Genomic DNA, 72,089 nt, shown 5'->3' with positions numbered 1-72,089 from the left:
ATAAATACTCAAAATACTCATGAATATATCTTTATTTTATTAAAATACTTTAATTAAAATGTTTTTTTATGAGAAAGACTGTTAAATTTTGTGGAGATATAATACTACATTGATAGTTGGAAGTATCAAATCTAAAGTGCATGTGTGTGGGGGCTATTCTGAAAAAGTCCTCAGAATACCTTATTTGCTACACACCTAATAATCTGAACTTGTCACAAGGATTCTCCCACCAAGAAAAGTCCTCACAAAAAGTTAAGTCATCAGTATATGTTGTCCACTTATCAAAACTTACTTGTCACACAAATAACACAAAAAGATCTACAAGTACAGACAGAATTAATTCAAACCCCAGCTCTATTAGCCATTTGGACGGTTGATAGTGTAACAAATATATTACTAATCCATGAAGGCTGAATTAGAATACTGATCTTGTACGTTGCATGTAAGCCATAAAAATACAAAAGTTCCTTTAGATTACTACTATATGGTAGTCTCAACATGTACCTAGCATTATAATTATATAAAAATATCACCAGAATAGAAACTCTGTTTTACCAACAAAGTCCTGCTTTTTGTAAAACGTTAACAAAATATTTTCAAGGTGAAATTAATCATCAGGTAAGACTTCATCACACTGAAAGTAAACAGAAAAATAATAGGAAAGCTTACCAATATTCTGCAGCCAATGAACACATATGACCACAAACAATAATAACTTAAAGAGGATACTGCAGCTGAGCTGCTCAGTTTCTTCATTTTCATGATTCATGTACTGTCCTGTGGTCATGCACTGGTGAAAGTCCTGTAACACATACAACACAAAATGGCCAATAGAAATCTCAACATCAGGGTTCTACAATAGCTAATGACCCTTGCAGTGAATTATATATACATATATATATTTAGTAAGCCGAAAACAAAGTCTTCATCTGCTTCATGTCAGAATTAGAAATCTTATTGTAATTTTATTTTTGTTGTATTATTTAATGGTTCTTAAAGTCTAGAGTTGTAATATCCTAGAAGCCAAAAAAAATAAAAAATGTGTTTTTTATCGTACTTGATCCATCAGAAAGTCTTCACAAAATTTTACAAACCTTGCTCAAAATTTCTGCATCAAAAGATCGCTGAAATGTAACAAATAAACAAAATTTTATCACTCAGATAGAAAGATGAAAGGACGTAAGAGGGTATGTACTCTTCACAAATACACACTGTTCTTGTAAATTTCCTTTCAAAGGGTTGGGAGTCATGTTCAGTTACAAATACTATCATATTAAATCTCCGTTGGGAGTCATGTTCAGTAATAAATGCCATCATATTAAATCTCTGTTGGGAGTCATGTTCAGTAACAAATGCCATCATATTAAATCTCTGTTGGGAGTCATGTTCAGTAACAAATGCCATCATATTAAATATCCTTTGGAGTCATGTTCAGTAATAAATGCCATCATATTAAATCTCCGTTGGGAGTCATGTTCAGTAACAAATACTATCATAATAAATCTCTCTTGGGAGTCATGTTCAGTAATAAATGCCATCATATTAAATCTCTGTTGGGAGTCATGTTCAGTAACAAATGCCATCATATTAAATATCCGTTGGGAGTCATGTTCAGTAACAAATGCCATCATATTAAATCTCCGTTGGGAGTCATGTTCATTAATAAATACAATCATATTAAATATCTTTCACATTTCAGCTAAGAGAATATTTTAATATATTATGGTATGAAATTTAGTTCTTCTGTTAATAAGTAATTCAATTAAATAATATTAAAAACACAAAACTAAATGACATTAATTACAGAGAAACAAAATTAATCACAACAACGACAAAACATTTGTAAAAACTGCTCATCAATCATTCAGTTCTCATTCACTCATAAGATCTTTCATTAAAATAGTTTTTCTTAATTGTTTGTAATTGTTCAACTGTGAGAAAAGATCTCGATAAATCATTAGCTAACCCATCTATTTCTGTGTGATCCAGTTCCTCCAAGATCTTCTCAAATACACGCTGTAAATTTCCTTGAAAAGGTATTTCTGACTCTAAACTAAATAACAATGATAATTAGGTTTAACATACAGCACCTTGCCAAAAGAATGTATACAACAGAACGTCCGTGATGATGAGAAAACCCATTTGTAAAGAAAAATATATATTTAAAAACGACTGTTATGATAGGAGAAAGCACTATGTAGAGGAGCGAACAACGTTCCGACCTTCTTCTTTGGAGGAATATGTAACATCAGCCAGCTCATTCATCAAAGACTCTTTTAATTTCAAGTCTAATCTTAATCAACTTAATCATAAAGCCTTAATGGCCAGTTTCGATGTTATATCCCTCTTTACAGAAGTTCCAACCACTGAAGCCTGCAAGATAGTCTTATAACTCTATATCCGAGACCCTAACCCAACTATTGACATTCCCAGCAACTAATTAGCAATCCTCATAAAATTCACCACGATGAAGACAAACTTCATGTTCAACAACCACAACTATGTACAAACAAATGGCCTAAGCATGGGCAACCCAGTATCACCAGTTCTAGCCAATATTTTTATGACACAAGTTGAACCACAAGCAATTAACACAGCATTACATCCACAGACGACACGATTGAGGAATTCACATCTACAGAACACACACTTAATTTTTCAATCACGTTAACTCGATACATCCCAACATTTCGTTCATATGTGAACACGAGAAAACTAATCAAATAGCATTTCTTAGCCTCAAAATCACTAGAACCGATACACAATTCAAAAAAGAAATGCACAGAAAAATCACCCATACTGGATTATACACTACTTGGGACTCAGCACATGAAACAAAACAAAAAATCAACATATTAAGAAACCAAATAAACACAGCCTCAAAACTATGTTCACCAGATAAAATTGAAGATGAAACTTCATCAACAAATTTCCTCAAAAACCGTGGAAAACGTTATACACACACCTAGATTAACAATAATAAATCCTAATATACAAAAAAAAAAAAAAACTGTAGGCATGACCTAGTGCGTTAAGGCGTGCGCTTCGTAATCTGAGAGTCGCGGGTTCGCGCCCGAATCACGCCAAACATGCTCGCCCTCCCAGCCGTGAGGCGTTATAATGTGACGGTCAATCCCACTTTTCTTGGTAAAGAGTAGCCCAAGAGTTGGCGATGGGTGGTGATGACTAGCTGCCTTCCCTCTAGTCTTACACTGCTAAATTAGGGACGGCTAGCACAGATGGCCCTCGAGTAGCTTTGTGCGAAATCCCAAAACAAACAAACAAAAAACTACAAAGCCTTACACTGCTGCATACCACATGTTCCCGACACCAGCGAAAAAATATCCAACATTTGGAAAAAATAACAAAACACAATATTCCAATAAACACCAAATTTATTTAAAAACCAGGTACAAAACTGAAGTCCAGACCATGTGAAAACTCCACTGACAAACACAACACCAACATTATTTATAAAATAAAATGCAACATTTGCCACGAATTGTATATTGGAGAAACAAGTATAAAAATGGAAACTAGATTCAAAGAAAAAAAAAACACCTTCATACGTTTTTGAAAACTGCAAATCAAATAAACACAACATGACCATAGAAAACACTCAAATACTAAATAAAGAAACAAACATAAACAAACGTAATATCAAAGAAGCCCTAATTATACAGCAAGTAAAACCAAAATTAAACCAATATAAAGGAACACCTTTATACCTATACTAATTAATAACCTAACAGTAAACTACAACGCCCCCTACAGTCCCGTACTCGTTTATACTCTCGTTCCTAAGACAACGGTCACTTGCAAACTCTTTCTTTTCTTAACCTGAAGATGACCTAGGAATGTCGAAACGTTGTTCTCTGCTTATCAATAAAAGTGTTAATACCCATACCAGCCGTTCTGAGATACATTTTTATTTCATGTGGGTTTCTCGTCATCAAGTATTGAAGAACTCTGAACATAACCACTAACACTTTATAGACATTAAACTATTATGTTACATACACTGATGGCCAAAATATAAAGGCCAATGAACACAAAGAAATAATACACATTTTGCGTTGTTAGACTCAAACACTTATTTGAAAGATGAAAATAAGAAAAGGGAAAATAAAGTATTTTTTTAGCATTTAATAGGGAAAATGTGAACACTATGAAATTAGCCTAAATACTAGCTGGTCAAGACCATACTGAAACGAATCGTTAATCGGTTAACACGTATCGAAAGTTAGTCATTTGTGTTCAAGCATTAGCGTTGTGAACATCTCCCACTGACATCTCCTGTGTACACTGGTAGAAAACATGGCAAAGGCTAAAAAGTTGACAGAGTTTAAATGTGGCAGAATTGTAAAGCTGCGAAACCTAGGTCTTTCTCAACGTGAGATTGGGCATAGTAAAACTGATGGTGCAAATTTCTTAAAAACCCTGAAGGATACGGAACGAGAATATCAAGTGGTCGGCCCAAGAAAATTTCGCCGGCGTTGAGAAGGATGATTCGACGGGTTGTCCGGCAAGACACCAGTCGATCGTCGAACCAGATTAAGGCCCTTACGGACGCAGAATGCAGCTCAAGGACAATAAGAAGGCATCTACGAGAGAAAGGCTTAAAAACCGTAAACGTCTTCAAAAGCCACGCCTCTTTCTACAATATGAAACAGATCGGTTAAATTTTGCTGAGAAGCACCAAACATAGGACGTAGAAAAGTGGAACAAGGTTTTGTTCTCTGATGAGAAAAAATTTAACCTGGATGAACCAGATGGCTTCCAACGTTACTGACGCGATAAGGATATCCCACCGGAGACATTTTCTACACGATACAGTGGAGGAAGCTCCATCATGATCTGGGGTGCATTCTCCTTGCATGGAACAATGGAGCTTCAAGTTATACAGGGGCGTCAAACAGCAGCTGGCTACATTGGCATGTTGGAGAGAGCATTCGTATTTAGTGAAGGCCCTTGCTTGTATGGAAATGACTGGTTCTTTCAGCAGGACAACGCTGCAATCCACAATGCTCGCAGGACAAATGACTTTTTCATGGCGAATAACGTGATTGTTTTGGACCATCCAGTTTCTCCGCCCGAACTGAATGAACCCCATTGAAAGTGTTTGGGTGTGGATGGCAAAGGAAGTATATAGAAATGGACATCAATTCCAAACAGTGCATGATCTTCGTGAAGCCATCTTCACCACTTGGAATAACATTTCAGTCAGCCTTCTGCAAACTCTTATATCGACCAAACCAAAGCGAATGTTTGAAGTTAATCGCAATATGGCCGTGCAACTCACTACTGAGATCCCTTGTTGGGCATTTCCTACCCTGTTTAAATAGGTTACACTTCATAACATACGAATTACAATCTAACAAGAAATTGTCCCCTTCATTAACAGAAGAACTTGTAGGTTAATGGTTCAAATTACTGAACAAGAAATTGTCCCCTTCATTAACAGAAGAACTTGTAGGTTAATGGTTCACATTACTAAACAAGAAATTGTCCCCTTCATTAACAGAAGAACTTGTAGGTTAATGGTTCAAATTACTAAACAAGAAATTGTCCCCTTCATTAACAGAAGAACTTGTAGGTTAATGGTTTAAATTACTGAACAAGAAACTGTCCCCTTCATTAACAGGAGAACTTGTAGGTTAATGGTTTAAATTACTGAACAAGAAACTGTCCCCTTCATTAACAGAAGAACTTGTAGGTTAATGGTTCAAATTACTAAACAAGAAATTGTCCCCTTCATTAACAGAAGAACTTGTAGGTTAATGGTTCAAATTACTGAACAAGAAATTGTCCCCTTCATTAACAGAAGAACTTGTAGGTTAATGGTTCACATTACTAAACAAGAAATTGTCCCCTTCATTAACAGAAGAACTTGTAGGTTAATGGTTCAAATTACTAAACAAGAAATTGTCCCCTTCATTAACAGAAGAACTTGTAGGTTAATGGTTCAAATTACTGAACAAGAAACTGTCCCCTTCATTAACAGGAGAACTTGTAGGTTAATGGTTCAAATTACTGAACAAAATATTGTCCCCTTCATTAACAGAAGAACTTGTAGGATGATGGTTCACATTACTAAACAAAAAATTGTCCCCTTCATTAACAGAAGAACTTGTAGGTTAATGGTTCAAATTACTAAACAAGAAATTCTCCCCTTCATTAACAGAAGAACTTGTAGGTTAATGGTTTAAATTACTGAACAAGAAACTGTCCCCTTCATTAACAGAAGAACTTGTAGGTAAATGGTTCAAATTACTGAACAAGAAACTGTCCCCTTCATTAACAGAAGAACTTGTAGGTTAATGGTTCAAATTACTAAACAAGAAATTGTCCCCTTCATTAACACAAGAACTTGTAGGTTAATGGTTCAAATTACTGAACAAGAAGCTGTCCCCTTCATTAACAGAAGAACTTGTAGGTTAATGGTTCAAATTACTGAACAAGAAACTGTTCCCTTCATTAACAGAAGAACTTGTAGGTTAATGGTTCAAATTACTGAACAAAATATTGTCTTCTTCATTAACAGAAGAACTTGTAGGTTGATGGTTTACATTACTAAACAAGAAATTGTCCCCTTCATTAACAGAAGAACTTGTAGGTTAATGGTTCAAATTACTAAACAAGAAATTGTCCCCTTCATTAACAGAAGAACTTGTAGGTTAATGATTTAAATTACTGAACAAGAAACTGTCCCCTTCAATAACAGAAGAACTTGTAGGTTAATGGTTCAAATTACTGAACAAGAAACTGTCCCCTTCATTAACAGAAGAACTTGTAGGTAAATGGTTCAAATTACTGAACAAGAAACTGTCCTCTTCATTAACATAAGAACTTGTAGGTTAATGGTTCAAATTACTAAACAAGAAATTGTCCCCTTCATTAACACAAGAACTTGTAGGTTAATGGTTCAAATTACTGAACAAGAAATTGTCCCCTTCATTAACAGAAGAACTTGTAGGTTAATGGTTCAAATTACTGAACAAGAAACTGTTCCCTTCATTAACAGAAGAACTTGTAGGTTAATGGTTCAAATTACTGAACAAGAAACTGTCCCCTTCATTAACAGAAGAACTTGTAGGTTAATGGTTCAAATTACTGAACAAGAAACTGTCCCTTTCATTAACAGAAGAACTTGTAGGTTAATGGTTCAAATTACTGAACAAGAAACTGTCCCCTTCATTAACAGAAGAACTTGTAGGTTAATGGTTCAAATTACTGAACAAGAAACTGTCCCCTTCACTAACAGAAGAACTTGTAGGTTAATGGTTCAAATTACTGAACAAGAAACTGTCCCCTTCATTAACAGAAGAACCTGTAGGTTAATGGCTAAATGTTTTGAAAGAGTAATACTCTTGCTTTGTCTGGTTATCTACTTTCTTTCTATCGATCTATCTATCTGCTTGACTTTTTAATTATCTATCCAAATTATCTTTCTACCTATCCGCTTATCTATCTCACTGTATGTTTTTCTAACTATCTGTCTTTCTATTACTATTTACGTCAGCAATGATAAATATAATACATATTTAGTTGTTTTTATTAGAAAATTAAAGAGACAATAAACAGAACTATAAAAATAAAATGTAGTAGGGGAATAAAAGCTATCATTCACCTTCAAATGAAAGTGGTCACATTTTTTATAAGCAAAGAGACACGTGGCCTTAGAAACTGACGAACACAGACACATGGCCTTAGAAACTGACGAACACAGAAATACGTGAGCGCAAAAGACTGGTACACAAACGAGTCCAAAGACATACTCAGTTTTTTCGTCGATATAGATTAAACTTTAAAGTTCATTTTTTACATGAAATTATGTTTTTTTCTGTGAGTTTTATTATTTTAAAAATACTTCTACGGATGGGATGAAGAACCTCATGAAAGAACGAGCCAACAGCCATGTTTTATACGCACGTGAACACCTGATGCAAAAGTGAACATTAGAAAAAGAATTAACATAACGTTACGAGTCTAATAACGAAATTAATAATTGACACGTAAAAATAAACCTTAACCTATCTCGTGGTATAAATGAGAAATATTTCGTGTAATTCAGGATCGAATCACGTGACTAAAACAAATGTTACACAGAAGGAGAGATGTTATCAGGCCAGTAGTTATACAGACACAACCAGCTGTCCTTGTCTGGTTCCTATATACAGACAAAACCAGCTGTCCTTGTCTGGTTCCTATATACAGACACAACCAGCTGCCCTTGCTGTTTCCGATATACAGACACAACCAGCTGTCCTTGTCTGTTTCCTGTATACAGACACAACCAGCTGTCCTTGTCTGTTTCCTATATACAGACACAACCAGCTGTCTTTGTCTGTTTCCTATATACAAACACAACCAGCTGTCCTTGTCTGTTTCCTATATACAGACACAACCAGGTCTCCTCGTCTGTTTCCTATATACAGACACAACCAGCTGTCTTTGTCTGTTTCCTATATACAGACACAACCAGCTGTCCTTGTCTGTTTCCTATATACAGACACAACCAGGTCTCCTCGTCTGTTTCCTATATACAGACACAACCAGCTGTCTTTGTTTGTTTCCTATATACAGACACAACCAGGGATCCTCGTCTGTTTCCTATATACAGAGACAACCAGCTGTCCTCGTCTGTTTCCTATATACAGACACAACCAGCTGTCCTTGATTCTTTCTTCTATTTCTCACCAGTAACATTGTTAACCATGAGTTCTTCGTACCCTGAATCACATCTGTCTTCTAATACACATTTTTTATTCTTCAAATGTTTGAAAGCGTTGTACATATTGGAAACACTTATTTACTTATACCTCACGTGCTAATTATCATGTGGCAACACTATTGTTTATCTTACTAATGAGTATATTTTTTATTGGTCTTTTATATACGATCTAATATATTCCTATGTAATTCATTGTTTGTTTCATAAAGAAAAGTCCCATTGCAGTATTTGTTAAGACCACTGTGAGGACTCGAATCCCAACTGATATATTTTGATAAACCTGTCGCTGTTCTTCATGTTATTTAGAAATATTTCATAAACAATGGACAACACTTATGGTTTATTATCGGAAAATAGAACATACGGGTTTTGAAGGTTTAGAGACATCACTTAGACAGATATATGAATAGAAATATTCAACGCTGCCTACTTGGACATACCTAAACATTAAACGTTATCTGCACGGACAAGCTTCACAAGAGCTGTCTATACAAGATCGGGATCAGACTTTAAAAACGGTTGTAGAATATCAAACAGTCTATGGTTTTCACAAACAGTAACGGAATATTGTTTGATTAAATCAGGGGGGTGTCTTAAGGTAAATAGTAATTATTCAACCATAGCGATGTGTGAGTTCTGTGTCGTACTATTTTTAAATTAATTAAGAAACCTTTACATTTCTTTACTCTAGAGCATTTTAGTCCTTAAACGACAATGAGAAACCTTTGGTAGACAAGATTTGTACAGATGGTAAAACAATATAATACTTAACTTTAGCTCTGACAGAAAGTGTCAAGAGGGAAATATAAGCACAAATACATACTGTGATGATGAAGTCCCACACACGGTACAAATCAGGACCACACAGAGTACCAAGTACACTTACACCTATCAAATCAGGACCACACAGAGTACCAAATACACTTACACCTAACAAATCAGGACCACACAGAGTACCAAGTACACTTACACCTAACAAATCAGGACCACACAGAGTACCAAGTACACTTACACCTATCAAATCAGGACCACACAGAGTACCAAATACACTTACACTTAACAAATCAGGACTACACAGAGTACCAAGTACACTTACACCTAACAAATCAGGACCACACAGAGTACCAAGTACACTTACACCTAACAAATCACACAGAGTACCAAGTACACTTACACCTAACAGGAATCAGGACCACACAGAGTACCAAGTACACTTACACCTAACAGGATCAGGACCACACAGAGGACCACACAGAGTACCAAGTACACTTACACCTAACAAATCAGGACCACACAGAGTGCCAAGTACACTTACACCTAACAAATCAGGACCACACAGAGTACCAAGTACACTTACACCTTAAAAATCAGGACCACACAGAGTACCAAGTACACTTACACCTAACAAATCAGGACCACACAGAGTACAAAGTACACTTACACCTAACAAATCAGGACCACTCAGAGTACCAAGTACACTTACACCTATCAAATCAGGACCACACAGAGTACCAAGTACACTTGCACCTAACAAATCAGGACCACACAGAGTACCAAATACACTTACACCTAACAAATCAGGACCACACAGAGTACCAAGTACACTTACACCTTAGAAATCAGGACCACACAGAGTACCAAGTACACTTACACCTAACAAATCAGGACCACACAGAGTACCAAGTACACTTACACCTAACAAATCAGGACCACACAGAGTACCAAGAACTTACATTTAACAACCAGCCCAAGTAAATCAATTTAGCTTACACTTACAACCAGGAGTTAGGCCCACACACAGAATATAAGCTAACACTTAAAGTATAGAGGTCGGGCTCTCACATCGTCTGCAATATTACAATAAACAGCTGATAAACAAGCACATGTGTAGTATGTAAATATAACTTACAACTGGTGGACATGCGTACACATTGTAGGTGAACATACACTTACCGTGTACTCGTTCTTTGATAAAAGTTACTTTTAGCAACATTACAAACTTGTCAACATTGTCACTTAACTTAAGACAGGTTGTAGTACAAAACTAAAGTACTAAAGTACTTCTTTGTCTCTTTTTAATTGAACTTCAAAGCAGTCACTGAGATATAGTTCTGTCCACCAATACAACCTAAGCATCTCAGTGCTAAAGATAGAACACCAACGAGACTCAGCGGAAAGACTTTCACTGTAAAACAGTCAACGGTACCAACAAGTTCGTGTTTCACTGTTATTAGATCATTGATTATTGTTACAGTCAGTTTTGATGAACGTAGTAACCACTGCACGCCTAAAACGGTTGTTTACGATTGAAAAATAGTGAAGTTGAATTATCTTCTTCTTATGAGTTTAAAACAGGCTGAGTTTAATTGGTTTATTTGCACTTTACTAAATTATCTTACTGTTACAAACCGAATTCCCCTACGAACTAAGAGTTGTTAGTTTGGTTTGTGTTATAAAACATGCGCACCTAGATTTGTTTGTCGGGGTAATCAAGCACAAACTTGCACAATGGGCTATCTGCGCTCTGTCCACCAGGGGTATCGAAACCCAGTTTCAAGCAGTGAGAATCTGCAGACAAACCGTTATGCCACTGGGAGCATGCGCCTGGGATTGGAAGCAGTAATCACGCACACTTATTCTAAGTTGAAACCACATACACACATACATATCCCAAATGGTTATTCTGCTAATGTTTTCTCAAAAACATTCTTCACTCACGTTTTAAAATTTAAATTAAAACAACACATTATATACAGTTCGTTGGTTTCTAGTATTTTAGTTTCTCATTTTATTAGAATATTGGTGGCAAGATAAAGTTTTTCTTTAATATTTTAAAGGTACTGACTTTTTAAATGTTCACCAACTGAAATAAAACGCTCAATATATTTTCGTAGCAATCAACTTCTATATTAAAGAAGGACTTTTAACTTTATAATAATCAAACACACACACAGACATATATACACCATGCGTCATTGTTTGGTATCTATTGGAATACTGAATATTTGTTTATTTGTTTTTCTTTAATACAAAATCATTATTTTTGGCATTTCTTTCTTTAATACGGAACATTTTAATTTTTTTATAATATTGTTCTCATTGTTTAATACCATTCTATATTGTTTTTTGTTTTTTACTTTATTAGTCATTATTGTTGTGTGGTGGGCCTTACAAAAAAACAATAGAAAGTGACAGACATGAGCGTCTTTGGGCACCAAACTTAAAGTTGAACAAAAATTAGTTTAAGAAAATTTAATTTCAATTTGTATGTTTAAATGTACAGTAATAATACAGACGGTTGACCTGAATAAGAGATTATAACACAAATAGTAGTGTAATATTGTAGTGGAGAAACACTAACTGACCTAGGTTCGTTTGAAGAGAAAACACTAAAAACGTCTTCAAGATTAAACTTTCACTTGGACAGAAACAAGGTTTTTTGCGTCTCAAACATAAAATATCTTTTATTCAGCGTCTAAAGCTAATTTTATCATCTTTTTGGCTATCTCAAGTTTCGAAGATTACATTATCCTCTGAAAACCAATGCTACAAAATATGTCGTTCTATTCTTACAAACATTTGTTTTATTGGTCAAGTTTATAACTTTGGAGCATTAAACCACCGTTACCAAAGCGGGGTAAACTCATGTTATTTCATTTGCATTTTCTAAAAATATATTATCGCATAAAACAAGGTTTAAGATGGTGACTTAAAAAGGTCAAAAACGTTGTTCTATGCTTTGTTGTTAAAAGTGTTAATACCCATACCAGCTGTTCTGAGATATATTTTTACTTCAAGTGGGTTTCTCGTCATTACGGAAGATAAGGTTTTCTTCTAGTGTTGAATGTATAATAAGGAATATTAAATAGGTTAATATTACTTAATAATGTAAGGCTATTTCACCAAGAACACAAGGCAAAATTTGAAATATTTTGTTAATTACATATTACGGGATGACACACTTATTGTGTTAAGTTGCACTTCCAAGTTAAATAAATGTTTATGTAAATTATGTCATGTACTTTCCACCAACCAAGACATGCGCACTTTCCATCTGCAAAAAATAATGGAAGAAGAGCGAAACACAATCTATTATAGAGATTTCCTGCCCTTAACTTTTGTAATAAAAATGAATATATTTGAATAGAATAAACAGTTTAAAGAAAGATCTTAAATTTGTGAACATATTTTTCCAGTCGCCTCCTAACAGACTAGTAACTTAGCGCACAGCTTTACGTCAGTAATTAGCAGGAAGTCAGCAACCGTACGGCGCTAAACATTTAGTGGTGAACAAACCACAGATAAAGCAGTTATGCAGCTTTGTGCTTAATAACAAACAAACAACTAAATGTTTAAGCCTGAAGAAGGTGGTCAAACACCTAACGTCCCATCAACTGCGACAACAGTTTCAAAAGTTATTTTAGTTCAGACCTTCATACACTATTTATGCATTAACACTACATAAACAAAATAAACATAATACATTAAAACAGGTATAGTAAATGAATTATGATCAACTGTTTGCGCAAAGTTCCAAGAAAACACTCTAAGCCACTGCTAAAAGAAAGATTGCTAGCCAACATCACCCACTGTCAAAGGAAAAGTGGCTAAGCCAACACCACTTATTGCCAAAGGAAATATACTAGTAATTACTATGGATGTTGAGTTTTATTTTACTTACATCTTGGCAGTGGGTAATTTTATACTCTCAATCTTGGATTTTCCATAACACATAAGCCCAGCCAATCAAAACGAACTTGGTACAAGAAGTAAAGCAACATAACTAATCAAAACCAATTTCACACATGGATTCCAGCAGTTATAACAAACCAAAACTAACTTCACAAAAGTAATACAACAAATATAACTAATGAAAGCACGTAAAGTATAACAAACACAACCAATGAAAACCAGTTTCACACAAGCACTTTAATAGTTTTAAACTGAAGTTTTAAAACAATGGCAAAAAAATGGATACCTACTCCCAATTTGATTATTATGTTGCGAAACTTAACATGATATTATAAAGCATCAATCAGTAATGTATAAACGGCCCGGCGTGGCCAAGCGTGTTAAGCCGAGCGACTCGTAATCTGAGGGTCGCGGGTTCGCATCCCCGTCGCGCCAAACATGCTCGCCCTTTCAGCCATGGGCGCGTTATAATGTTACAGTCAATCCTACTATTCGTTGGTAAAATAGTAGCCCAAGAATTGGCGGTGGGTGGTGATGACTAGCTGCCTTTCTTATAGTCTTACACTGCTAAATTAGGGACGGCTAGCACAGATAGCCCTCGAGTAGCTTTGTGCGAAATTCAAAAGACAAAAACAGTAATGTATAAACAAGTGAAACTCAGTAGCAAGAAATGTCACTATTGATATTTTGTTTCAAGCTCTTGCCATATCTAAGTGATTATAAATTAGTTTTCCTCATATTTCTGCTGGAACTTATAACCTCAACATTTGTCATTTGTGGTTAATATTACACGCTAATGTTTTCAGGTGTAAGAACGTTGTATTTTACATGAACGCGGGTATCTTATTTTGTATTAAAAAAAAGTTTTAAGACTTTAAACTTTTATAGGATTTTAATGATTATTTGTATATTTATTTTAATGGTACTTACTTCACCAAACAGATGTTTTGGTAACAACAATTATTTGATTGGGCTAGTTTCATTTTGAGAAAAACTGCGCAGTTTGGTTGCGCACTAAGACAGATCTACAAAACGGTCAATAATTCGTTACACCACTCCATTAGAGTATGACAACGAAAAAGTCAATGTGGATAAAAACATTACCAGATAAACGTACACTCCACACATATTACCTGCACACATTAAATGAACTTCCACTTGTGTATATCTTAATTACCATCAATCTTTAATTCAATCATTAGGAAAATTTGGACCTATTAAGCACATTTCTTTCTGCGATATGTCAGTACAACTAGGGTAAGATGAAAACCCTTTCTGCGATATGACAGTACAACTAGGGTAAGATGAAAACCATTTCTGCGATATGACAGTACAACTAGGGTAAGATGAAAACCCTTTATGCGATATGACAGTACAACTAGGGTAAGATGAAAACCTATTATTATTATTCTATCATAAATAAATTGTGCTCAAAGAAATATGTTAAATTTCTAGTTTCTTTTGTCAAATGTTTTTAATTAAGAATTTAATTAATTAATGGAACAAGAATTTACCATTATGCTGCATTGTCTTATTTAACGACTTTAAACTGAAGAGTTTTAATCTATCGCTTCACTTCATACTATATTGTCATCTCTAAACGCATAATTAAAACGTTTCGACCTTACTTATTAAATCTTTGGATTTGTAATTTGGAATATGACACCAAAAGCTGTGGTCGTTAATAAGGAATATTTAAAATGTTACTGTCTGGAGTAGAAAAAGTGTAAAGATATAGTAGGGACCTATTCTCACTAGCAAATCCACTCGATCCATCATGTAACTACAACTGTATAGTAAGTAATCCACTCGATCCATCATGTAACTACAACTGTATAGTAAGTAATCCACTCGATCCATTATTTAACTACAACTGTATAGTGAGTAATCCACTCTATCCATCATGTAAATACAACTGTATATTGAGTAATCCACTCCATCCATTATGTAACTACAACTGTATTGTAAGTATGTATTTTCTGGTATATGTTTATCTTCCAACTTTATCAACAAGTAATAACATACTCTTCGAGCGATCAAAGTTACTTTGTTATATAGACAGAGATTAGATACGACATTTATTGTAATAACAATCTGAAACTGATATGTCCCAAAGCGCCATTTTGTATTCCTCAGTTTATAAATACACATACGAAATTAAACATATTTCTGCATTATTAGTTAAAGGAACCCAGTTTTGTTTGTTGTGTTGTTTTATAAATGTATGCTGTGATAAAACTGTCGCTAGTTGTCTATAAATATAATTGAAACGTACACTAAGCTGGTATTTTATTATACACACACACACGAGAACACCTTAAATTTAACTGGTAACTTGACATATATTTTTTGAGTAAAATTAAATAATTACATCCAAATGAAGCTCCTGAGGAATGATTGCGTTAAAAACAGCAAGTCCAAACCTCTAATTAATTATATTATAACCATAATGATATTCAAGACATAAACGAAAACACATTAGCGTGAAACGAAATACGCTGCATGTCTTTCAGAAAAGATCTTGAGGTACAAGCAAAAACGAGGGATTATAAAATGTATCCAAGGTTTGAGGTGGCTGCGAAAGTAGGACCCACGTTGCGGTGAGGATACATCATGTATCAGTTTCTACCTCCAATTCGCTAGTCTCACATAAGAATATTATAAATTAGGAGATCGAGATGTGGGTGCTCAAGTCCACGACGTCCCACATCTATATCACCCTTCACTGTCTGCAGAGAGTTGTGGGAAGGTGACAGCTCTCCCAAGTTAAAATAAGAAAAAGTTAAACATAAAAAGATAAAAAATAAATAAATAAAACATGAAGATAAGTTACTACCATTTGGGGGTAAGTAAGATAAAAGTTACTTCTTGATGTAAGCTTTTCTGTACCCAACATTGTAGAGTAACAAATTAACACGACATCAATAAAGTGACAGTTGCAAAGCGGCTTGTCTGCGGACTTACAATGCTAAAAACTAGGTTTTGATACCCGTGATGGGCAGTGCACAGAGAGCCCATTGTGCAGCTGTGTGCTAAATAAAAAGCAGCAACAAACAACAACAGTAATGTGATAATTAATTACGACTGTCGTGCTTTTATATACGGCTTAAGGTGTACATCGGCATAAAGAAGTGACAAAATCTTAGATGACCTTATTTTTAACTAAACATAATTTTAGAAGAATTTCTCCTACTTTACATTATTTAATAATTTTTTATATTTACTACAGAATAACTTAAAAATTTTATCAAACATTTCTTTATTAAATCCATTAACTATTAAATTTTGTGTCAGAATAGCAACATTATTAATAAAATATTGTAATTTATTACAAATTTTACAATATCTGAATAACTGAAGTTATAATGTTTATAATAAATGGGTTGGTACATTACTATGCAAGGAGGTAAAACAATATCTGAATAACTGAAGTTATAATGTTTATAGTTGATGGGTTGGAACATCACTATGTAAGGAGGGTAAACAATATCTAAATAACTGTGAAGTTATAATATTTATAATAGATGGGTTGGAACATTACTATGTAAGGAGGGTAAACAATATCTGAATAACTGTGAAGTTATAATATTTATAATAGATGGGTATGGAACATTACTATTTAAAGAGGGTAAACAATATCTGAATAACTGTGAAGTTAAATGTTTATAGTTAATGGGTTGGAACATTACTATTGATATTCTAAATCTAAATAATGCATATCTGTATTAGAAATTGAAGTATTTTCAGTTTCTAATTGTTTTGGATAAATAGTGTCAATAACATTATATATTTCAGAATTATTTATGCTAATTAAATCATCAATATTTCTGTAAGTTAAGGTAAAATATCTGGATTTGCATAGTTTTCAGTAAATATATTTTTATAGTAATATAAATGTTAATTTGCTACACAAGATAAATTGTTAGCTTCCTTTGAAATTCCGATAACTTGTTTAAAAATCCGTTTATTGAAAATATAAATTTATTATAAATGTAGAAATTTAATCTTTTATGTTTTTGGAACTACATTTTATTTTTTTATTTCTATAAAAGGATAACAATATTGTTCTATTCATGAATTTAATACAAAGATAAAATATTTTAATGGTATTGTGGTATATAATGTTGTAAAATCAAATGCTTGAACATTGTTTACTTTCTCACACTTTCTCAGACATTCTACAATAGGTTGGTTATTTATTATTGTCCAAAACGTGTTTTTATTTTTAATACTTATATGTTCTATTTTATCAAGTAAAATATTAAGTAATTTATTTAATATTATAGCCAGTTGTTTGATCATTGTTTTTATTGAATTGGAAATAAATCTAAATTTAATTAGGGATTTATGTAATTTTGGAATAGTATATAGAAACTGCAAATATACGTAAGAATTATGTTTAGAATAAAGTTATGGTAAGTTTAACGAAATTATAAGTTACTGTATCTTTGGATGGAGTGACAAATTTAATTTCTTTTATTATAATTAATGCACAGTTTTGTTTACAAATTATAATACGTTACAGTTAGCTTTATCAGTAGGAACTATAAACATATTATAATATGTTACAGTTAGCTTTATCAGTAGGAATTATAAACATATTATAATATGTTACAGTTAGCTTTATCAGTAGGAACTATAAACATATTTTTTACTGTTATTTAATCATATTTTTAGCTGATTAAATGATAAACATGTATGGTAATTTTTTAAATTCATGTGGATAATTTTATTTTTATTTTTAAGTGTATATAATTTTCATCCTAAAAACCACCTAGGTGGATAAACCGTAATATAATTAAGTTTTAAAATATATTCATCAGTATTTTATTCAAAATATTTTAGAATATTATTTTTATAACATTTTGTTGCTATTATGTCTTTAGTTCATTTTTTGTTTATTTCACGCGATATTTTGTCTTTTATAATATCTAAATAACCAGTAATAACATGTTCATGAAAGGTATCAACAAATAAACTATACTCACATTCACAAAGTAAATTGTTAACATCATCTACATTTAGATTAGCTAAAAAACTTTTATAATTATATATTAATGGACCAATTTGAAAACTTCATATTTATAACAAACAGTAGGTCTTAAGTTTTTACAAGGAAAAATATTATTGTTTATAGATTGATGAATAATTTTAGAAATCTGTAAATCATTGAATATTTTATGTCTAAAATTAATTACAAAATATGAAGGTTTTACTTTCTGTTTCTATTTTTCAAAACTAGTAACATTATTAATTTTTAATCAAGTGTTTTTCATGATCATTTCGAAAGTTATTTATTTATTACATTAATTAATACTTTTATTTTGGGAAGATTAAGTTCATAAATGTTTTTAAACAATAACTTACGTACATTAATGTTAGTAGAAAAACTATTGTCTAAATAACTACACAATTCTGAAAAATTAACTTATTTTTTTTTATTATTTCCTTAACCTCTAGTTTTTATTTTTATCAATAAAGTTATCTATAACAAAAAATTAGAAATACAATAATCATTGCTCAAACTCAAAGCAGTAGAACTATTGAAATCTTGGTTTAATCCTTAAGGATATAATGTACTTAGTTTTAAAATGTGAAAGTTTTCTATTTGAAGTCTATTGGTATCTTCATTAACTATTTCTAATATTGTTATCTTAACCAATGTAAAAGGATGAATCCTGAAATGTCTCAATTATATAGAATTCATTAAACTATTTTTAACTTGAGATCTATGTAAATTTACACGTACATGTAATGGGTTTGAAGTTTGACTCACGTATTCCATATTACATTTAGTACGCGGTAATAAATAATTTATATTTCTTTATTTTACAAAATGAATTAGTATAAGTAATAAGATGAAAAGTTATTTAAAGCAGGACATGTGAGACATGAGATTTCCTTGAGTTTAAACTGTTACATTGATATATATATACATACATATGAAAACACCTTGAGTTTAATTGTCTCGTTAATCAGTGACTAATTAGTTCAAAATTAAGTTTTAACAATAATTTTATATAAAATCAACATTACGAACAAAATAAAAACCAATTTTACTGATATTTCGTCCAGTACGGCAGTGGTTGGACACACGTGACTCCGTGAGAACATGTTGCAAATTAAAAAGGGAAAATAATATATAACTTTGGACACACAATTGTAACTGTATTTGTAGGGATTTTTAATAATATCACTAGCACATTCTACGTGTCTAAGACTACAGGATATTTTATATTAATTTGTTTTCTTTCCACGGTGACCAAAACGAAATATCTATAAAAATGTAACATTTCATACCAGCTGTAAGATAAATCAATATGGCGTTGTTGTTGTTTTATTAAAGTCGTTATTTACGAGAGTATGTAGAAATAATAAAATATTTAGTTGTTAAAAACATTTAAGTCTTAATGGTGTTAAAATTTCGTTTCTTAACATTCTGGAAATGTTAATAATATATGGATTTGTAACGCAGAAGTATAAGAAAATTACTTGTTGACTATGTTAACAAAATAACACGTAAACAAATAAGTTTAGAAGTTTCAACTGTTATAATAGCCTGATGCATCACTACAAAACACAAGGTAAACATACGCACACAAAAGTAGTCTTTTCTACGTGAGTATATTTAAATAAACCTTGTTCAAGTTTAAAGTAACTTTATATCTGGATCACTTGACAACAAAAACTGTAAAATATCTTCTTTCATTAAGAGCAAACGTTGTTGTGACCCAGCAAGTAATTTTATGGAAACTATCTTAGAGCTGTAGATCAAATCTAAATCTTATAAATGGCGTAAGAAAATACAAATCAGGGTCTATGTTAAGTCTAAGCTTCTCTTCTGGATTCTAATCAAATGCTTTAGTCTAAGGGCTGTCAGTGTGCTACGTATATTAAACAAGGCTGCGTGCAAATCTTAATAGGAGAAATAAGTTTGGCACAACCACTATCTTCTGAGGTCGATCACACTACTGGCATGATGGACGGTCGGTGAGACTGGTTGACCAGCCGGCAGGCATAATCCGTCAGTGCCTGAAAGATGGACGATAACACATAAAAGTTTAGTTGTTTTCAAGTTAGAATGATTTAAATTCCTTCTTTGAAATAATTTACTTTGTAGATTTAATATACGGGTTTATGAATCTTCTAAATCCCCTGAAATTATTAGTTAATATCCAACAGGTGATGTAATGTAAGCTTTATGACTTTTATTGATTCGTTATATCTTATCGATTTACTTAAAGTTATGGGTGCAAGTATACTGTAGTAATAAAACAATTAAGAACTTAATTAACGACCCCTATCACCCAATAAGTTTATTTGTGTTTATTTGGACACTTTCTTCCCCCTGGTTTTAAATGCAACATCCTCCTCAGCACATGAATTTGTCACTGGTAATACGTTCCTAGCTGTTGATCAAAATGACTGATGTCTTACACTGTGAAGTCGTCTCAAGTGGAACATATTTAAATCTTACGACTATATTGTTGTAATTTACTTGTTATTTACCTCATAAACAAAGGAATAATGCTGTATTGTTTGAACAACGCCCCCTCTATCTTGTCTCAGTCTGTACACACACCGAAGGAGGTCTACAGTTCGAGTCTCTTCAAATTCCCTCATGCACATGTCCAACGCTAATACAATCCCGGTTCTACTGGTACCGGCACTATGAGTGTTAAAAATATCTTTTAATTTCTCCAACCAGTAAACAGTGGTCTTAGTTACCAATAATATTTGTTATTCTATTAATTAGAGTTAAATACTTAAATTTAAGAACTGTGATATTAATTATATGATAGAGTTGTGTCAGTATCTTTTAACCCGAGAGAACAATACTGAAAAAAACCCTAATATAATTTATTTAGTTAGCAATAAATGCCAAGTAATGAAATAAAACATGATACATTTCCGATGAATGTTTGGGTGGTTGATTTTGTCAATCATAAAATGACTACATAATGTGTTGTCTCTGCTTTGACTACTGCTGGTGTCGAAATCCTATTTGTAGCGTTATAAGTCAAGCCACCAAGGGGCATTTCTAATTGCGCTATTTCTGGTCAAACCATTATTAAAATAGATAAAATAATTAATCGCATTATAGTTTGTATAAGAAATATTTTACATGTAATTTAACAGAAGTTCATCTTAGATACGTCATGACGACATATCTTCTGAAACTCATCGTGTTATTATGACTTAGTAAACACTTGATAGAATTTGTAACAGTCATGTTACCTAATAACAAATTTTAAACATCTTGTATTTAAAAATGTTCTCAACTATTGATGTTCCTGATTTTTAAAAGTTAATTAAACACAAACTATCTTCCTATCTTCTTATCATATTATAAATTATATCAAAGTCTCACCGGGATCATTACATTATCACAAAACTATACCATTTCAAACTTCTGAGAATACATTAAAAGTAAAATTTGCAACTACAATTGCTTCATAGACTTAGTTCATTATTCAACAGCTTCGAACGGAAAACGTTTGCATTCGGATACCAAAATAAAGAAACGACTTAACAGCCTTATTCGTAGCTATGAAAATTAAACTGACATTTCTCTACTTGACAAAACAGCAGAAGAAACAAAACAGCAGAAGAAGTTAATTATCAGACCTATTGGTTATCAGGGTTCGAATCCTGCTACAGAAATTCAATGTTCAATCAGCTGTTTGAAATATTTGCTCCTCACCTACAATGGAAAATAACAGGTCCGGTGCTCAGGTTCATATAACGCCGAGCTTCAAGTATAAATTTCAGGAGTTTGTTTACATCATCCGGAACGCCATGAGCTGGCCAAGTTGTGTAATAAAGGTGAGTTATTTCTCGAAATAAGTTTTTCTACATGAATGAGAGGATTAAACACTAACTTGTGAGTAAGTTTTATGGCTTAAAAGTTTAATACATTCTTCACAAAATGTTACTTTTATTTAAGTTTTAGCATTTTTTAAAACTAACTGAATCGGAAATAAAAAGAGTTGAGTTTGATACTTGGAAAACTACAAGAGCTCAGTCATAACACTTATAATACATAATACATGCTATGTCATAACACGTATTTTCCTTTTAAACTTTAAACAGTCAGTTGTGTTACCTATGAATACGTGCAATGGAGTTGTTTTCCGTATACTGTTTATTGCATAATAGCGCCATCTAACGACTACAAGGAACTATAAGAACAATTCTAATAAATCCATTTTGTAATATAACTTACTTAATTTAGCCCTTAAAGAATGCTCACCGTCAAACGTCTATATATCACAAATAATTGTATCGTTGTGTGATAAAATGGTGGACTTGCATCCACGTTGTACAATATGTATCATTATGTAAGAAAATGGTGGACTTACTTCCAAGTTATACAGGCGAAGAGTTGAGATCGTATAGTTTTCTTGAATATCTTTTTTTTGCAAAGAGACCTGGAAGTCACCAAACACACGATGACAGTCAACTATATTTTCCGAGAAATACGGAGCACACCGAGGCTATAGAAAAGCACATAAATGGTATCGTTCTCAGAATAACAAGTTTAATAAACAGGTTATCAAATGTTGAAACCGTTTAACGTTAGCATAACAAAGTTTTAAGAAAATGAAGAAGATCTCTTTTCAGCTGACATTACAACTGAGGTTTTAAGGTTTTTGGTTCGGTTTCTTTTCTGAAACTAAATTATTTTGACCTCTAACAAGCATTCACATTTAGAGTAGAAATGCGACCATCCCGGGTCAGGAATGTTAAACAACCCATTAAATTCAATGGAATATAAATAATAAATATCAAATCATAATTAAAGTAATTATTTCCACAAAAGAGCCACGTGGGAAATCACCTGTTTTAATCAATCGCGTCATCATACAATAGTGTGTGTTTTGTCAATCAGTCAGTAGACACTAATATGATGTTACACCAGGGACGCTTAGCGTTGCATTTTATATTGTTGTGATGTCAGTAAAAAGTGCGCATGATATGAATCACGAGAAGCACAATACATTCTTCAGTTTACAATACGGTATGACATATGAACTCCAACAGCAAGAACTAAAATAATTGTTACTCTACATTTAGTATGATTTACTTTTGAAACAGAACACTTTAGGGGACTCTACGGAAGTTATAATTAAACACTCAGTGTTTATCTAATGAACATGGAAACTGCGGTAACACTCGTTTGGTAAAAACATAATATTGACAAACATGTAGTGTTCATATCTTTCTGGAAGTCTAAAGTTTCATTTAAATCTCACGAGCTGGAGTCCCCCTGGAACAACGGAACGTTTTCAGGTTTACAACGTTAAAATCGGGGGATCGATTCCCCTCCGTGGTCACAGCAGATAACCCGATGTGGCTTTGCTGACAGATTGTTTGTTTGGTTTGATGTTTTATGGTACAAAGCAACTAGGTTATCTGCACCAAACATGTGGTAAAAAGTTAAAGTTAAAGTAAAACTAGTAAAATTCATAAAAGGAAATTAAGGTGAAACAAAGATAAATTTTTGAATTAAAAACATAAATAACATTAAATACAATTTTTACATCTAGTCTGCAGCAGAGAGAGAAAAACTACAGTAATACAAGTTGTAAAGGACTTTCTGTAGCATAATTGTTATTATCATAACTCTCCAGGATGACTAATGGGTAAGTTCAAATATACATCAGTGTTAGTCACCTGAAGTTGGTCTTTCCAGTCCTGGTTCCAAGTTATTTGACGTTACGGCCGTTTTCTAATTTCAAATCAAACTAGATGTACTTTAATCTTAAAAGGGAATCACATTAAAAAGGTCTAATTTATAAATTTAAAACTTAAATAGCATTAAAAAGATTTATGGCCTTTAAAAAACTAAAAACATTACCAAGGTGGACAGTGTCACGATCACCTATAACACTGTCTAACATTACAGATAAACCTTGGGACACAACATGTTTAAAATGGTGCCGTCGTAACTACGGCAAGATAGTAAAATGTGGCTTGTACCTAAGTGTTACACACACAACACACTGGTTCATCAGTTTCAGATAAAAGAAAACGATAAGTTAAAAAACCGTGACCAATGTGTAGTCCAGTTAAAACAACTTCCTTTTTCCGATCCTTATGGTAGCTAGTTGGCCAAACTCCAATAAATGGTTTTATTTCGAAACATTTTTTGTCACGTTGTTCTCTCCAAGTTAACTGCCAGCTGGCACGGAGCCGAGCCTTGAATACAGGACTGTAGGCCATGTATGGAAAAGGCACAGTGGTGATAGTGCCAGAGCAGATTGATTTAGCTGCCATGTCTGCAAGCTCGTTCCCGCAAATACCAACGTGGCCTGGTATCCAGAAAAACTGGATAGAAGTAGATGTTAAAGAGAAATGGGCCAGTCGGTTTTGAATATCAGTGAGAACAAGGTGTGAGCCAACGTGTAGTGATTCCAGGGCCAGTATAGAACTAAGCGAGTCAGTATAAATAGTGCAACTTGAGTACTGTTTAGCTTCTATGTGATCCAGGACAAGAGAAATGGCGTGCAGTTCAGCAGTAAACATCTATCTCCTGTTTGGATTCTGCAGGATTCTGCGCGCAACCACCGAACCACAACAAACCATGGCAGAGCCCACACAGTCACCTGATTTTGAACCATCTGTATAAATAGGAATGGAAGGATGGTTTGAAAGATGTTCATCAAATAGCAGACAGTATTTCCAGTCAGGAGTGTCTACTTTCCTCAGATGACTTAAAGATAGGTGACAACTGGGGACTGTAAGAAGCCATGGTGGGATGGGCTGACCAGTGGATACAGCAATGCTATCCAAGAATAGATCCAATTCATCCAATTGCACCTGGATACGAAAGCCAAAAGGAGCAATGGAAGATCGTCTGTTCTGAAAAAGTATGGCCCATTGAGGAATTAAAACATATCCCCAGGTGGGATGCTTTGGTAAGGAACGAAGTTTCGAAGCATATGGTAAAGGTAGTTGCAGATGGTGAAGGTGCAAAGTAGGTTCATGAGATTCTTCGTATAAGCTCTGAACTGGGGAAGTGCAGAAAGCTCCAGTGCAGAGTCGAAGTCTTTGATAATGAATGGGATCCAGAATCTTTAAGGTCGAGATTCTGACAGAATCATAGATCAGTGATCCATGGCCTAGTTTCATTCTAATAAGAGCACGATATATCTTTAGCATGGAACATCGATCATCTCTCCCAGTGGTGGAAGAGAGGACACGGAGGATGTTCAGTGCTCTTGTATATTTGATCCGTAGCTGCTTGATATGTGGTATAAAGGTCAACTTACAGTCAAAGATAAGCCCCAAGAACTTTGTTTCAGGCACCACACGCAGCACAACTTCACCGATACGGAGTTCAGGATGAGGGTGAATACCCCGTTGGCGGCAAAAGTACATGCAAACAGTTTTAGGGAGAGAGAAGTTAAAGCCGTTTGCTGTGCACTTCAGTAAACGATTAAAGGCAGTCTGTAGCTGCCGCTCAATATACCTCATATTCGACGACTGACATGAGATGAAAAAGTTGTCGACATAGAGCCCGTTTGCAACAGTGAGAGGGAGTTGTTCAGTGATGGCATTAATCTTCATAGTGAAAAGTGTGACACTCAGAACACAGCTCTGAGAGACTCCAAGTTCCTGTAGAAAAGAACGGGAAAGTGTCGAACCCACACGAACTTGGAATCTCCTGTCCATTAAAAAACTTTTAATAAAAATTGGCAAATGGCCACGTAACCCATATATATGGAAGTCTCGCAAAATGCCATACCTCCATGTTGTGTCATAAGCCTTCTCAATGTCAAAGAATATTGATACAAGATGTTGTCGTTTGAGAAAAGCTTCTCTGATTGACGTTTCAAGTCGAATCAGGCGGTCCATGGTGGAGCGCTGTCGTCGGAACCCACACTGGGTGGACAAGAGGAGGTTGTTTGATTCGAGGAACCAAACAAGATGAGCATTAACCATCCTCTCTTACATCTACTTACAGTGACAGCTCGTCAAATTAATTGGACGGTAGCTTTAAGGAATCTTGGGATCCTACCCATGCTTAAAGAAAGGCAGGACAATAGTCTGGTACCATGCATCAGGAAAAACATTCTCCTGTCAGATCCGGTTAAAAACAATCAGTAGAATAGCAAGAGAAACAGGAGATAGATGGCGCAGCATCCCGTAGTGTACATCATTAGGTCCAACTAATGTACTACCAGAGTGATGAAGGGCAGTTTGAGTTCTACCAATGTAAAGGGGCGATAATAGTCATAGAGACAATCAGCTTAAGAGGAAAGAGGTGATTGCTCTGCCTGAATCTTGATGGCTAAGAAGGTGGAGGAAAAAGCAGAAGTGCTAGATAACCGGCAAAAGCTTTCACTTAGAGTATCGGCGATGCTTCGGGTATCAGCTATTTCCTGGCCATCAGAGAGCAAGGTCGAGAGAGGTATAGAATTGTATTGCCCGCTGACCTTTCGAATCTTGTTTTATTTGACTTTGGAACTGGTGGTAAAAGATATGCTGGTTGTGAATTTAATCCAAGATTTCTTCTGGCTTTGACGTCTTACCCACCGAGCATATGCACGGGCCTGCTGGAAATCGATGCAGTTAGAGAGTGTGGGATACCTACAAAAAGTATCCCAGCCCCGTTTTTGAACCTTCCGTGCCATGTGATAGACAGGATTCCACCACGGACAAGGAGATCGTGGGAAACGTGTCAAGGTTTTAGGAATACATTGAGAAGCTGCCTGTATAATACAGTCAGTCTCTGCTGCCACACAGTAGGCTGTTAGCTGTTGATGGCTTACAGACGATAGCAGGATCAAGTTCTGCGAGAGCAGTGAAAGAGAGCCAATTGGCTTAGTCCAACCTCCTCATGGGCACGAGGATCGGGTGGCATCGACTGCAGCCAATCTCTCTCAAACTTATAGGAAAATGATCACTGCTTCGTGGGTTATTGTTAACCCTCCATGAAAAATGGGAGAATAGTGAAGGGGAGCAAACCGAGAGATCAATAGCAGTAAAGGACTGACTAGGTGCATGAAAATAAGTAGAAGAACCAGTATTGAAAAGAGAAAGGTTGTGATCAGAGAGCATACGCTCTACGGAGCAACCCCTCCTATCAATATTAGCACTTCCCAAGAGGGGGGATAGTGTCCAGTAGAGTTCCCCAGGATGAAAAAGGGAGATGGCAACTGTTCAACGAGAGCATCAAGGTCTGATTGATCATATGTCTCTCCAGGTGACAGGTAGAGAGAACAAACAGTGATGGTATGACCAAAGGAAACATCGATGGCTAAGGTCTCCAAGGGTGTGTCAAGTGGCAAAGACAAGGTGGACACATGCTGATCAACCAACAGTTTCACCCGTCCATGCACTTATCCATCACACAGCCTGTCATTTCTGGATAAAGAAAACCACTGAAAGGTGACTGTATCAGAAGATTCCAGAAATGTTTCCTGTAAGAAAAGACACACAGGATGGTAGGAAGCAATCAATGTTTTGATGTCATCCAGATTAGAACGTAAACCTCGACAGTTCCATTGTATCAAGGTGACCATTTTTTCTTCTGTGTAGTCGAATTGGGTGGAGAACCCTTCTGTTTACGACCATGTATTTTTTCTTTACTGTCTTTATTCGAGGGAGGTCTATTGGCCTCCATAGATTCTGCTCTCGGTCGATTAAGCAAGTCTTTACAATTGGAAAAGAATTTCAGTGACTGAGAACGTGAACAAATGATCGTTTTGCATCTTGGGGTGGGAGAAGAAGATGTATCTGAGGAAATGCCTGTACCTGGAACCAAAGGACGTGAATCTTGGGACTTGTTGGAATGTATGTAGGGGACAGAGATGGTGTTGAAGTTCATTCATCAACTGTTTTAACAATGGAGGTAAAAAGACTTTTCATTTGGTTTGAGAACGATTATTTTGAAGGCAAAGAGAGATCCGTCTACTCTCCCACTGTAGTAGTGGAACAAAGTGCAGCAGCATACGTCCGAGATGAAGTGGTGGACAATAACTTTCAAGCCGCAGGATAAGTAATGTTTTGAATCGTCTTTAAACGCTGCACCTCTTTTCCTTCTAAACACTTTTGGTAAGAACGAAAGTAGGACGAGAAAGAGCCATTGCAATTAACGAAATGAGGGTCCGTTTCTCACTCACAGGCATCATGGTCCTTGATACTGCAACGAGCATGCGTCAAAAAACCACAACACGACGTCTTCGAGTGACCGAACCGCTGACACTGGAAACATCTGAGAGGGCTTGAATTTATAGCCGTACTTTGAAATTAAGATAACCTGACTTGATGTTGGGAGGTGGACGTGGTAATGTGAATATTAAAATGAGGACATTGGTCAGATTCATAATTCCATCTTTTTGAGTGGAGATACGCCTCACTGCAGAAACGTTTTGGGTGGAGAAACCAGCGAGGATCTCTGACTTAGAGATGTTCTTCAAATTTTTCTCAACAACAGCTTTTCGTGACGAATTCAAAGTAGCATGGGGTGATATACCTTAATAGGTATATCCCCAATTGCCTTTGAATATAAAAGGAGTTCACTGTGTGTAGATGTGGATGTTTCCACCAATATGTCACCAGAGCGAAGCTTTATGATGACTTTTGAGAGCCAGCAAGTCCCTCTAGTCCCTTCTAAATAAAAAGAGGAGACATTCGCTCTAAAGATTTGTCTGAAAGAGAATTTAATATAAGAAAATGAGGTACAGGTGTTGAAGATTGCTCTTCAAAATCTTCAAGACGGGGTCGTTTACCTATAGACTGTTTTTCACTATTTTATCTAAGTTTTTATTTGGAGGATCCATAATAAAAAAGAATGTTTTGATGCCCTCTGACCCTACTCACCATGGAGCCTTACGAGGGGACGCATTACAATGCTAAACAAGGGCACTGCAGCAAAGCCAGAGTTTTGTGAGCATTATACTAAAGCACCAGCATTAGATACAATGTCCACAACTCCTGTTGAGAACATCCAGCACTAGTACTTGGTTGACCAAGTGGACCAGCCGATTGACCTTAGGGAAACCACACCAAGGCTGCCCGTCTACATGAATTGAAGGCCAAAGTGGTGTGTTAAGGTTCGACTCCTCATCTACCAAGAACCTCTCCTCCCCTTCACAGGTCACCACGCACGGCAAACAAGTAGGAGAATGTTTAGATCCAAGAGGAGGTAAACTGAACGAACAGAACCTTCTTCAGGAGGTCCCCTCAACATGTACAGGAATCCACACCAAGGGCTGCTAAAAGAAACCTCACATACACACACAGACACCCTTATGAGCTGGAAAATCATAACAAAAGTTAGTTGAATGGATGTCATGCTATAGAAATACAGCTTTTCGAAAGCCATTTGCCTTATTCGTTGGTAAAAAAGTAGCCCAAGAACACTAGTTTGTAAGTTTTTAGCTAAGTTGTTTTTATCAAACACTGTCCTCCTGATGTGACAACACGGAAACGACGGCATTATTTAAATATTAAGAATACATTACACACACACACGCAAACTGCCCTGTAGAATACATTACATGTTTCACACACACACACACAAACTGTTCTGTAGAATACATTACATGTTTCACACACACACACAAACTGTTCTGTAGAATACATTACATGTTTCACACACACACAAACTCTTCTGTATAATACATTACATGTTTCACACACAAACACACAAACTGTCCTGTAGAATACATTACATGTTTCACACACAAACACACAAACTGTCCTGTAGAATACATTACATGTTTCACACACACACAAACTGTTCTGTAGAATACATTACATGTCTCACACACACATATAAACTGTTCTGTAGAGTACATTACATGTCTTACACACATATAAACTGTTCTGTAGAGTACATTACATGTTTTACACACATATAAACTGTTCTGTAGAGTACACTACATGTTTCACACACACAAACTGTTCTGTAGAATACATTACACATCTAAACTACAGTGGCCTACCACATCATCTTCTTCCCACTGGGTCAACATCACAATCACTTTACTCTGTTGTTCCCACACCATCCTCCAGAAGTCTCCAACTGTCTCCGGTAGAGGCGCTTGACAGGCGATGTAGAATTTTTCCTGACCCCCATAACCCTGGAGAACATGTGAACAGAAGTGTATTATTTTTTAAGTTAAATATACTAACTACGGTTTTTTCAACGTGTCACGATTATTTCTGGTTCCATAAATACAATAAAATTACCAGTTACTGATGAAACAAAGGTCACGCAAATAGAAATATAACATAAAGATGATATAAATAATACTTAAAGATAATATAACATAAAGTTGTTTGTCGGGCTTTACGGCACAAGGCTATCTCTTTCAAATATTTGGCTTCTATATTTAAAATAGTTTAATGTAAGAATAAACAAATAGAAGTGAAATAAATAAAAAAAGTCTTTGATTTAATTATGAAATTATCAAGATAAATATCTTTTCCCATTCAAATGTATTTCATCACTGAATGCATCTGAGGAACACGTATGGATTAATATCCATTTAATCCTATTATAATATGTTTAATTACATTAATATCCATTTAATCTTATTATAATCTGTTTAATCACATTAATATCCATTTAATTTTATTATAATATGTTTAATTACATTAATATCCATTTAATCTTTTTATAATCTGATTAATCACATTAATATCCATTTATTATTATAATCTGTTTAATCACATTAATATCCATTTAATCCTATTATAATATGTTTAATTACATTAATATCCATTTAATTTTATCATAATCTGTTTATCACATTAATCTCCATTTAATTTTATTATAATCTGTTTAATTACATTAATATCCAGTTAATCTTTTTATAATCTGATTAATCACATTAGTATCCATTTAATCCTATTATAATCTGTTTAATCTGTTAATAATTTAATCTTTTTAATATTAATCCATTTAATCCTTTATTCCTATATATCTGTTTAATCACATTAATATCCATTTAACCTATTATAATCTGTTTAATCACATTAATATCCATTTAATCCTATTATAATATGTTTAATCACATTAATATCCATTTAACCTTATTATAATCTTTTTAATCACATTAATATCCATTTAACCTTATTATAATCTTTTTAATCACATTAATATCCATTTAACCTTATTATAATCTTTTTAATCACATTAATATCCATTTAACCTTATTATAATCTTTTTAATCACATTAATATCCATTTAATCCTAATATGGTATGTATAAGTTCGTTAATCTCTGCTTAATCCTGTTATAATATGGTTAAACAGGTTGTTCTCTGTTCAATCGTATTAAAAACTGTTTAATGTTATTAATACCTATTTAACCATATTAACTCCTATTAAACTCTCTTTGACCTTTTTTTAAAATAAATCATAGAACATTTTAATTAATGTTCCAGGACTTAAGCTGGAATTATTAAATTCTATGACTGTGGTTCTTTGGCCAGCAATATAATATTTATTAACTGGTATTAATTATTGTAAATATTTCTGGACGTGTTTAAATTTTGACAGAAAAATATACATTATTCTCATAAAGACCTGAACAAATTAATGTTGATTCGATAATTCGAAGTTTCTGAAATAAAATCTTTGGTTAAATTCCTCAAAGGCGAATACTTCAAGTTCTAATAAAGTTTCAAAACTCTTGTTAAAGGTTTTCTTGTTTTAATTAATGTGAAAAATTAACTTCAGGTTGCTCTATGAATAGTTAGGACTACAATTAGACTTTAATTTTAAGTGGTGGATATTTCAAATATTTTATTCTCTGAAGAAAATATACAAAACAGAAGTGAAAAAGAACCTTTCTCCATATTGACTACTTATTCATATTGGAGACAAACTTTCTGTCTCCAACATGTTAAATCAAAGTGAATCCAGGAAATCGAGAAATATTTGTCTAGATAAATAAATCAGTTGTTTAAAGGTTGACCTTTGGATTAGAAAATTGAATCTAAGAGAGCGATATTCTACTGGTATATTTTAACTTAATAATTTTTTTCGGAAATACACGTTAAACAAACACATAGTTCTTACTCTCACAAAGTTAGAATTGACGCAATTGGAGTTTGGTTCTCCCCAAAAAGAATACATAATACTTACCCTCACAAAGTTGACTTTGATGTAACTGGTGTTTGGTTCTCCCCAATAGAACACATATTACTTACCCTCACAAAGTTGGCATTGATGTAATTAGAGTTTGGTTCTCCCTTAATTAATGTCAAAGGAACACGTGTCTTCGGTTCTAAATAAAACAAACAAAATTTGAAACTAATCAAAATGGATACATTGAAAGATTTAAAATATCCGAAAAGTTTCATTTCGTGTATGAAAAATAATTTTAGTGACAGTTAAATATGTTTTGTTTTTACATTTCTGGTTATCTTAAGAGTTTAAACGAGTAAAATGCTTGATATATGTTACCGTATTCACATCCAGTTACGGTATGACCAAACAAACACAAGCTAAACACTGTCTTACATTCAGGTATCATAAGATAAACAGTTGTTAAAAGTACAAAAACGTTGTGTCAGTTTCAAATTCTCACAATAACAAGGTACCCAACAAACTGTATATTGTACCATTACTTAGTTATGGTACAAACACTATACTGTACCAGTACCATGTTACGGTGCAAACACTATATTAACTTACCAGGAATTACGTTAGCATAACGGTTTTTCACTTCGGCTCCTGTCGGAACTTGATCCATTCGGGGCATGTTCGTGGGAATAATCTAGAATATTATAAAATTATGTTTTAAGAAGTACCAGTCCGAACCTTGAGGAGTCATCAACACTATAACAAAAGTAAATTATGTCTTAAGAAATTAACAGTCCGAACCTTGAGGAGTCATCAACAATATAACAAAAGTAAATTATGTCTTAAGAAATTACCAGTCCGAACCTTGAGGAGTCATCAACAATATAACAAAAGTAAATTATGTCTTAATAAATTACCAGTCCGAACCCTGAGAGTCATCAACACAAGAATACTATAAAAACACAAAATTATGTCTTAATAAATTACAGTCCGAACCTTGAGGAGTCATCAACAATGTAACAAAAGTAAATTATGTCTTAATAAATTACCAGTCCGAGCCCTGAGAGTCATCAACACAATAATACTATAAAAACACAAAATTATGTGTTAAGAAGTTCCAGTCCGAGCCGTCACTCATCAAAAATATAAAAACACATTACGTATGAACTAAGCTAACCAATGAAACACAAAATGGAAAAGTTAGAAAAATTAAGGTAACAAAATGTTTCAAAATCATAATAAACATGACTTTAATAATTACCCACTGTCAATCACCAATAAGATAAAGAGATACAACTAATGAGTGTAACTTTATTCACCAATAAGATAAAGAGATACAACTAATGAGTGTAACTTTATTCACCAATAAGATAAAGAGATACAACTAATGAGTGTAGCTTTATTCACCAATAAGATAAAGAGATACAACTAATGAGTTTAGCTTTATTCACCAATAAGATAAAGAGATACAACCAATGAGTGTAGCTTTATTCACCAATAAGATAAAGAGATACAACTAATGAGTGTAGCTTTATTCATCAATAAGATAAAGAGATACAACTAACGAGTGTAGCTTTATTCACCAATAAGATAAAGAGATACAACTAATGAGTGTAGCTTTATTCACCAATAAGATAAAGAGATACAACTAATGAGTGTAGCTTTATTCACCAATAAGATAAAGAGATACAACTAATGAGTGTAGCTTTATTACCTGGAATTCTTCTTCTATAGCTTGTCCGTTACACGTGAAATTTATCAGACCAGTATAATCCAGAGGGTGTGAGGGTACATCCTGTTAGAGAAATTAGAAACCAAATACACACCTCAACACTAATTATCTTCCCATAAGAATCTGTTAACAGCTTAATGTGGACCAAAGAGACATTTATATATGTACTTATATACCGTTACATATGAGACCTCACAGAGTTGATAACAAAACATTTGACGGTTGTATCTAGTTCATACTTTTTGTTTCATTTATTCTTTGTCAACAAAATGTATTCTTTTCAATTTTTTATTAATTACCTAAATTTAGTCTACTTTACTTTTATTTTCCCTCTAAAAACCAAATAATATCCTGGTACTGTTATCTGTCATAGGACATGAAGGATGGCAACCCCTAATACAAGTGGCTCTCGTTATCCTGACAAAACTCACCGGATCTTCGTAAGCCTGATTAAGAAACGATCTCATGGAAAACCGAGACTTTTTTCGACGAACATTTGCAGCTGTTGGGAAGTAATCTAAATTGTAGGCTTCTTGGTGAGAGGTTTCACAACCGCTGGCTTTTCTAAGTCGTTGTTTCATGATAACCTAAGGTTGGAGAAGTAAAACCGAAAAAAGGTTTCAGTTAGTTTTTTCCTGTGATATTTATAGCAAACAGTTCCTAACACACCCAGCGTGTTTGATGAGCAGTAAACAGTTCCTAAAACACCCAGCGTGTTTGATGAGTAGTAAACAGTTCCTAACACACCAAGCGTGTTTCGTGAGTAGTAAACAGTTCCTAACACACCCAGCGTGTTTGATGAGTAGTAAACAGTTCCTAACACACCCAGCGTGTTTCGTGAGTAGTAAACAGTTCCTAACACACCCAGCGTGTTTCGTGAGTAGTAAACAGTTCCTAACACACCCAGCGTGTTTCGTGAGTAGTAAACAGTTCCTAACACACCCAGCGTGTTTGATGAGTAGTAAACAGTTCCTAACACACCCAGCGTGTTTCGTGAGTAGTAAACAGTTCCTAACACACCCAGCGTGTTTGATGAGTAGTAAGCAGTTCCTAACACACCCAGCGTGTTTGATGAGTAGTAAGCAGTTCCTAACACACCCAGCGTGTGTGATGAGTAGTAAACAGTTCCTAACACACCCAGCGTGTTTCGTGAGTAGTAAACAGTTCCTTACACACCCAGCGTGTTTCGTGAGTAGTAAACAGTTCCTAACACACCCAGCGTATTTGATGAGTAGTAAGCAGTTCCTAACACACCCAGCGTGTTTCGTGAGTAGTAAACAGTTCCTAACACACCCAGCGTGTTTGATGAGTAGTAAACGTAAACAGTTTCTAACACACCCAGCGTGTTTCATGAGCAGTAAACAGTTCCTTACACACCCAGCGTGTTTCGTAAGTAGTAAACAGTTCCTAACACACCCAGCGTGTTTCATGAGCAGTAAACAGTTCCTAACACACCCAGCGTGTTTGATGAGTAGTAAACAGTTCCTAACACACCCAGCGTGTTTGATGAGTAGTAAACAGTTCCTAACACACCCAGCGTGTTTCATGAGCAGTAAACAGTTCCTTACACACCCAGCGTGTTTTGTGAGTAGTAAACAGTTCCTTACACACCCAGCGTGTTTTGTGAGTAGTAAACAGTTCCTAACACACCCAGCGTGTTTGATGAGTAGTAAACAGTTCCTAACACACCCAGCGTGTTTGATGAGTAGTAAACAGTTCCTAACACACCCAGCGTGTTTCATGAGCAGTAAACAGTTCCTTACACACCCAGCGTGTTTTGTGAGTAGTAAACAGTTCCTAACACACCCAGCGTGTTTGATGAGTAGTAAACAGTTCCTAACACACCCAGCGTGTTTCATGAGCAGTAAACAGTTCCTTACACACCCAGCGTGTTTTGTGAGTAGTAAACAGTTCCTAACACACCCAGCGTGTTTCGTGAGTAGTAAACAGTTCCTAACACACCCAGCGTGTTTCATGAGCAGTAAACAGTTCCTTACACACACGCGCGCGCGTGTTTCGTGAGTAGTAAGGAGTTCCTAACACACTCATGCGCGTTTTATGAGTAATAAACAGTTCCTAACACATACACGCGTGCGTGTTTCGTAAGTAGTAAACAGTTCCTAACACACACACACGCGTGTTTCGTAAGTAGTAAACAGTTCCTAACACACCCAGCGTGTTTCATGAGCAGTAAACAGCTCCTTACACACACACGCGCGCGTGTTTCGTGAGTAGTAAGCAGTTCCTAACACACTCATGCGCGTGTTATGAGTAGTAAACAGTCCCTAACATACCCAGCGCGTGCGTGTTTCGTAAGTAGTAAACAGTTCCTAACACACAGGCGCGCGTGTTTCGTAAGTAGTAAATAGTTCGTAACATACACGCGCGCGTGTTTCGTAAGTAGTAAACAGTTCCTAACACACGCGCTCGCATGTTTCGTGAGTATTAAACAGTTCCTAACACACACATGCACGTGTTTTGTGAGTAGTAAACAGTTCATAACATACACACGCGCGTGTTTCGTGAGTAGTAAACAGTTCCTAACACACCCAGCGTGTTTTGTGAGTAGTAAACAGTTCCTAACACATACGTGTTTCGTGAGTAGTAAACACTTCATAACACATACGTGTTTCGTGAGTAGTAAACACTTCATAACATACACGCGCGCGTGTTTCGTGAGTAGTAAACAGTTCATAACACACACGCGCGCGTGTTTCGTGAGTAGTAAACACTTCATAACACATACGTGTTTCGTGAGTAGTAAACACTTCATAACACATACGTGTTTCGTGAGTAGTAAACACTTCATAACACATACGTGTTTCGTGAGTAGTAAACACTTCATAACACATACGTGTTTCGTGAGTAGTAAACACTTCATAACATACACGCGCGCGTGTTTCGTGAGTAGTAAACAGTTCATAACACACACGCGCGCGTGTTTCGTGAGTAGTAAACACTTCATAACACATACGTGTTTCGTGAGTAGTAAACACTTCATAACACATACGTGTTTCGTGAGTAGTAAACACTTCATAACACATACGTGTTTCGTGAGTAGTAAACACTTCATAACACATACGTGTTTCGTGAGTAGTAAACACTTCATAACACATACGTGTTTCGTGAGTAGTAAACACTTCATAACACATACGTGTTTCGTGAGTAGTAAACACTTCATAACATACACGCGCGTGTTTCGTGAGTAGTAAACAGTTCATAACACACACGCGCGCGTGTTTCGTGAGTAGTAAACACTTCATAACACATACGTGTTTCGTGAGTAGTAAACACTTCATAACACATACGTGTTTCGTGAGTAGTAAACACTTCATAACACATACGTGTTTCGTGAGTAGTAAACACTTCATAACACATACGTGTTTCGTGAGTAGTAAACACTTCATAACACATACGTGTTTCGTGAGTAGTAAACACTTCATAACACATACGTGTTTCGTGAGTAGTAAACAGTTCATAACACATACGTGTTTCGTGAGTAGTAAACACTTCATAACACATACGTGTTTCGTGAGTAGTAAACACTTCATAACACATACGTGTTTCGTGAGTAGTAAACACTTCATAACACATACGTGTTTCGTGAGTAGTAAACACTTCATAACACATACGTGTTTCGTGAGTAGTAAACACTTCATAACACATACGTGTTTCGTTTCTGACTACCAGCACACTTTATTTCTAAACTAAAATCGATAAAGTTTCACAAATTATGTGAATTGTTTCAGTAAGTTTTAATTATCTTTACCTTTAGTATCATTCTTTGTGATGTGGTTAATGTTGTCTTTAATAACAGAAATATTGCTTTCCATTCTCAGTTAAATAGACTTTAAATATTAAATATCATCCAAATATTGAGTAATTAGAACATCAAATGTCTTTCATCTCTTCATGTTGAAATTATCTCATGAAATAATATCATGGGTGAACATAGGCTTAAAATATTAATACTACATGAACCTCGAACTAAAACTAAACTCAGTTTGACACCTTTATGGTAACAAATGTTTCTAACCTTTAACCACCTGAAGTACAAAACTAAACCAGTTTTGCTCATTTATGGTAACAATGTTTGTAAGCTTTAAATACCATGGTGCGTATTTCTATAAAGACCTCAGAGCTTCATTCACAACGCGTTTCATTCACAAGAGGTAAAACTTGAAGTTCTATTACGAAGAAAGTAAAGTTACTGAGGAAATTGCATGTTTGCACATACAAGGTTGTTTGTTTTTAACAAAGTATTGTATTGATTGTAAGTGGTGTAGCTTATAGCTGGACTCACTGGTTTTCTTTTCTTGTGAAGAAGGTACTTTTTACGACTTTGAAGGAAGTTTCTTTATTGTGACTAGTAAAACAATAAATACTTGTTTTTATAATGTATGTGTGTGTCTAAGTAAATGTTTTAGTAAATAAAAACTACAGTGTACAGTTGTCAAGTTAAAATCATGTTCTGTAGCATAATTAAAACATGTCAATAATAATATGTTAGGGTTGAATATAAATGTAAGCTTTGAACAATGTCTACTAAACAAACAAATAATAAATATTTGTGAAAAAAAACACACACCAAAGGTTTGACATTTAATGGCACTAAGAGACATATACCTAGGACATTTTAAAGCCAGTGATGTCTGTACTAAGAAAAGATGTGTTGTTCGCTTTTCCGATGTCTCTCCCCAGTAACACAGCAGAATTTTTTACTGCTGATACTGCTAAAAACCAATTTTGATACTCGTGATAGGCAGAGTACAGATCGCCCTTTGTGAAGCTTTGTGTTTAATAATAAACAACTTCTCAGGTGAACACAAACGTGTACAAAGTGACTAACTAAATAGTCACTTAAAAATGCTGGAACGAAATCAGTGAAATTCTTAACTCAATGACAGTTTCATGTAATTACTAAAAGTTTTGTTATACGATGTGTAATCAATGATTAAATATTTACATATTTAAAAACAATTATCTTAATACACAGTTTTTACAAATGCAGCCAGTAGATGTCCTTACAAACAGTTCCGGCATCACATCAACTCGCGAAGATTTCACTAGTGATTAACATATTGTTCACAACAAAACAACATTGTGAAAGTGTTTATATACTATTATTTTGTTATACCTCTATAGCATCTGTTTTGTCGTGAAGCAACAATTTTTGTATTTAGAACGGTGAAGAAAGGACCACATCTTTAACAGATTGACTCAACAGTTATAATATCTTTCTGTAACACCCTGGTGACTGGATTATGCCATCACAGTATTTTTCTTAAAGTATCGATTCAAAGATTTATGGTTCTAGGTGTATCTCGGGTAAATTAAATTTGTAAACATTTTTTATAAAACTGTTTGTTGCTTGGAATCGAACAATAACAATTATGTGTATTATATGTATGTAAATAGGCTTAGTCACGGTCAAATATATCAAATTAAAACAACGTTATAAAACATGAATTACAACAATGTTGTTCATACAAATGACTCGACATGTCTTGGTAACTTCAGTTTGTTTTCCAAAATACCAGTCTTCCTAAAATTATGTATTCTTACCAGAAGAATCGCGATTAGAAGAGCACAAACACTTGCGACAGACGCCACTACTATAATAATCATGGTTGTCCGAGGAGAATCGTTTCTGCGGTTATCAGTAGAAGGATATACCTGGTCTCTTTCTTCTTTAGTCTTGAATTCAACTTGTACACGATACACCTTTTGAAGAACGTGAGAAAAGTAAGAATATATTAGCAGAAATATACAAATGGAAAACAGACAGAATTAAAATTAACAGAGCGTTAGTTAACCCTAATATTCAACTGATAGATCAGTTGAATTTCTTTGTTCGTTTTTGAATTGCGCACAAAGCTACTCGAGGGCTGTCTGTGCTAGCCGTCTCTAATTTAGCAGTGTAAGACAAGATGGAAGGCAGCTAGACATCACCACCCACCGCCAACTCTTGGGCTACTTTTTTACCAACGAATAGTGGGATTGACCATCACATTATAACGCCCCCACGGCTGAAAGGGCGAGCATGTTTGGCGCGACGGGGATGCGAATCCGCGACTCTAAGATTACGAGTCGCACGCCTTAACACGCTTGGCCATGCCGGGCTACAGATCAGTTGGAATGCAGCATTATACAATCTCTGATTACACTCATTGGAATTTGATCACTTGTCTTATTACGATTCCAAGTGTAGATCGAGAGTTTGAGGCAATGGGGCGTGAACCAGGGGCCTTAAATCAAAATTAATTGGTAGCTGTTCCACTTAATTTATAATTGTTTTTATCAAGCACGATAATAGGCCAGAATAAAATGTTTATTAATGATTAAATATGAATATTCAGTTGTTGTTGTTGTCGTTTAAGGTTTACGATTTTACAATATATCCCGTTTGAATGTGTCAGTTATATTCTCACATAAAACATTTTATAATAAAAAACTCAAATTTGTTTAGGCAACCATAAGATAAAACAATTCGGCTACTAGTTGTTTAATTCTTTTAAAAATAAGAAGAAACTCTGACTTCACCAGTTTCATCTCCTCGCATCTCAAATGATTGGTTTAGTTTTAATTTAACGCAAAGCTACACAAGGTCTATTTGTTTTAACCGTCTCCTAATTTAGCAGTGTAAGACCAGAAGAAAAAAAAAGATAGTCTCCACCAACTCCTTTACTCAAAACTAATGAAATTGACCGTCTCATTACAACGGCTGAAAAGGTGTGTATGTTTAGTGTGACGGGGATTCGAACCCGTGATCCTAGAATTACGCGTGGAGTGCCTTAACCACTTGGCCATCTCAGATGAAGATAAAACTATTGAAATAAAATAAAATTACCAACACTAAAGTTTCTTTATTTTCATTCGTTGGTTTTGGTTTTACGTTTCCGACAGAGTTATTTCTTCAATTTATCTTCTGACTTCGTAAGACATTTAACCTGTTCGATGCCGTAGACGAGATATTTCGTCCAAGCCGATCGGTAACACAGTGCCACGGACGAATTATTTCTTTCTTAATAATACCTAACTTCAATACTAGATGTCAGCATCATACATGCATTTGATCTACTTACATATTGTTTCACTTTCGATTCAAAATGGCGTTATAAAAAAGTTACAAAATGAAGAAGCATTAGAGTTGTATTTTGAACTTAGTTCGGAGCTGCCGTAGCAGCTGAAATACTTGGCAGTCAACAGGTTAATTCCAAAATTTTATTATTTTTTTATATCGCCAGATATTTATTTCTACTGTTTTATTTGTGAAGGTAAAGTTGTTAAATATAATCCATAATACGTCGAAGATGACTTGGGATATTAACATCAGTTAATAACTTAATAGCTTTTGAGAGGATAATAGTCAAGGATAAAGACAGAATAAAGACAAAGATACTAAACTAATGAAACTATTAACGTATCAGAAAATATTTACAAAAACTGTTGTTTAAGAGTTCAGTCATGTTAGCTTAGTGATAATTAAAATAAAAATAATTAACAAAACTGCAAAAAAAAGAAAAGAAAGAAGACAAAAGCTAGAAACAAGGTAACCATGGTTACAACCGTAAGTAATCACGTGATATACGTTTTATTTCAGATATGTTTACAAACCACTGTTTATCAACTTACTATGTGTTTATGGCCTAATTGATTAACCTACTCAGACTGTGAATCTGATAATCTAGGTTCAAAGCTGTCAGCAACAAATTAAACTTCGCATTTGGACTATGAGTTGTCAGTGAATGTCAGTGACTGTTTAGCTTTTCTCTAATTCCAAACAAACAATCAAAGTACCTTCATTGTAGTTAGAAAAATGTTTATTAGTAAATAAGACAAGTTAACAAAAATGACTGCAACTTCTACAAACAAACAAACCAGAAATTTAAAAATATATAATATTATACTTGCTTTTCTATTACCAATGATGCTCTCGGTATCACCAGCTTCTAGTTGCATGAGGGCGCCACATGTCTCAGTCAAGTTGAAATCATAATTTCCCTTTTCGTCCATTAAAAATAAATTTACGTCTATAAACTTGTCTCCAGAGTTCTTCAAAACCGACAACTTTTCTTCTTTCTTCAACTCAGAACTACAATGTTCACCACTTGTCATAAATACAATCTGTTTCACCTGCACCAACTCTCCTCTTTTAGATATTGACTCAGCAATTTCTTTGCGAAGAAATTCCTTTTCGGCACAGAAATCCGGCCATTCCATCCCTAGCGTTAAGATAATGTAGACAAATATGGAAGGAATAAAGTCCTGTGGACTCATCTTCGTTGGTCCAGCTGGTTTTAGAGTTGTTTCTTTACTCTCATTCGTTGACACGATTGAAACGTTTCGTGGTTGTACAGGAAGATGTTCATTTTTGAAAACACTGCTCACGTTTTTTAGAGTTCCTACATAAGGATATAAAATAAGATTATCACCACGTGAATCCTGAAACTGAAACGATTATTTCACACCACATGTAACTGGAGACCTTGATACTGATAATGGTTACTGTTACCTGAGAGTGGTTATCACAAAACAGGAAAATACAACATCTAGAAGATGAACGCCACTGTAACCCTACACCAACACAGATAATTTCGACGTTTAGTTTGACTGTAACACTACACCAACACAGATAAGTTCGACGTTTAGTTTGACTGTAACACTACACCAACACAGATAAATTCAACGTTTAGTTTGACCCTAACACTACGCCAACATAGATAAATTCGAGGTTTAGTTTGACTGTAACACTACACCAACACAGATAAATTCAACGTTTAGTTTGACTATAACACTACACCATATCAGCTAACACATGGAAGTTCAACTTGTAGTTGAACTGTGACACTAGACCATCTGCACCAACAAGAGTGTCTTAGCTGATTCCTCGTGCTAAACAAATGATTCTTATTCACGCTTTCCCGCCATCCCCCTGAAATACGATGAAATAAATGTCGCGCGAGCCATAAGTATATTATATTATTAGTCTATTATATACAACTGTCTCATACTTGACACGTGAGTAACTAAAAATTCATAGAATAAGGATAGAGTCATGGTTAACTGTTTGAAACTAGTTTAGCAGTTTCCTCCATATTAGAATTTATAATTATTGTTTCTTACCATTAGCCAAATCCGTAAATATAGGTTAGTTTGGAGTTCTTTATAATGTTTCTTTATATTTACAGCTTCTACATGTTTTGTTGTTACACTATAGCCTGTTAAATTAAAGAACGAAGATAAAAATATATTTTAGGAAAATATTTTTAAAAAGACATATATGTGGTTAAGATTTCACTTAAAGTTATGTAATTTAAAATCATTATATCTTCGTTTTCTTACCTTTTGTTTCTTTGGAATCATTTAGGTCTGTTGATGGTGACTTTATTGAGTTGTCTTCTTTATTTATCTTATTTGGAAATTCCTCAGCATGATTCTTATCATAAGAAGTTCCTTTAAGAGTGACAGAGTTTAGTTTAACAACTGGTTCGTAAACCAAGCTTGGTTCGATGTCGTAAAATACTGCGGAAATTGGTTCTGTAAAATGAAATGGATGAAAAGTTTTTGCTGGTGAAAGATGCACATGAAGAGTTTGTTTTGATAGAAATGATGGGTGATTTATCTCTTTGTTGTTTAGTAGTGAACCAGTAAACAACACGGCAGTGGGCAGGCTCGCAGTTTCTGTAAATATTTTTGATTTCAATTCTTCTATTCTTGAAAGTTGTGGAAGGGAAGTTGTAAAGTCTTCAAAAGAAGTAATTAATCCATCCAAACAAACAGAACTTGTAAAGTCTTTAAAGGGGATAGTTGGCCTATTTAGAGGAATTGAAGTTGTAGAGTCTTTGAAGATAACTGATCCATCCAGAAAAATGGAAGCTGTAGAGTCTTTGAAGATAACTGATCCATCCAGAGGAATGGAAGCTGTAGAGTCTTTGAAGATAACTGATCCATCTAGAGGAATGGAAGCTGTAGAGTCTTTGAAGATAACTGATCCATCCAGAGGAATGGAAGCTGTAGAGTCTTTAAAGATAACTGATCCATCCAGAGGAATGGAAGCTGTAGAGTCTTTGAAGATAACTGATCCATCCAGAGGAATGGAAACTGTAGAGTCTTTAAAGATAACTGATGCACCAAGAGAATGCTTCTTCTGAATGTTATACTGAGTGTTCTCAGAAGATGAAGCATTACGTGTAATCCTCTCTAGCTCTAACGAAGTATCGGAAACACTTTTATGTTCAGTAAATGTTTCCATCGCCGGTGTTTTTTGAGCGTCTTTTGTCAAATATTTTTGTTTTGTTTCAATAATAGTTAGCGACTTAAAAGATGGTCCTTTAAGGAAGTTCACTTTATCTGTACTGAACGAGCTTGAGATCTCATGAGAAGTTTTAAGAACAATTTCCTTAAAAACAGCACTCTGCTCCTTATCACTGGATGAAACATATAAAACTGGAGTTGGACGAATATAGACTGAACTTTCGAAAAGTTTAGTTTCTATCTCAAATGTATCACTACGTTCCAACATTTCTGTATCACTAAATGGAATATTATAAACGGTAGTCGGACGAATATGTATCGAGTTTTTAAAACGTTCAATATCTATTTTGTGTTTCACAGATACTTGTGAACTAGGCCTGTGGACTAATTCAACGTTCCAGGATTGTCCATTACTGGTGGGACTCAAATCTAAAGCAAGTGGTGGTGAATAGTCAGAGGAAGAATACCAATATCTCTCAGACGGTATGAACCGTGTGACGTCATTGCTTTGTTCGTTCCTGGTGCTAAATACGGTGCTATAAAACGATGGTTGTAGTGTTGAACTAGCTTCTGGTAAGACACCAGGTTTATCATAATGTGTCGATTCAATATTACGTTTCGGAACCATAATCTCTTCTTTATGTGCGATAACAGCGAGGATCAGAACTGTTGGTTTTAGAATGGAATATTTCTAAATGTATGAATGTTAATGACACTATACGTTTATAAAAATAGTTTCAATATTACTTATTCGAAACAGCAGAGATAATTTCTTACAAGACATACAAGACATTTACTGTAACAATGATTTAGCTATGAAAGAAGTTAACGTACGGTTACAGTATTTAAATATAAAATATATCAGCCTACTCTGACAAATCATTTAGACGTACAATAGGTTCACCTACTGTAACAATGAACAATTGTTTAATAATCGTTTAGACATAAAAAACTTTAGTCTACGTTAACTATGTTTTCAATAAACTGAAATTCAAAGTTCTACTAAAGGTCCAAACCGCGTCTCTCTTATCATATCATATTTGTTGGGATTTTTTTATAACAACTAAGCCCCGTTTAAAATATTTTATTCAGTTTCCTTATGATATACTCAAAGCTAACACACGCTCCAATCATAATATCAGACTTGTTGTGTTGTTAATATACACAGGATTTACATAGGCCTCTCTAATGGTATCATATTTGTTTTTTTAATAATGTACATTGTGTTAATCCATTTGCGATACCATGAGTTGTTTTTCATAATATACGTAGGGTTAAGACTCGCCTTGTTTATGATATCCTATTTGTTTTTCTTATGATACAAATGTTATCTATTTAACGTATAAAAAGTATCGTAATGACATAACAAATCGAGTTTTATGTTTTTAACAGCAATGTTTTCAAAACAAAGGCTTGAGATTAACATACGATTAAATTACATAGTCGATATATTGCTGTCTCCAAGCGAAATAATGTTCATTCGCTCTTTTAATTTCAAAATAATTTATATAATTTCTTTAACGTGCAACTCGAGGTCAAAAGCAAAATAAATGTATTAATTTTCTTTGCAAATATTTTTATTACTCATAAACAAGGGAAACGTGGAAGAAACGAACGCAAACAAGAGGTAACCGTAAATAATGTTGGTTTTCCAGTAACATTCGTTAGGTAATGTTTTGCTTTTCTTATCTCTTCTATAATTAAAACAGGAGTTAAACAACTTTTTTACTGTTATTAAAAGTCATTAGACTCGAAATAAGCTAATAAAATATGTGATATTATAGTGATAAATATTTAAAACATAATACTTTAACTACAATGGTAACCCTAGTGTAGAAACGTATTTTTGTGTGTGTGCGTGATGTTGAACTTCGTGAAAAGCTAACCTAGGACTCGCAGTGCCAGCCGTCCCTAATTTTGAAATGATAGACTAGAGGGAAGACAGTCAACACCGCGAACTCTTGCTCTGCTATTTACCAGCAAATAAGGGGATTGACCAAACAAGCAGGTTCGAGCTCGAAACTTGGGTCCTAACTACCAGTTCCTGCTAGGCCTTGAAGTCAAAAGAGGTTTTTCTTCGCCCAGCAAAAGGAGATTACCAATTTTGTTGTTGTTGTTTTTTACTTATGTGTACGAGGGATGTTGTACAGCAAGTGTAAATATGAGGAAGTTAAATTATGAAAGTTTCTGTGGTTTGTTGAAAGCAAAAGTAAGCGAACTTTGATTCAGCACAAAGTAAAGCGACTCCAAACATAAAACAACAGTACTGCATAGCTTAAACTTTAAGTAGCACACGACACGACGAACTATAGTATGACACTGTAAGCCTTGTCAGAAGAAAGTTAACTCTTCATCGTGTAATGTAACACATTAAACATTAAACTGTAGTTTTACATTCTCGAAGGAATATATCAGTTTGAAGTTTCACATATTGAAAAAAAAACAAGAGAAATTGGTAAATAGAACTTGTTAGTTATGGTAGAAATCAAACAACTTACAATATCAAAACACGCCCAACAATAAATTATTTCTCATCATTGAATAAACAACACAAGGTACTTATGACGCTGAACATAAAATACATTACACTGCACAACAGTTTTTGCTTCTTGAATACTGAAGGGTGATCCTTATAGATTTTTGGCTGCTGATCACGAAAATCACATCCAAATTTGCCCATCACGTACCGTTTCATCGAAATCTTCAGTTTCATCAGGACATTGCTACAATGGAAAAACGATATCAGGGCAACTAGAATCCGTCAATGCTTGCTGACTACTGTTGGACATTGCAACGTGATGCACCGGACATTGAATACAAACGAAAATCAGGAGCAAAACACTTTTAATTATGTTGAATTTAATAGCGTATTAGAAACATAAACGCAATTAAATACATTATTGCCGGTAAACAGTTAACTGTATATTTCTCAGTGTTCCTACGTGATGAAGCAAAACCAAAACTATATTTGTGCATACCAACCAGGTACCTGTCACAATCAGCAAAAACTTTTCAGGAAGAAAAAGTTTTCAAAAAAATTGTTGTGCAGTGTTATTGGTTTCAATTTCGCGCAAAGCTGTACGAGGGCTATCTGCGCTAGCCTTTATTTAGCAGTGTAAGAATAGAGGGAAGGCAGCTTGTCATCTCTACCCACCGCCAACTTTTGAGCTACTCTTTTACCAAGGAATAGTGGGATTAAACATCACATTATAGTGCCCCCACGGCTGAAATGGCGAGTATGTTTGGTGTGACAGTGATTCGAACCCGCGACGCTTGGATTACAAGTTGAGTGCCTTAACCACCTGTCCATGCCGGACCAGACAAGTTAAAGTAATGAAACTTGTGGTTTCAAACAATCTGCGAATTAAAACAATAAACGTTATCATTAACACACAACATAAAAAGTTAAAAATAAAGCTTGTGGCTTAACGAACGAACAAGTTAAATGAAATATAACTTATGATTTCAAACAATCGACGCGTTAAAACAATATACCTTGCGGCTCAAGGATTGAAAAGTTACAACAATAAATCTTATGGATTCAAACAATCGACAAGTTAAAATAATCAAGATTAAGGCTCAAATATTGTACAAATTAAAACCATAAAACAATTAAAATATTGAGAATCATTAGAACATAAAACTTCCACAACCTCAATTTAAGGATTTTACTTAAATATATCATTACATACCTGATACGCAAGCGCAGACCTGTAGCGAATACCTTGCCCACAACGTGTCAAAACAGCGAAAAATGGTGGCATCTGGTGGCATGTTTTGTTTATTTTCTCAGTCTCTTACAACACAAGTCTCGTCCATGATCTGAACGGTTGTATATTCGTTTCTCGATTGTGTCGCCTAGATGCGATCGGTTTGCGTACTATCATTCCATCTACCGACTATTGGAGAAAAAAATTAATTCAAGTTCAATTGGAGCGAGATTACAACATATATACGTCATTTTTCAGTTATCAACTTGTCTCTACCTTTATCAGTGTTCGTGTACTCCAAGACAATACTCGAACAGGACAAAAAGACAATATCTCAGAACAAGGTCTATATTTCCCAATATCAAGGCTGTGTTAAATCACATTACGTCTTTAGCAGAACAATAACGAAAAGAAAAAACAACAAACAATGGCGTACGTTTAAAAATTAATTAATAAATCACAAGTTGCTAAACTAATTAAGTTGTAGTCTCACTCTAGTGATAAGTGAAGTTTTTGTTTTGTTTTTTTCTTTCTTGACAGAGATATATAAAAACTACGTATTTCTACACAGGAGAATCTGATATTAAACTGATTGACATTCAATGATTTGATCATTAAGATATTTCAGGAGTTCTTCAAGTTTAAACTCATCGGTTTTGTCTATATTGTTTGTTTCAGACATTCCTTCAAAGCTGCACACCAGCTCAAACTAATAAACTAGAGGAAAGGCAGTTAGTCAATAGCGCCTACTCTCGACTTATGTGCTACTCTAGTCAATTAGTGGGGATATCATTGTTCATCCTATAACGAATCCACAGCCAAGAAATAGGGGGGTCGTGTTTATGTGGCAAGGGACGTAAACCACGGTCTCTCAGACTTATAGTACCCCATGTTAAACATCAGGTCGTGCTTGGCTCTACAAATAATTTTAAAACGAATAGTTTTTGTTTAACAATATCACACTACAGGTGAATCTAGTTCAACAATATCACACTACAAGTTAATCTGGTTCAACAATAACACACTACAGGTGAATCTAGTTCAACAAAATCACACTACAGGTGAATCTAGTTTAACAATATCACTGCGGGTGAATCTAGTTCAACAATATCACACTACAGGTGAATCTAGTTTAATAATATCACACTGCAGATGAATCTAGTTCAACAATATCACACTGCAGGTGAATATAGTTCAACAATATCACACTACAGGTGAATCTAGTTTAACAATATCACACTGCAGGTGAATCTAGTTTAACAATATCACACTACAAGAGAATCTAGTTTAACAATATCACACTACAAGAGAATCTAGTTTAACAATATCACACTACAGGTGAATCTAGTTTAACAATATCACATTGCAGGTGAATCTAGTTCAACAATATCACACTACAGGTGAATCTAGTTCAACAATATCACACTACAGGTGAATCTAGTTCAACAATATCACACTACAGGTGAATCTAGTTCAACAATATCACACTACAGGTAAATCTAGTTTACTAATATCACACTACAAGTGAATCTAGTTTAACAATATCACACTACAGGTGAATCTAGTTTAACAATATCACATTGCAGGTGAATCTAGTTCAACAATATCACACTACAGGTGAATCTAGTTTAACAATATCACACTGCAGGTGAATCTAGTTTAACAATATCACACTACATGTGAATCTAGTTCAACAATATCACACTACAGGTGAATCTAGTTCAACAATATCACACTACATGTGAATCTGGTTTAACAATATCACATGCAGGTGAATCTAGTTTGACAATATCACACTACAGGTTAATCTGGTTCAACAATATCACACTACAGGTGAATCTGGTTCAACAATATCACTCTATAGGTGAATCTAGTTTAACAATATCACACTACAGGTGAATCTAGTTTAACAATATCACAACAGGTGAATCTAGTTTAACAATATCACACTACAGGTGAATCTATTTTAACAATATCACACTACAGGTGAATCTAGTTCAACAATATCACACTACAGGTGAATCTAGTTTAACAATATCACACTACAGGTGAATCTAGTTCAACAATATCACACTACAGGTTAATCTAGTTTAACAATATCACACTACAGGTGAATCTATTTTAACAATATCACACTACAGGTGAATCTAGTTCAACAATATCACACTACAGGTGAATCTAGTTCAAGAATATCACACTGCAGGTGAATCTATTTCAACAGTATCACACTACAGGTGAATCTAGTTTAAAAAATCACACTACAGGTGAATCTAGTTCAACAATATCACACTGCAGGTGAATCTAGTTCAACAATATCACACTACAGGTGAATCTAGTTTAACAATATAACACTACAGGTGAATCTAGTTTAACAATATCACACTAGAGGTGAAGCTAGTTTAACAATATCACACTGCATGTGAATCTTGTTTAACAATATCACACTACAGGTGAATCTAGTTCAACAATATCACATTACAGGTGAATATAGTTCAACAATATCACACTGCAGGTGAATCTATTTCAACAATATCACACTGCAGGTGAATCTATTTCAACAATATCACACTGCAGGTGAATCTATTTCAACAGTATCACACTACAGGTGAATCTAGTTTAACAAATCACACTACAGGTGAATCTAGTTCAACAATATCACACTACAGGTGAATCTAGTTCAACAATGTCACACTACAGGTGAATCTAGTTCAACAATATCACACTACAGGTGAATCTAGTTCAACAATATCACACTGCAGGTGAATCTAGTTCAACAATATCACACTGCAGGTGAATCTAGTTCAACAATGTCACACTACAGGTGAATCTAGTTCAACAGTATCACACTGCAGGTGAATCTAGTTTAACAATATCACACTAGAGGTGAAGCTAGTTTAACAATATCACACTGCATGTGAATCTTGTTTAACAATATCACACTACAGGTGAATCTAGTTCAACAATATCACATTACAGGTGAATATAGTTCAACAATATCACACTGCAGGTGAATCTAGTTCAACAATATCACACTGCAGGTGAATCTAGTTCAACAATATCACACTACAGGTGAATCTAGTTTAACAATATAACACTACAGGTGAATCTAGTTTAACAATATCACACTAGAGGTGAAGCTAGTTTAACAATATCACACTGCATGTGAATCTTGTTTAACAATATCACACTACAGGTGAATCTATTTTAACAATATCACACTACAGGTGAATCTAGTTCAACAATATCACACTACAGGTGAATCTAGTTTAACAATATCACACTACAGGTGAATCTAGTTCAACAATATCACACTACAGGTTAATCTAGTTTAACAATATCACACTACAGGTGAATCTATTTTAACAATATCACACTACAGGTGAATCTAGTTCAACAATATCACACTACAGGTGAATCTAGTTCAAGAATATCACACTGCAGGTGAATCTATTTCAACAGTATCACACTACAGGTGAATCTAGTTTAAAAAATCACACTACAGGTGAATCTAGTTCAACAATATCACACTGCAGGTGAATCTAGTTCAACAATATCACACTACAGGTGAATCTAGTTTAACAATATAACACTACAGGTGAATCTAGTTTAACAATATCACACTAGAGGTGAAGCTAGTTTAACAATATCACACTGCATGTGAATCTTGTTTAACAATATCACACTACAGGTGAATCTAGTTCAACAATATCACATTACAGGTGAATATAGTTCAACAATATCACACTGCAGGTGAATCTAGTTCAACAATATCACACTGCAGGTGAATCTATTTCAACAATATCACACTGCAGGTGAATCTATTTCAACAGTATCACACTACAGGTGAATCTAGTTTAACAAATCACACTACAGGTGAATCTAGTTCAACAATATCACACTACAGGTGAATCTAGTTCAACAATGTCACACTACAGGTGAATCTAGTTCAACAATATCACACTACAGGTGAATCTAGTTCAACAATATCACACTGCAGGTGAATCTAGTTCAACAATATCACACTGCAGGTGAATCTAGTTCAACAATGTCACACTACAGGTGAATCTAGTTCAACAGTATCACACTGCAGGTGAATCTTGTTCAACAATATCACACTACAGGTGAATCTAGTTTAACAAATCACACTACAGGTGAATCTAGAAAAAAAGCAATGGATCTAAACCCCCTTCCATCCCGACTGCTTGAATTCAGATAACTTAACGCCTCGACTTCATTACAGACGACATCTGGGTACGAGATTAAAACGGTATAAAGTGAGTATTTGATTCGATGATTATAAATTACTCAGAGTAAAGATGATAGTCTACACGCCACTGATAATTATTAGAAATCATCGTATGATAAAATTCATACGTCAACATTTATTCAATCATCACTACAGATTTTCGAGTTTTCTTTCTGTTGGCTATATTCTTAACGGGGTGCTTCAAGCTAAGTTTCAGAAAGTAATTTTTTTTTATTCTCTAAGCTTTATTTGCAATTTTTTAGCTATACTATTTTGCCTCCATAAATGTTGAAAACCCGCGAACTTTCAGGGACAAGTTGACATTTTGAAATATTTGACCATTTTATGACTTATCATGACCCGTAGCTACCAACACCCAAACTAGAACGTGATCTTTAACCTAGCGCCCAGTCAAATAAATGGATAAATGAGCACATTAACAAATTACATAACAATGTAATTTAAATATTATTAACGTTAGAACAGACGATAATTGTTTGTTTGCTTCACGAGCCTGTTTGATCTCGTGGACGAGTTGTTTAGTATGTTTGTTTTATAATCCAGACTTTCAGTGATTTCCTAACCTTTCTGTAAAAGTTTATTATATAATATTATGTAACAAAATGTTTATTTCTTCTTGTTCCTGGTAGAAAGTGTTATTTTCCAATGTCTTCTGCCTAAAGTCAATGTAAAACACCTACTTTTCTCTTCAAACTTTGCTTTTGCGACTTGAGTAATGAAATTTTGAAACTTGCCCATTCTACAGAACATTCCAGGTAAATTCAGTGCTGTGTAGCTGATAGAGAATTTTCTAGAATGTTGTAGAGATTACGAAAATTTTCTGGAACTTTCCATTGTAATATATATACAGGGACTTACCACTTCAGTTTAGTTCTAGCTGAGTGAACACACAGATTTATCTGATTTTATCAGAGATGGCATCAAGAAGTTGCAAGCATTCTACAGACACATTCTGCTATGTATGTGGCCAATGTATCAAGAAAAGAGCAAAAACATACTCTGTGACAGCTAAAATGTGTGAAGCCTACAAGGCATATTTCGGTATGCCTTTTGGGAATCAAGACAAACTCTGGGCACCTCATTTTACATCCGAGCACTGTGAAAAAACTCTAAGGTTTGGTTTTGTTTTGAATTTCGCACAAAGCTACTCAAGGGCTATCTGTGCTAGCCGTCCCTAATTTAGCAGTGTAAGACTAGAGGGAAGGCAGCTAGTCATCACCACCCACCACCAACTCTTAGGCTACTCTTTTACCAACGAATAGTGGGATTGACTGTCACATTATAACACCCCCACGGCTGGGAGGGCAAGCATGTTTGGCGCGATGGGGATGCGAACTCGCGACCCTCAGATTACGAGTCGCACGCCGTAACACGCTATGGCCATGCCGGGCCATAGAGGGTAAGACGGACAATTTTTACTTGCTTGAATGGTAAGATTTTATATTATACAAATTTAAATTTCCAATAGTATAGAAAAAATATTACACAAGTATTTTACATGAACCTCTTACACATTAGTTGTGGATGAAATAAATTTATTCTTCATAGTAATAATTTTATTTTGCTCTTTTGCAGGTTGGTACAGAGAGGAAAAGAGAGCCATGACGTTTGCTATTCGAAGAATTTGGCTTGAACCCACTGACCACTCAAGCAATTGCTACTTCTGTATGATGGACTTTTCCAAATGTCGAGCTGGCAAGAATGCATCTGTCGCATGTATCCGGACCTTCCGTCATCCATCGCTCCAGTGCCACACTGCCCTGAACTCCCTGTACCTACTCCGCAAGAAAGAAAGCAGCCATCCTCAGAAGAGAGCAGCAAATCATAAGAGGAGGTAGACGTTGAAGATCTAGATTACAATTTCAGAGGTGCAGCTGGTGAGAGAATCCCATACTACCCCAACCAAAGAGACTTCAATGACTTGATCAGAGATCTTGGTCTAACAGAGCCGAATTCCGAGCTTTTGACATCTAGACTTAAGGAGTGGGATTTGTTAGATGAAAGTGTGCAAGTAGCAAGGCAGGGGAAGCGTCACCGACATTTTTCAAGCTTTTTCATTCGTCAAGATATACTGAACTTTGAACGCCGCTACCAAGGAGCGTATAACGAAAACATGATTGGATACTATATTTGGGGGCTGAAACATGAAAGTGATTTGCATTAGGGTCGTAACTCCCGAAAAACTACTCACTTCTAAACATTTTTGTGTAACATTTATATAAATACATGTAAGTATTGATTCATATGTTGTTTTATTCAGACCTTATGTAAATGAAAATGTACAAATTTGCCCGTTTTTACGTATAAAATAGGATAATATCTAAATTTCATTATCCAGGTCACAAAAGTAAAGTTTGAAGGAAATAATGGCCATTTTCTGTACTTTTACAACATAAGCAATTAAGAAATAACACATACTATTCAGGTACAAAATTTGTGTTACATGGTGTTATCTGAGCCAGGTTTTCGTAACCTTGCTGTAAAAGTTTAAAACTTTTTGAGTACCTTGCAGTTTAGAATAGAATTATTCTTTACTTCAGACAATTCAAATGTAGAAAAATAAAAACTCAAAATATACACTTGTTTGATTCCTTACTATTTGCCAATGATATAAAAACATCATGTTTTACAACACTGAAATATTCTCCAGCCATACCGTAGTCTTTAAAGACAAACAGAAACAACTAAATTAAACATTATAAACAGAATCATGAGTTTCTTTAGTTACGTCACATTAGACCTAAACCAAACACCCAACTAAAAATATTTTTATATTTTTACCTCATAGCGTAATAGACTTTTTTTCGTGACTTCGGAAGATTTCAATTTTATGATTTAAAGAAAACCTTAAAAGCACTGATAGATTTCATCCTTGTCTTGCAATGTTTTCGACTTTTGTAGAAAGCAACATAAAATACACATTAAAAAATTATCACCTTAAAATCCACAAATATCCTTTTTCTGTCCTAATATGTTATCGTGTTCTTATTGTTTCTGGCAAATCCCAGTTACCTGCTATTATAACGTAAGTGGTTAAGCTTCAGTGGACCTTGATCTTTGTGCTGCGTTTAGCAAAATATAATCATCTAGTCTGTGGAGGGCAATCCACTTTTGAACGTATTTTCATCCAAATCACATTAAAACGTTTTCGAATTATACTGTTCACACACACAATGAAGTAAAAGTGATACCTCCCGCTGTCGAATAGGGGTAATAATTACATCACAACCATGAAATTATAATTATCACATCCCAGACAATTTTAATTAAACACGTGTCTTCCCTTATTAGTCAATTAAGAAGTGAAGTCTTGAGAAAATGCCTTGAAACTGTGAATATTTTCTTTCTGAACCTATCGAAACACAGAGATTATTGTTGATTACAAGAACTTTTTCCTTTTTATTTCTAACACAGGGAGGCTTAAACCTCCTAGAATAATTTTGATAGCTAACTGTAATATTAATAAATAGCATTGTCCTAATAAATCCTGGCTCGAGGGGGGAGTATCATGATTTATATAATGGAGTTAGATCTACCTGATGGTAAACAAAGAGTGTTTTTAGTTGCTACTAATAGACGAGAATGAGTAAGTGTATACGATTTTCAAGAGCTCACAACAAGAAACGATAATTGTCCATTCAAAACTATAACAAAGTGTGAAAACCGAAATTATCTTTTTCCTCACTTACTGTTTACAAGAGGATTAGATATACATATCTTACATATTACAAACTTATATATATCTAGAAATTTTATTTAAACATGTAAAATAATTGTTTTACCTCAAAGTTGAGACTCACTTTCTTGCGTCTCCATAGAATCACATCACGAACTAATACACGCACATCCAAATACCAAAACTATAATATGGTGAAATAAGAAAGATATTTTGTTTATCTGTTTCTTCAAGCTTACTTTTAAAATGTAAACTTTGTACCAATCTTACGGAGTTAATTATTTTAATGCAAACTGAGCGCCCTGTACGCCCACTATCAAAACTGTATATGTATATGCAATTGCAACATTCTTCTCAATACCTGTCACTCCTTAACGCCAGGGCGCGAGGCTACACGCGGTACCATGGCAACGGCAACCCAAAACACTGAAACTCATAGCCAATGTCAATAAAGTAGATGGTTTGTAACCATAGACGACACTTCGAAGACCGGGCTTTGTTATACTATCCTGTTAAAAAACAGGCTTAGATCGGTAACTCGCTCTCTTTCCTGGCATGTGATTTAACACGCTAACAGTGTAATGATTTAGTATATTGTTTGTTTGTATTTCTTCCTAAGCCTAAAAAACGAAACTTGCCAAGTTTATTCCAACTTTTCATTTTTCTTCGGCAGCTTTCTCTCTCAATAACTTAAAATCTATACCAAAATTCTACTGTTTTATATCTACAATTATCCACCCAAACAATACACCATTTTCCATTGTCATCAATTCTGAAAGATACGCCATATCTCATCACTACTGTCCTTCAAAATTTCAACCACCTTCCATCAGCATTATCTAATCGGGAAAAAAAACAACAGCACCTTCTTCTACTGACCTTATCCACCCAAAAATTACGTCACCTTCTATAAATATTAACCATCGAAAAATATTACCATTTTTCCGTCAATATTATTTACCTTAAAATTCCACCATCTTCTATCAGTAACCACCCTTAAGAGTTAACACCTTCTATCATCATTATCCATGCAAATCATATACCATCTTCCTTCCGTCCCATATATCCCAAAATTTCACAAACATCTACCGTTATTAAGGCCTGGCATGGCCAATCGCGTAAGGCGTGCGACTCGTAATCTGAGAGTCGCGGGTTCGCGCCCGCGTCGCGCCAAACATGCTCGCCCTCCCAGCCGTGGGGACGTTATAATGTGACGGTCAATCCAACTATTCGTTGGTAAAAGAGTAGCCCAAGAGTTGGCGGTGGGTGGTGATGACTAGCTGCCTTCCCTCTAGTCTTACACTACTAAATTAGGGACGGCTCGGTGCAGCGGGCTAACAACCTACTCACTTAAATACCTGTTGAAGAATCCGCAAGCGTTTGCGGCCCAATGTTCCTTGATGGAATCTCACGGTGATAACTAACTACCGTTATTAACCACCCAGCCCCCAGGTGGCACAACGTTATATAAGTAACAACCCGTGGTGGACAGAATACAGATAGCCCGTTGTGTGGTTTTGTGCTTAATTAAAAAAAAACAAAAAAAACCCTAAAAACTGACACTTTTTATGGCGATCACCCACCCAAAAATCAACTTTTTCCATTATCATCATCTATAGAAGAAAATATAATATTACATCTACACCTCATCATCCTCAAAAAGTAATAATAATTATTAACTGTTCAAAAAAAGATAAATCGTGTACAATATTGATTTTATGTAAATATAAAAACCAGAAGGAAACAATCAACTAATAAATCTTGGGTTTTTAGAGTTAAAACTTGTAAGACCTTCAAATGATGAATTAATTGTAAAATTACTTTTTAAAAACTTACAGCATAATTTCAAAGATGAAGTAGTTGGTTTACCTTACATATATAAATCAAAAATAACTTACTGTTGATACAAATGAAATTCTTTTCTCGGTCTGGGGTATACCTAGCTTTCTTATTTTGCAGTTCATGCGATCCTAATCCATCTTTGATTTAATTTTTCAACTACAAGCCAGAATAATCAATATGACATTTTGTCGACATCAATTAAGGCAAAAAAAGTTGTCTCCCAGGTCATGATTTTATTCTTATTTTTAAGTGCATGTGAAATATTTTTAACGTTTCGACTTCTGGCTTCTGATTTTTCACAGTCTACAAATATGAACTTGTCGTGCTTTTCAAAGTTTACTTTCTGTTGTTTTAAAAAAAATTTGCCGAAAACTCAAGACTAATTTTCAATTAACTAGAGAAATAATTTGTTTAGTTCTTCTTGGGAAGTCGTGTAGAACAGTGTTGAACGTTACGGTTAGTGGCTTCAAATAAAAGGTGACGGGAAGTTTAACAGTGCGAGAGTATGCATTTGTAAATATTCTCTCGATTGTTGGCCTAATTTCAGCGAGAGTATGCTTTTGTAAATATTCTCTCGACTGTTGGCCTAATTTCAGCGAGAGTATGCATATGTAAATATTCTCTCGACTATTGGCCTAATTTCATATACTCATGTTTACACTCACATCTAGCTGATTGTTTTAAATTTTTTATGGATCGGACGTGGCCTAGTAGCGAAGGTGCAAGTCTATGAATCACAAGATACAAGGTTTAAATCGTGATACCGCTGAACAAAGAACTTTCAGATGTAAATGCGTTATAAAATTGACAGTCAATCACTTTCTTTGGTTAAAAAAAAGCCCTGAATTGTTACTAATAATAGCTTTATCTGAAACCTAGCGGCTTCTGACGTGGTCATTATAATTTGTGTATATGTATATAAGGCGCTATCCAGGTTGGAAGTTCTAATTCGAAATAAGTTGTCCTTCTCATTATTTTTCATTATTGTTATTAAATAATAAAGTTGATATTAAAAATATCATTGTTTTCCGTGAACTTTTTTTTCTAAAAGTTTTATATTGTTTCGGGTATGATATTTATTGAACGATGATAATAAATAACCTTCTCCCTAACGTAACAGTAGCATGTCTGGATGCTTATAACGTTAACATTTAGGTTTCCATATCTGCTATTGGAAGAACACAAGTAACCCATGGTGTTATAGTTCACAACAAACAAACAATATTAAGATTACTTCTGTCTTGCTGATTTTTTATTTTTGGTTTGTTTCTAGCTATATTTCTGGATTGAATAACATTCTATTGTCTTAATAAAAAATTAATGAGGTCATTGTCCTTTTGGTTCATCCAAGACAGTAATCCATCTAACAAAGTTGATCAGGTGCAACATATTTGTGTCAGAACATACTTGACCACTAGTCAGTTAAATAGGCTTAAACAAATTAACTCTTCATCTTAAGTCTATTTGACGACATATAATTGGTTTAGTGTAATATTATTTTATTTTATATGATACCCTTATAGGAAGATAAAGCTGAACTATTTATTTATTATAACCTTAAGTTTCAATAAGTCACGAGTGAAAACAAGACAGCTGATTATATAAGAGCTCCGTCGTGACAGTGATATGGTTTATCTGAATAATCAAGGTTTATTCTCCAAAATTCAAAAAAAAAAAAAATTGATACCTGACTCATATAACTTTAGTGCGGAAATTATGAATAAAATCTAAAATTGGAAGACTTGACTTAAATAGCACATATTGTAATTTCTTCTGCTATTTTTGTTCTTTTAAAACAATGCTCCCGAGGTGTTTATATCAATAAATATACAACAGAGAAGCCAATAATAATAATAATGTCATGATTTGGATACGTAGCTAGTTTTAATATTTGATGACTTAAATCAAGTAATAAATAAATAAATAAAACAAGGATCAACAACATAACTTATTAGTGAATACCACGTTCTTCTAGTGCTATATTTAAAATATTGTAGCCGCTTTGATAAATGTTTATATGGTTGTTTAAAGCATGGAGTTTTTATTTAAGCTATTGATGACTGTTACCTTGATTTTATTGAGCTCGAATCGTTATGTCTAAACATTTTTATTTGGACATCGAATTTAAATTTGTATCAAACAAGGTTGGTAGTGCTCTGAAAAGTGCAGTTCAATGTAATGTGTAAACTAAATGAATAAGGAAATTTACAAGTAAAGAAAATTATATTTGTTTGTTTGTTGGAATTTCGCACAAAGCTACTCGAGGGCTGTCTGTGCTAGCCGTCTCTAATTTAGCAGTGTAAGACTAGAGGGAAGGCAGCTAGTCATCACCACCCACCGCCAACCCTTCGGCTACTTTTTTACCAACGAATAGTGGGATTGACCGTAACATTATACACCCCCACGGATGGGAGGACGAGCGCGACGCGGGCTCGAACCCGCGACCCTCGGATTACGAGTCGCACGCCTTACGCGCTTGGCCATGCCAGGCCCTATATTTGTTTGCATAATTTAAAAAGTATAGTATTTTTAGTACTCCCTCTTATGGAGAATGGTTGAACTACAAAATGATCTCAAAATGGAATCTGTGCTGAAAAGTATTCAAAGTTGAAAATTTAGTAAATATCTATGAACTATTTATTGTCACTGCGTTATTAAAAATGAAGTGATAATATAATGAAGAAAGCTTCCGAGTTATTTGCAGAAGTACAGGATAATAATTCGGAAGTTTCTAGACGTTTATACAAGTGAGTTTTTAAACTTATTAAAACTTAAACAGTTAAAGTAAGAAGTTGCTTTGCGGAAGTGATAGTGGTATTGCCAATAAAATTTTGATGTGCATACTATAGTGTAATTTTCATTTGGTGTCAGAATACATATATCCTTAAATTTCAAGTTAATTTCTTAAGATAGGCATAGTATATTAAATTTGAAATATAAAACTTTCTAGCAAATTAACTTATTTATGTTTTGAACTCGGTTATCTAATTTCGACCTTTTCCACCTGGTGTTATCTGTAGCAACTAGAATAAAAATTAGAATACAATTTTGCTTGGTGTTTATTTTAAAATCATAGTGTCTTTTATAATTATAAGTATAACGTGAGAAGACTTTTGAACTTTATAATCGAAAGTTTTAACTTTTGAACATGGATGACGTATACTGTAAACTATCATCATATATTTGGGCCATGGTTGTATTTCGTTATACCAATGACATTGAATTAATACAACTGAATATACTATGGCATTATTTGATCAATCAGAGCTAGTGCAGTTTAATTACATACTTTCACAATAATTATTTCAAATAAGGAAACTGAATTTGTTTTATTAAGTAAATTTTCAGTTTTTGATCTACAAGTTTCCTTTCTGACAAGAAAACATAATGCAGACAAGGGACCATTGCAGACCCATCCTTTATTTTTTAATAAATAATTAGTTCCTTACATAAATTTTAAAGTGCTAGTCTTCACTATGCCATTGGTAATGCATTCCATAAGCCAGTCAATTTAGAAACATAAAACCGAGAACCATTCTTTATACCAAGAAACATCCTAGTAAACCTTCTCTGAACCCTTTCCAACAAGTCAATATCCCTTCTGAAATGTACAGACTGGTGTTTTAAGGTTTGGTGCAATCAACACTGGTGTAAGAGAAATTTTAAATTACTGTAGATAGTTTTCACATGTAATTATTATTTAAATACCAATAATCACAAGAATATTTTTTTTCTTTCAAAGATCTGAAATGTTTTGATATTTTAAACCAAAAGAGAAATTTCATTTAGGCCTGCACATAATTTTAGTGGTAGAAAAGACAATAGCAGCTCTTTCATGAATAATCCATTTTGTGTTATGAATTACTTATTGTATGTTATTGTTAAAAGTATAAATTAACTTCATCATTTTATTTTTAACTCTGCAATTATCACTTGTTTTATACCATTCACCACTGAAGGGGCTGATATTATTCAGTACTTCATTTTTGAAATTTCAAGAAATCAGTAGGATATTTTGTCAATCAGAAGTACCTCATATACATCAGGAGTTATTTTTAGATTTCAGGACTGTAATTCCAGAAAATATTCTACAAGTCATTAATGTTATTGTTGCAAAGACAGAAAGAAATTTATTATACAAATCATATTGAGTGGAAAATGTTAATGCTCTACATAAGACAAAGGTTTAACAGATGATCTTGTGTGTGTACGTGTGTTATTCCTACACTTGAAAGCTAACATCTTTATGTTCACTGCTCAACAAAAATCATATGTTACACTCTTAAATATCTTGAATAAATACCAAATAATGTTTGTTTTCATGAGCTCAGATAAAACCAACACTTTATGGCAGTAGTAAATTACTCATACATGTACTTAGTTATTAAATTGTTTATTATGCAAGCAGTTAAACAAAGAAATTGTTAATAAAATAAAATAAAACATGGTCACATTGATACAACTAACAACAGTTTCGTAGTTGCTGTCTTATTTCAAAGTCAAATCCAAAGTAATGTTTAAATACTATGTCATATATAGCTTCAGTGAGAAGTACTGAAGTGTTCAGTCAACTGCACATCATAAACAGATACATGTCATATTCAGCTTCAGTGAGAGGTACTGAGGTGTTCAGTCAGCTGCACATCATAAACAGATACATGTCATATATAGCTTCAATGAGAGGTACTCAAGTGTTCAGTCAGCTGCACATCATAAACAGATGCATGTCATATATAGCTTCAGTGAGAAGTACTGAAGTGTTCAGTCAGCTGCACATCATAAACAGATACATGTCATATTCAGCTTCAGTGAGAGGTACTGAAGTGTTTAGTAAGCTGCATGTCATAAAGAGATACTTTATTTTTAGTCATGTTGAGATATATTCATGACTTACCCATGAACTTTTAATTAGGATATTTAGTGTTTCAAGGAGAGTCATGAAACACACACACACACACACACAACTCAAATTGAGTACAGTAAAATGTGCCTTAAAATGTAGGGTATTTTACTGCAGTAAATATTCTTATTGCCTGTGATCACATTCACTGTATAGAACTGAAGAGAAAATTTTTCAAGCTGTACAGGAAATCCTAGCAGTAATTAGTGGAATTATGAGCAATACTGTTTGTATTTTACAGGTTTTCTACATTGAAACCCTTGAACCAACAAAGTTGTGAATCTATAAGCAATTTTGTGCACAAATAATTGTTTAAAAACCTGATGAGGATGTTTTCCAGCATTAAGTAATTTAAGATGAGACTAGAACTCATTAATAAAATAGTTTTCATTTGTGGATCAATAATTTCTTCTGCTTACAGTTATCCGCTGTAATTGCAGCAGGGTATGAGTTGTTAATTTAAATGAATAGAATGTGTGTTGGTTAAATTCACTACTCAAAAGTTCACAAAGACACAGGAGAGTTTCCTGTGATGTTAAACCACATTGAAACAGAATGACATCTATTGTTTGGTGTTTACTGTTGAATTTGTTTTCACTGTGTTTTCTTCATGAAACATTTTACACTGTGTATATTGAATGCAGTTTGTGGGGTGCTATTTGTGTTAAAAACAATTTGTATTTTAACAAAATTATCTTAAGTTTTAGTTTAAATGTTTAATTAATCGTAATATGTACACATATAATAATTTGCCCTGAAATTTAAACATATTAATTGAAAGCAGGTCATATGAGAACGACAAGATATTTTGTTTTAATACATATAAATTGTTTACCCTAATAAATTCTTACAACTTAGAGTCAGACAGATGTTACAGCACTTTTATTGGTTACAATATTTCAAATGTATGTATTAAACTAATGATTTGTGTTATTTTCTCAAACTGTTAAAAATGTTTAAGAACTCAGGATATAAATAGTATAAAATTGGCTTCCTTGTGTTATAGGCTTGACTAATAATAAACAGTTATGTGACTTTTTATAAAAATATAATATTTTAATGATTAGTTATGAAAGGTTAATACTAATGAAAATATCGTGTACTTTTTAATACTTAAACCAATAGAAATGTACAGCACTTTAAAACCTACAAGAAATATGATTTATATTTTCCTTTGTAGTAATAAATTTTGAAGAAAAATAGTTTAGAAATGTTGGAACGTTTTATTGCCTGTGAAAAACTATAAATATAAACATAAAACTATGATCAGTAATCTTAAAACTGATAAGTTAGTCATCTCATCTCTCTATAGCATGCTGTTCATAATATTACATTTCACTAGGACCAAATCTAGGTTTCAGTGCTTCCAAAATGATAATAAGAAATATGGTTGATACTTAATGTATGAGGGATGAAAGAAAAAACTTGTGTGTGTGTTTGTTTGGTAGGGAAAGTGAACATGAAAATGTTTTCTTTATTTGTTCATTATTTTGTTTCTTTTCATTTTACATGTAAAATAAATATTTTACACTTAAATGTAATTATTGAAGTTTTAAAAGATCTGATCATTATTAGTAGAAATTTGACATTCAAAAGACAGATGTCCACACAGTGCTTAACAAATAGCAGTTGATGTAAAAAGTTTACTGTATTTTTACACTTAAATGTAATAATTGAAGTTTTAAAAGATCTGATCATTATTAGTAGAAATTTGACATTCAAAAGACATGTCCACACAGTGCTTAACGCAGTTGATGTAAAAAGTTTACTGTATTTTTACACTTAAATGTAATTATTGAAGTTTTAAAAGATCTGATCATTATTAGTAGAAATTTGACATTCAAAAGACAGATGTCCACACAGTGCTTAACAAATAGCAGTTGATGTAAAAAGTTTACTGTATTTTTTACACTTAAATGTAATTATTGAAGTTTTAAAAGATCTGATCATTATTAGTAGAAATTTGACATTCAAAAGACAGATGTCCACACAGTGCTTAACAAATAGCAGTTGATGTAAAAAGTTTACTATATTTTTACACTTAAATGTAATTATTGAAGTTTTAAAAGATCTGATCATTATTAGTAGAAATTTGACATTCAAAAGATAGATGTCCATACAGTGCTTAACAAATAGCAGTTGATGTAAAAAGTTTACTCTTTAATATACACACATTCTCCATTAATAAATAAACCCAAGTATTGTATAGTGTTTTATCCACTATAATGTAAAAATAATAGCTGATCGGCAGTACATAAACACTTGTGTTAATTTCACTCATTGTGCGGCAACTTTTGATTTTACTCAACTTTTTCTGAAAGATTAGTTATAAATGAAGTCATTAGGTGCTTCCTAACTTGGCTAGGTATGACAACCTTTTATAAGAACAATCAATTTGTCAGTCATGGCTTCAGCTGGTTAACTCTACCTTCATGGTTCTCTTTGTGTGTTACATCATCAGGTTAACCTGTCAATTTATATTTTAAATGAAACATCAACCCCAGTTTTAAAGGGTATTTAGTACTACCAGATTTTAATACAAAACCAATCCCTGTTTTAGGCTATATATTGATACCAAGTGTTAGCAATATACATGTTTTTATTAATTTGTTAACTTCACATACTAACATATAAAAGGCTTAGAAAATCTTTGCAGTTTTCATAAGGTATTTCCAAATGTTGTGTGCAGTAAAATATTTTGGTGCATGTATTTACTCCCATATATAATAAACCTGCTTGTGTTTCTCAAAATTACAATTAGCTATTTTAGCTCGTGATTAAATGCCAACATTAACACTGTAAAACAAAACTTTAATAGAAAACCATTATTAGTAAAGTTTTGTTCTTTTTGCTGTTAAGCATTTCTTATTCAACAAATGTTGAATTATTACTTAGTTTAATTAAAAGAGACATATTTTAGTATAATTCAAAATCAATTTAGTTCTTTCAAATTGAGTATCAAAACCTCTGGTGTCGTGCTTGGTTTTTGAATGGTTCAGATGTAGACAGAAAAGTGAAATTTATAGTCTAAACATAATTTGTAAGTCAAGAGGTTTTGTTTTCATAGTTCTAAAGGTAACCTTGGGAAGTTCATTTGATTCATCAATATATTTAATTACTTAACAAAACAGATTGATGTCATGAATATAACCAACTAATCTAAATTCTTTGTTCTTTTTATGAGACATTATTATTAGTTCTATTATATTTTTGACACTATGTTCGTTATTCAGTGTTTTAGGGCTATTTGACTATAATGGTACTTGAATCTCAGTGCTTTTCCACTTCCAAGTATAATTAATTATAACCAATCTTTGCCAACTTAGAAAAGATGCTCACATCACAGTACTCTAAATTTGTATTTCATTTCAATATTGTTTTCGATTATTCCAATGGTCCAAGTTACAAACATTTTGACATTATAATTTCTCATTATTTTAGACTAATTTGAGTTTGTTCATCTTAATGATTGAAAACAATCATATTTGTGTTTTTGATTATTACTATTTTATTTTATCTCTTGAATCTTGTGAGAAGAACAAATTAATTGAATGTGCTTGACCAATATGGTAAGCAGTTAACAGATTAGCAGATACATTAGTGAATATAATCTCAAATATGCTAAGAGTGTCCTGTGTTTAGAACTTGTATTTCCAGTTACTTAGATATGTAGTCAAAACTTATCATTGTATCGTACTGTCAGCTGTTTTTAAATTAGTGTCGGTAACAATGTTTTATGTGGTATAAAGAGGACCACTTGATGCTGTTCGTAGACTCGAGGTAAACGTTCAATCTTTGCAAGCACTTTTGAGTCCTGAGACAACTGCATTACAAACCACGTGAGTGTGCCATGCATAAAGTAGGAGAAATTAAGTAAATAAGTTGTCGTAGTTGGTGATTAATTTTAAAATTCACTATATTGTAAGTTTATGATAACTAGATTGTAAACAAAACCTGTAAACATTCTTACATAAAAAAACAGTTCCAAATTATTTAAGTTGGAAGATAAGTGATCAGTTCTTAGTTCTGATTTTTTAAGGGTGTTATGTTTTAAAAATGAAGACAGATGTATGTTAAGAAATTTAATTTTATTAATAGATTTACCTCAGTAAAATAACCTGAATAAAAGTAATTGATTATTTGTATTTTTTTTATATAAAGGTGTGTGAACTAATATAAAAATATTGACTAAAAGAAGATGATTATAATACTGATAGAGTCATTTTATACAGTCATTATGTATAGTGCTTGAAAAATTGTACTAATTCTAACTTTTAGTGTGAAAATCCAAATCGTAAGATTTTGCAATGTTTACTTTTCAGCATCTACTGTTGAGGTAGAGTAACTCAAGCTTAATGTTACCAAAATTTATTAAATCTAAAAAGTTCAGAATGTAACTGTTTATCATTGTTCATAACTATGTCTAAACCTGTTCACTTGTATTTTTAGTTTGCAAACTAAATATTATGAATTTCACTTTAAAATTTTGAGAAGTTTCAGCAATTATATTAGACGTTTCCACAAGTATATAAGAAGAGAAGTTTTTACAATTATATTAGAAGAAAAAATTCTACAATTATATTAGAAAAGTTTCCACAATTATATTAGAAGTTTCTGCAATTATATTACAAAAGTTTCCACAGTTATATTAGAAAAGTTTCCACAATTATATTAGAAGAGAAGTTTCCACAATTATATTAGAAGTTTCTGCAATTATATTAGAAAAGTTTCTGCAATTACATTAGAAAAGTTTCCATAATTATATTAGAAGAGAAGTTTACACAATTATATTACAAAAGTTTCCAGAATTATATTAGCAAAGTTTTTGCGATTATATTAGAAGTTTCTGCAATTATATTACAAAAGTTTCCACAGTTATATTAGAAGTTTCCACAACTACAGTACACCCTCACCTATTCGTGGTTCCCCATTCGCGGGCCCGCATATTCGCGGGTTAGGCTCTTAACCCTATCGCATCGTATGCCGGTATACCGGGCTAACGTCGTAACGTCATAAAAACGAATGCTCGGTAAACCGCGTTTTTGTAGGTCATAGAGACTAAAAGCGCTTTTCGAGGGTATGTCTGTATTTACTCTCTCAAGCAGTTTTATCGATTGACGTCTTTATCGAACAATTATTACTGAATTGTACTGTACTGTATTGTATTATGATTACCTGAACTGTGCGTACTGTATTTATCTGTCTAAGTTTGCCTTTAAATTTGTTCCACTTTCTGTCAATTCTAATACATGTGTTGTACGCATAGAAAATGACTTTACGGTACAACTATACTATGCGGTGTTACTGTCCTCCTGTACTTACGTTTCTTTTTGATTAAAATATTGTTGCAGTACAAAATTAAAATGTGTTTACATTATCATAACTACATTAGTGAAATACATGACTGTATGCAATATTACTACATTATTACTGTATTAATGAGTAAGAGTGTCTTTAGAAAGTGTCTGGGAAGCATTTAGTACCATATATAATCTCATACATAGAAATTTTAAAACTGCATCCAATATTCGCGGTTTTTCGCTATTCGCGGGGGTAAAGAACGTAACACCCAGCGAATAGCGAGGGAATACTGTATATTAGAAGAGAAGTTTCCACATTTATATTAGAAGTTTCTGCAATTATATTAGAAAAGTTTCCACAATTATATTAGAAGTTTACACAATTATATTACAAAAGTTTCTTCAATTATATTAGAAAAGTTTCTGCAATTATATTAGAAAAGTTTTCATAATTATATTAGAAGTTTCTGCAATTATATTACAAAAGTTTCCACAATTATATTAGAAGAGAAGTTTCCACAATTATATTAGAAAAGTTTCTGCAATTGTATTAAAAAAGTTTTCATAATTATATTAGAAGTTTCCACAATTATATTAGAAAAGTTTCTGCAATTATATTAGAAAAGTTTCCATAATTATATTAGAAGTTTCTGGAATTATATTAGAAAAGTTTCCACAATTATATTACAAAAGTTTCTTCAATTATATTAGAAAAGTTTCTGCAATTATATTAGAAAAGTTTCTGCAATTGTATTAGAAAAGTTTTCATAATTATATTAGAAGTTTACACAATTATATTACAAAAGTTTCTTCAATTATATTAGAAAAGTTTCTGCAATTATATTAGAAAAGTTTCTGCAATTGTATTAGAAATGTTTCCACAATTATATTAGAAGAGAAGTTTCCACAATTATATTAGAAAAGTTTTCATAATTATATTAGAAGTTTCTGCAATTATATTACAAAAGTTTCCACAATTATATTAGAAGTTTCTGCAATTATATTACAAAAGTTTCCACAATTATATTAGAAGAATTATATTACAGAAGTTTCCACAATTATATTACAAAAGTTTCCACAATTATATTAGAAAAGTTTCTGCAATTGTATTAGAAATGTTTCCACAATTATATTACAAAAGTTTCCACAATTATATTAGAAGTTTCTGCAATTATATTACAAAAGTTTCCACAATTATATTAGAAAAGTTTCTGCAATTGTATTAGAAATGTTTCCTCAATTATATTACAAGTTTTTACAATTATATTAGAAAAGTTTCTGCAATTATATTACAGAAGTTTCCACAATTATATTAGAAGTTTCCACAATTATATTAGAAGTTTCCACAAATTTATGAGAATGTCTCACTTTCCATGTTACTTTTTATAATAAATATCAATAAAAATGAATTAAATAAATTATAAAAATTATTGTACATAATCAGATAATTACGGAGAAGAGCAGTAGGGGTTTCTAGCTGTAATCGGTCAGTATCCTGAGAGTAACTGTTTGGTAGACTGAAAGACTACTCTGAAAGATTAATATTCTCTGATCCAGTGGAATAAGGCAGGAAAGCTGAATATCTTATGTGGAGAAAAGTGTATTATGAAATCATACAGTCGAGTAAGCAACATAGAAAGGTGATTTTTTTAATAAATGTTATTAGAATAACTCCTATCAACACTAGTTAGTTTTTCACAGTTCCTGGCAAGAAAAATGTGAGATTTGTTATATGTGATTATCAGAAATTACTTAACTGTGTGGACTGTTATATTTGTGTATTGAGTTTATACGGTCGTTACACTAATGATGAGTATCAGACCTTATGAAATATTTTAAAAATCTCGAATAAGTTTTAGGTTAGTACTTATACTTTATAAAGTGTTCATTCAACAGACACTGTGATGTCAGAATAAGTTTTAGGTTAGTACTTATACTTTATAACGTGTTCATTCAGCAGACACTGTGATGTCAGAATAAGTTTTAGGTTAGTACTTATACTTTATAAAGTGTTCATTCAACAGACACTGTGATGTCAGAATAAGTTTTAGGTTAGTACTTATACTTTATAAAGTGATCATTCAGCAGACACTGTGATGTCAGAATAAGTAAGTATTTATACTTTGTAATTCATTCAACAGACACTGTGACACGTAATTCAACAGATGTGATGTCAGAATAAGTTTTAGGTTAGTACTTATACTTTATAAAGTGATCATTCAACAGACACTGTGATGTCAGAATAAGTTTTAGGTTAGTACAAGTGACCACTTTTTAGGTTAACTTATACTTTATAAAGTGATCATTCACAGACACTATTATCTGTGATCATTCATGATGTCAGAAAGTGTGTACTGTATGGTCTATATGACCTTTTAGTACAAGACCACTTTTGTAACACTGCACTATTATCTGTATATTTGTGTACTAGGTCATAGTGTACACTATTTAATATATTCAATATGTGTGTGGTTTTATGTATTACTATATTCTAGAATGCATTTACTGTGGTTAATTACTTACTGAGATTCGAAGAACTTGGTGAATATTCTGATTTGTATGAACTTTCTACATAAATCTGTTGATGATGTGGTATCTTCAGAAGCTTCCAAGTGAAGGTGATGATGAGCTGTCTCGTAACTTTCTAGCTGGAATTGGCAACTCTCACTATTTGTTACTCGGACTTCAGACAGAGTTTTATCTGCATTGAGAAGGGAAAGTTGATGTCCCTTTCAGGTGGCAGCAGAAAGGAACAAAAAAAATGGTTTTAAAAATATCTCTCACCTGTGTAATCCCATGTCCTGTGTTCTAAGGTAAAGAGTTGACCCTTTAACACACAGACCAGAGTAATCCCATGTCCTGTGTTGTAAGATAAAGAGTTGACCCTTTAACACACAGACCAGTGTAATCCCATGTCCTGTGTTGTAAGATAAAGAGTTGACCCTTTAACACACAGACCAGAGTAATCCCATGTCCTGTGTTGTAAGATAAAGAGTTGACACTTTAACACACAGACCAGTGTAATCCCATGTCCTGTGTTCTAAGGTAAAGAGTTGACCCTTTAACACACAGACTTTATGTTAACGTATTATGGTATGAAATGTTAAAGCCAGTCTGTATTACGTAACTCTATAAAAAACTCCTCTCTGTAGTTAGTAAGTAAACAATCCAATATGAATTGTACTTCCTTCTCTTGGTCTTCCTCTAGTACAGGGGTTCCCAACCGGTGGGTCACGACCCTCCAGGGGGTCGCGAAGCCTTGGCAGGGGAGTCACGTAGCCTTGTTAGAAGTAGCTTGGGATAACATTAATTTTATTTCATCAATTACATTTTCATGTCTTGAGTGCCAAAAGGTTGGGAACCCCTGCTCTAGTATAATTATTAGTTTATAATCAAAACATAATATGTATCCATTGCATTGTTCTACCTGTAATTTAATTATTAATTTATAAACACAACATGTTATGTATCTAATCTCCTTACTATAGTTTATTTTACCACGTTTGTTTTCTTGTCCATACTATAGTTCATTTTGCTACATATTTGTTTTTTGTCCATACAATAGTCTATTTTACTACATTTGTTTTCTATTCATACAATAGTTTATTTTACTACATATTTGTTTTCTTGTCCATACTATAGATTATTTTACTACATGTTTCTTTTCTTGTTCATACTGTAGTTTATTTTACTACATGTTTCTTTTCTTCTCCATATTGTAATTTATTTTACTACATGTTTCTTTTCTTCTCCATATTGTAATTTATTTTACTACATGTTTCTTTTCTTCTCCATACTATAGTTTATTTTACTACATGTTTCTTTTCTTGTCCATACTCCTATACTTTTCTTTTATTTTTTACTACATGTTTCTTTTCTTCTCCATATTATAGTTTATTTTACTACATGTTTCTTTTCTTGTCCATACTCTA

The 72,089-nt window shown here is 33.7% G+C and overlaps 1 protein-coding gene and 1 long non-coding RNA gene across 3 annotated transcripts; one reads left to right on the top strand and one right to left on the bottom strand.

Annotated features, from left to right (window-relative positions):
* Positions 1-18,849: 18,849 nt before the first annotated feature.
* On the bottom strand, positions 18,850-56,433 carry LOC143238077 (uncharacterized). Of its 2 annotated transcripts, none has more exons than XM_076478016.1 (14): positions 56,222-56,433; positions 48,155-48,361; positions 43,551-45,128; positions 42,120-42,610; positions 39,771-39,929; positions 34,637-34,792; positions 34,188-34,268; positions 33,086-33,167; positions 32,599-32,675; positions 30,385-30,522; positions 22,789-22,923; positions 22,131-22,279; positions 20,936-21,095; positions 18,850-20,458 (listed from the first exon to the last, which is right to left on the bottom strand). In XM_076478016.1, the coding sequence occupies exons 2-14, from the start codon at positions 48,234-48,236 to the stop codon at positions 20,390-20,392; spliced, it is 3,357 nt and encodes a 1,118-aa protein (XP_076334131.1). In that variant the 5' UTR covers positions 48,237-48,361; positions 56,222-56,433; the 3' UTR covers positions 18,850-20,389. The 2 variants fall into 2 exon arrangements, with proteins under 2 accessions (XP_076334131.1, XP_076334136.1); XM_076478021.1 differs by having other exon boundaries at positions 56,240-56,352.
* A 4,104-nt stretch (positions 56,434-60,537) lies between these two features.
* On the top strand, positions 60,538-71,775 carry LOC143238071 (uncharacterized). The gene is made up of 4 exons (XR_013020397.1): positions 60,538-60,704; positions 66,607-66,696; positions 69,602-69,797; positions 70,653-71,775. It is a non-coding gene; the product is annotated as an uncharacterized LOC143238071 (long non-coding RNA).
* Positions 71,776-72,089: the final 314 nt, after the last annotated feature.

Source organism: Tachypleus tridentatus, chromosome 2 (genome assembly GCF_004210375.1).
Source record: "Tachypleus tridentatus isolate NWPU-2018 chromosome 2, ASM421037v1, whole genome shotgun sequence".
Taxonomy (NCBI): domain Eukaryota; kingdom Metazoa; phylum Arthropoda; class Merostomata; order Xiphosura; family Limulidae; genus Tachypleus; species Tachypleus tridentatus.
Note: the sequence above shows the minus strand (reverse complement) of the source record. Positions and strands in the feature narration are given on the sequence as shown.

What these genes read in the sequence shown, in the direction of transcription:
- LOC143238077 (XM_076478016.1), bottom strand. Translation starts at nt 48,236, where the DNA reads ATGCCACCAGATGCCACCATTTTTCGCTGTTTTGACACGTTGTGGGCA. An exon ending in GGTCTGCGCTTGCGTATCAG is followed by an intron (nt 45,129 to 48,154) that starts GTATGTAATGAT and finishes TAAAACCAACAG; the next exon opens with TTCTGATCCTCGCTGTTATC. An exon ending in CCTGTTATTTTCCATTGTAG is followed by an intron (nt 21,096 to 22,130) that starts GTGAGGAGCAAA and finishes TAACACTCATAG; the next exon opens with TGCCGGTACCAGTAGAACCG.